Genomic DNA, 72,089 nt, shown 5'->3' with positions numbered 1-72,089 from the left:
TGCCTTAACAGGTGACGAAATACCGGGAGTCCTGATCAAGAGTGGAACTGGAGCAGCCAAGCGGTCAGCTTCAGGTTGTCCAGATTCGGAGGAGGTATGCAGGATGGATGGGATATCAGATCCAGAATGGGATCTAGAATCCAAGGAGGATTCACCGAGTGAGACCTTAGGAAGGGGAACCAGATCTGTCGAGGCCAAAACGGAGCAATGAGAATCATTCTGCAACCCACCCGAGAGGCTTTCTGAAGAACTTGGAGCATCAGAGGCAAGGGTGGATAAGCATACAGAAGACCGGGTGGCCAAGCATGCACCAGAGCGTCTCTTGGGGAACCTCCGGGAGGAGGTATCAGAGCGAAAAAACTGTCGCACTTGGTGTTTGAGGGAGAGGCAAAAAGATCGCATGAAGGAGTTCCCCACTGTGCGAATATGCATTCCGCTACTCGACAATTGAGAGACCACTCGTAAGGGGTCAGAATGGTGCGACTGAGCTTGTCCGCTAGGATGTTGGACCGACCCGGAATGTGCGTTGCTATTAGAAAGCGGTTGGTGGAGATTGCCCATTCCCAAACTCTCATGGCTTCTCGACAAAGAGGGTAAGACCTTGTTCCCCTTGCTTGTTGATGTACCAGACCACAGACATGTTGTCCGATTGAATCGCAATTGTTCCCAAGGGAAGAAAGTCCTGAAGTGCTAGCAACGCTAAGAGCACTGCTCTCATCTCTAGAACATTGATATGCAGTAAGGTCTCTGAATCGTCCCACGTGCCTTGGACGGTCCGGCCCGCAAAGTGCCCCCCCCCCCACCCGAGGCGGGAGGCGTCCGTGGTCACCGTGGCGAGAGGGGGAGAAGCACAAAATGGGCGGCCCCTGTGGAGATCCGGTGAGTGAAGCCACCACAAGAGGGACCGCTTGCAAGCCTTGCTGATCGCAATGGGATGATGCATGGGGAGAGCAAGGTATGACCACTGTACTAAGAGCGTCCACTGTAGAATGCGCATATTGAGCCTGGCAAGAGGAAGAAGTGCTATAGCAGATGCCATGGACCCTAGAGCCCTCAGGACCAACTCCGGAACAGAACTTGAGTGGAGAATGGCCCGCACCTGGAGCTGCAGATTTTGAACTCTGTCCGCAGTGAGGAAGGCTCGTAAACTCCTTGTGTCTAGCCTGGCCCCTATAAAATCTAAGAGCTGTGTGGGCGCCAGGTTGGATTTCTTTGTATTTATTGTAATGCCCAGAAAAGGAGCAAGATGGAGAAAGGAGTCTCGCGCCAATAAAAGTAGATGCCTTGTTGGGGCGGTAAGAAGCCAGTCGTCCAGGTAGGGAAACACCTGCACCCCCTGAAGCCTCAGGTGGGCCGCTACCACTGCTAATACTTTGGTGAACACCCTGGGGGCTGTGGTGAGACCAAAGGGAAGGACCCGGAACTGGTAGTGACTGGCTCCCAGCCGGAAGCGGAGGAACCTCCTGGAGCGCCTGTCCATCAGGATGTGGTAGTACGCGTCCTTGAGGTCTATCGAGCACATCCAGTGATTTTCTCCCAGAAGGGGGAGAATAGATTGCAGAGTGACCATTCGGAATTTTTCTTTGGGGACTGCCAGATTCAAGAGAGAGGTCTAGGATTGGTCTTAGTTCCCCCGTCTTCTTTGGCACTAAAAAGAACCTGGAGTAGAACCCTGATCCGATCTGGTCTGGGGGGACGGGCTGGATGGCTCTTTTCTTTAGCAGATGGCCAATTTCTGCCAAAGCGGCCTCCCGTTGACCGGGTGGGACGTCTGGGAGGGACTTCAACTTTGGAAGGTGAAGGAAAGGGATGCGATATCCTCTGGATATGATTTGGAGAACCCAGCGGTCTGATGTTATGGACTCCCATGCCGCTAGGTGCCCGAACATCCCCGGCTGCCTCCAATGTGGAGCAGTCGGGCAACCCCTCAGGGTTGCTGCGCGGCCGTTCAGAGAAAGGTTCCCTGTACCGAAGTTTCTGGGAGCCCCTCTGCCTCTAGGGCGGCGTCCTCCCTGTCCTCCTCTGCCACGGAAGGACTGGTTGTCCGGAGCAGGCTGGGACTGCTGCGACTTCGAACCACATCTTCTTCTGACCCTTTTGGTTCCTGGAGTAGGGCCTCTGGGGTGCAGAGAAGCGGATTCCGACGGCAGACAGCGTCTTCCGTCCTTCTCGCTCTGGGTCAACATCTCGAATGGTTTTGCCAAAGAGAGCAGAACCATCAAAGGGCGTTCGCAAATGATGCTTTGAAGGGCTCAGAAAAATCGCAGTGACGGCCAGGCCTGGCGTCTAGTGACTAGGCCTGTCCCGCAGCTCTAGCGGCGCCTTCCGTAGCGTGGGAGAGTAGCCGCATAGAGGTATTAGTAACTGACCTAAGAGTGGCCATACGGGTGGAGTGCAGAACCCTGTCCTCCTCCGAAATGGACTCTGGGGAGATGCAGCATATTCTTTAATGAGATCTCGCTGCATCCTAATGACATGTGCCAAGTAGTTCAGCGCCCTTACCGAGAAGGTCGCTGAACTAAACATCCGCTTCCCCAAGCGGTCCATCATCCGAGACTCCTTGCTCGGGGATGGACTGAGGACTCTCCTGAGCCAGTTCCCTCTTGGTGGCCGCCGTCAACATGGCATCTACCGGAGGCCCCTTACTCCAATGGGCACGGTCGGACGGTGGGCTAAGGATCCTATCGGGCCTCTTAGGAATTGGCTCCACGGTGTCCGGTTCCTTCCACGCCCTGGTGGTAATGAGGTCCACCAGGAGGTCGGCAGGAGGGGACACCCAAGAGGTAGACGGGCCTGCTTCAAATGCCTCCAAGAACACGGACTCGTCCGAGGAAGACTTGGGGCAGACCACCCCTTATACGGAGCATTTCCATGATGTCTCCAAATGAGACATCCTCGGGGTGACCGTGGGGAGCCTTCCCTTCCTCCAAGTCCGTGTCTTCTGTGAGAGACTGGGAGTCAATGTGCCTTCTTTTGCGTATGCTTGCGAGGACATCCTCTGGGGGCTGTCAGAGGAGTCCTCGCAGCAGCAACTTGTTCCATTGGAGCAACTTGGGGCACAGAAGCAGGCTGTCCCAGGGGCCGGATGGTGGAAGCCTGGCCCAGTGCAGAGGGAGCACGGGACAGAGCCGGAACAAGTGCCGGGGTCCGGAGACCCTCAACAGGGCCCTCTCCACTACATCAAACGCCGAAGGGGAGCCGACCTCGACCAAAGGATCCGACAATCGGCTCCCCCTCAGATCCGAAGAGTGGATCGGAGCCGGCGCGCGCCGGATCCGAAGGACAGTGCGCTCAGACACAGACGGCGCCGAAGGAGCACTGATCCCCCCGGATCCGAGGCTCGGATCCAGGCTCCGAGAGGTCGGATCCGATGCACTCGGGGGCAGGGTCGGATCCGGTACCAAGTACTATCGGCGCCGACCCACCCCGGCTCCGAGCTGCTCAGCTCCAGCTGCTCCGAACCCGGATAGCGGGTCGGAGAAGGAGCAATAGGTTTGAAAAAGGGTGTTGAGCTCCCCAGGGAGGCAAGAGCACTCCCATCTGCATCTGGGCCTGGATGAATCTTCTCATCATCCGGTCCAGATCAGCATCGAGCTATATGTAGATCTCGACGAGGCTACCGAGGTAGGCCTGGAGTGCCTCCTCGATAGCCTCGACGGAGATCGGGTCTCCTCCTCCTCAGGACCCGGTGAAAAGCACACTGGGGACCAGAGCCGAAAAGGAGGAAACCGAGCCGAACGGAGCCGGGGAGAAGCCCGCTTGGCTGGCGGGGCCGAAACAGAGGTCTCGGCCCGCCGCTTGTGGTGCTTCTCCCTCTGGTCCTTTTTCCTAGCATCCCTCTCCTCCGAACCAGAAACGGGAGGTTGAGTCCCAGGAGGAGGAGGGGGTGCCACGGAGGGAAGAACCGAAACCACGGTTACTCCCGAAGGAGCGGAGGTCGGAGCCGAGTCCGGCGGTAAAAGGCCCGCCAAGACAAGCTTGGACCTCCGCTCCTTCAGTGCCCTGGGGTTGAACCCTGCACAAATGGAGCATCCAGATGTGAGGTGTTCAACCCCCAGGCACCTAACACACCGAGTGTGGCCATCAGCTGGGGAAAGCTTATGGCCACACTCGGAGCATTTAGAAAATATAGATTTGGGCTGTTCAGCCATCCCAATCTATAAACAAGCTACTAAACTAAAGTAACTAAAACAATATACACACACAGGCCCAACACACACACACTACGCCAACAGCGAGGGGAGGGAAAAAATACTTAGATTAACTCTAAAGTAAAATATCAAAGAGGGAAACCTAAACTTTCACACAAAAAAAGAGTAAAAACTTCAAAATTCTATATTAACAATTAGTAAAACTAGCACTTAGCTGAGAGCTATAGAAACCAATCCAGTCACCATGCGCGGCAAACGAGATCTGAGGTCATGAGGGTAGAGCAGGGCATTATGGGTGAGGGGAGGAGCTGAGAGCTTGGATCCATAGCTGGAAAACCATGCCGGTTCGGATCCAATATCGGATCCATAACCCACAGGTTGCAGACAAATGAATATCCTACTTCAGATTGAATGTTTTTAAATAAATAAAGTTTTTTTATTAAGTGATTTTTAACTGTTTTTAACTATAAAGATTATTTTAAATTATTAACAAGTGACATAACACATTAAATTTCAACACAATATTTTAATGTAATAATTGAATTGTTTTAAACAAAATAGCGGGAAATTGATCAGATAATGAATTCTATTGGCTGTAATAGTAATGATTTAAACTATATATATATGTGGAGTAGAGGAAGTTTGCATTTGTATTTATCTGATGAAGTCAATGAATAGACGAAAACGCATGAAGGATTTTAAAAGCGTTCATGTCTGGCAGTTTTGTATTTTTTCCGTTTTTGTGGTTACATTAAATGCTTGGACATACGTCTGTGGTCTACCTCTTCGTATTTCTGCACCTACTTGGATTTTTATCCCAGAGACTCCCCATGCTTTGGAACAGGATTCCAGTATACATCAGGCAGAGTCCCTCACTAACACTCTTCAAGAGAAACCTTGACAAGTGGATGGAAAACAGAAAATATACCCCGGGGATCACTGCAGTGGCTCTGCTGGACAGTGGGACAGTGACTCAGGGAACTAATGGCTCTGCTGGACAGAGGCACAGGAAACTAATCTAAGGGGGTGGCGAAAGCCAACACATTCTGACTAGGCTTATAAATGCCCTTGGGCAGATAGCCTAGTACTTGCCTATGAACCTATGTGTATAAAAAGCAAGCCAATACCATCACATTAGCATAATCAGTCATATCAACATTAAAGAAAATTAATATAACAAACAAACCATGACTGTAAAAACAAAAAGACACAAGCTTTCTCTGGCTAAGATCTACCTGCAACCTGCAATCAACTGGATGTATAAGCGAACTTAAGTGCACTTTTATCTGCACATTTTCATATAGTACTGCATTTATTTTTTTTTTCCACTGAATATTAATTGAATTGAATATTGTGGGCTTTGTGTCTCTACAGAGAGCTTGTTAGAAGTGTAGCCATTGGTAGCAGTGAGGGGTAATTTCATTTCACTGATATTCTGTGTTTATCTCCTAGCCTAGGGGGGTTGTCTTGCTATATAAGTGTTACATCTTGTGTTATTTTTGCTAAAATATCTAAGCTTTGGCTGGCTAAGATCTACCTGCAATCAACTGGACATATAAGTGAATTTAAGTACACTTTTATTTGAACTTTTTCATATAGTTCTGCATTTTATTTTATTTTTTTACTGAATATTAATTGAATTGAATATTGTGGGCTCTGTGTCTCTCTACAGTTAGTCCCCACCCTCCCTCCTGTTCTTGTTTTGGTGTTAATCTTGGTGGCTTTGAAATTCCACGTCCCTCTAGCAAATTTGTATTTGGATACTCCTTCTGGCCCCATCTCATTTGCTCACTCAACTGAGTGCAGTGAGATCATATTCTGATTTCAGGCACTCCTGCTAGTCCCATCTCTTCAACTGTATCCATTGCGTACAAAGAGAGCATTTGGGAAAGACAACCCTTGTAGCCTCTTAATCCTGCTCTGTTTCCTCCCTCAAAAAAAAAAAAAAAAAAAAAAAAAAATATATATATATATATATATATATATATATATATATATACACTTTATTCAGCTGTTCTTGCTGTATCTGTCTTAGTTTGCTGTTCTGCATCCTGTTATCTGTTCAGGTGCTCTTACTCTGCACTTATTACTGCTTGTTAGTAGCCTTCTAATTTACTGCCTTCTGCACTTGTTTTTAGTCATTTGTTAATTTAATTGCGTTTATTTAAGCTGTATTTGGCGTAATATTGCTACACACTCTAGTGTGCTAACCTGCATCGCATTTGAATTGTATTTATTGCTGTTTCGGCTGCTTTTCTGTAAAAAAAAAAATTCTAAGCATGTTTCCTGCCTTTCCTGTAACTAGTCTAGTCCAGATACAGATTTGCTGCATTCAGGACTGTTGGTAAGCTTCTGAGCTCCCCAAGCCTTTCTGTGTTGGAGGGAAGCCTTCTAGCTTATCAGTGGGAGTGGCAAGCACTAGATAGCCTATCTACCACAAGAGAAGTGGGTCTTGGCCCAGAAATTGTAGTTTATTGGGCGTTTGGGCAGTTTTTTCCATCTCTTTCAGCTTTCTGGTTTAAAAGCCCACATTTGCGTTTGTTCCCCGCCTTTCCTGTAACTAGTCTAGTCCAGGTACAGATTTGATGTATCCAGGACTCTTTTTAAGCTTCTGAGACCCCAAAGCCTTTCTGTGTTGGAGGGAAGCCTTCTAGCTTATCAGTGGGTGTGGTAAGTACTAGGTAGCCTATCTACCACAAGAGAAGTGGTTTCTGGCCCAGAAATTGTAGTTTAATGACCATTTCAGTAGTTTTCCATCTCTTTCAACTTTTTGATTTAAAAGTCTGTGTTTGCGCTTGTTTCCCACCTTTCCTATAACTAGTCTAGTCCAGGTATAGATTTTCTGTATCCAGGACTGTATGTAAGCTTCTGAGACCACAAGCCTTTCTGTGTTGGAGGGAAGCCTTCTAGCTTGTCAGTGAGAGTAGTAAGTACTAAGTATCCTACCACAAGAGTGGTTTCTGGTCCAGAAATTGTAGCTTATTGGCCTTTTGGGCAATTTTTTCCATCTCTTTCAACTTTCTGGTTTAAAAACCCACATTTGCGTTTGTTTCTCACCTTTCCTGTAACTAGCCTAGTCCAGATACAGAGTTGCTCTATCCAGGACTGTTGGTAAGCCTCTGAGCAGTGCCAAAGTCTGCTCTTCAAATTTTCCCTTAGATCTGCTTGTTCATTCCTCCCCTGCACTTTTAATAGCTTGTTAGTTTAGCACTTTACCAGACGTCTTGTAGCAATTATTGTAGTACACAAAAGTGCTACCAGCACTAAACGTTCTACAAGGAAACAGCTCCAGTACTTATTAATGCCCACCCCTCCAGGCATGTCTAAATTCAGTTCCCTGTACTTTCTCCTATTAACCTGGTGAACTTGGGCATCCTGAAGCAATGTAGCAACTTCCTCATGTACACTGACAACCCTCTACTCTTACCCCCCCCCCAACACTCAGACTTGTGAGAGATGCACTTATATATCCAAATTAGAAGCCACACACTCTCCAGCCAAGACTGGAATAGCTGGTCAAGAGGAGAAGGTCAACACTTGCACCACACCACATGGAACACATAGCCCTCCAGAACACACACCAGCATTGCCTTCACATAAAACACAAACCACACACACACCTTCATGGAGGATCTCAATAAAAATCTAATCAAACAGCAGAGCCCTCCAAGGCAGAAACGCACTCGACCACCACAACACAACACTAATTACGAGACACATAACATTCCTAAACAGTGTGCCACTCAACCAAAGCCCCTGAGGCAAAACAGCATGCCCAACACACTAGTCATAGGTGACTTGATAGTGAGGTACACTGATGTCCCACTCACTAGGTTGAACAAGGAGAAAGTAACAGTCAGCTGCCTGTCAGGTGCCAGGATCCATCACATAACATGCGTACTCAGGTCCCTCAACAACAGGTACAAATATGACTCTGTCATTGTACATGTGGATGTGAATGACCTGAGACGTGCCTTCCTGGTCTACATGAAAAGAGACATGGAGGGGCTCGCGGATTATATAGCCCAGGTGGGTATGACCCTAGCCCTTAGCAGCATCCTACCATCACCCAGAATGATACCACAGTACAAGCTGAAAATTATTGATTTCAACAATTGGCTAAGTTTCTGGTGTCATTCTAAGGGGATCCAGTATCTGTCTGCCTGGGATGACATGATTGACAGGCCTCAATGCCTTGCCAGAGATGGCCTGCATCTGTCACCCCGGGCTTCCGGATACTGGCCAAGGCTCTTGCCACCCCTATAGTGCCTTTTTTAGGTGGCATTCCAAAGACCAAATTACCACTGTAACAGCTACAAACAAATACTATTTGAGGGTCATGCTGTTCAATGCTAGAAGAATAAATTTCAAAATGCACTCACTCAAAGTACTACTTAAAATGGAGAACATCGACATTTGTGCTGTAACAGAAACCTGGTTCAAGGCAGCAGAAAGCACCCCTGCACTACCAGGCTAAACCTCATTCCACACCTTTCATCCCCAGAACTTGGTCTGAAGCTCCAAAGGTAATGGTGTTTCCATATTTATAAAGGATGCGCACACCTTCAGACTGTTAGCCGAACATAACACATCTGAGATACTTCAGGTGCAGCTAACATTGAGTAAGACAGCGATTCAGGTTGTAGCCAGCTATAGGTCCCCAACCATGTCCCAAGATTCACACTCCACATTCCTAAGCACCCTGGAGAATATTAGGGTCCAACCTAACACTCTCATACTGGGCGACTTCAACTACTCCTCCATTAACTGGGAAAACTACTCATGTACCAATACACTTGCCCACTGCTTTCTGGAATTCATTAATTCCAATGCCCTGGACCAGCTCATTCTTACCCTCACTAGAGGTAGCAACATCCTTGACCTGGTCATTACTAACATGGGTGACCGTTGCTCTACATCAATAGTCAACTCCTCCCTGGTTAGATCCAATCACAAGCTAATCAACTTGGAAATCCACATCCCTTCCATCCCCCAACAAAGGTAACCACCATGAAAAACTACCCAGAGCTAACTTTGGGCTTCTAAAAACAGATGTGGATAACTTCACGGCACCCATGCAAATGGAGAATAGTTGCATGACCACCAAATCATACACCAATGTACTGTACGAACACGTACACAAATGCATGGATCTCACCATATCCAATAGAACTAAGACGCGCTCCTCAAAAAAAAAAAAGGAAGTCAATCTGGTGGTCCCCTGCCATAAACAAACTCTTCAACAGAAGGAGAAAACTAACGCGGAATAAGGTGAAGTCCCAAGACTGGAAAAACTCCCTTATCAGCCTCAACAAAAGGCTGAAATCCCTCATCAAATCCTCTAAAGCTAGCTATGAAAACAGAATTGCACCAGATAGTAAAGACAACCATAAGGCCTTCTATAGTTATGTAAAGAATCTCCATGGCAATACCCTGATCTGCTCTGATCTACTGCACAATAGTACCTCCTATACCAAGCCAACAGATATTGCAAATATACTGGCAGACAGATTTAGTGATAACCCCCCCCCCCCCCCGCGGACCAATCACAATACCAGTAGACTGCCAGGCACCCAGTATTACTGCTGCACAGGTTAAAACAGCACTGTCCAAGGCCAAGAATACAGCTTCTATGGGACCTGACAGTATCCCTGGCTGTATTCTACATGAACTACAGAGTGAACTGGCACCTCACCTGTGTGCCCTGTTCAATCACAGCCTCACATCAGGCTTTGTCCCTACCGAATGGCACACTGCTACATTCATCCCTCTCCACAAAGGAGGAGTGACTACCGACCCTGGGAACTATCGCACCATTAGCCTGATGAGTCTGATATGCAAAGCTATGGAACGCATCATCATGGACCTAATAAACAAGGATATAGGGAATCTCTAAACTCTGAATCCTACACAGTTTGGTTTTTTGAAGGGTAGATCATGCCTGCTCAACTCGGTCGACTTCTTTGAGTCAGTCACCAGAGCAGTGGATTAAGGTAAGGTGGTTCATACAGCCTACCTTGATCTGGCCAAGGCCTTTGATAGCATTCCCCACTCAAGAATCATAGAAAAACTTACTAAGCTAGGCATCAACCCCTATATCACTAGGTGGGTTGCAAACTGGCTCACAGATAGAACCCACAGTGTGAAAGTAGCTGACTCCAAGTCAGACTGCTGACCAGTCATGAGTGGAGTCCCACAGGGTTCAGTCCTGAGTCCTCTCCTGTTTGATATCTATTTCTCTGACGTACAGGCCAACATGAAGGGACTCTGGCTGAGAAAGTTTGCAGATGATTGCAAGTTGGGAGCTATTGTTAGCTCCCCAAGTGATGCTGACATCCTACAGAAAGGCCTCACTGAGACCAACAACTGGTGTCAGAAACATGGCCTTAAGCTCAATGCCAAAAACGTGTCTTCATCCCCTTTGGGAAAAACCCAGTTCCCTTGAATTACCACATTGATGGTAGTCCACTGAACACAGAAGGCGTTATAAGAGATATGGGAACACAAGGTTGACAGCAACCTCTCTTTTGACCACCACGTTGCCACTGTGGTCAAAAAGTCCTTCTGTGTGGCACATCTCATTACTAAGGGTTTTGCATCTAGGAAGAAAGAGGTCATTGTCTCTCTCTACTCTTCCCTCATTAGGCCAATCATTGAGTACAGTGCCCCATTTGGCATGTACCTCACTAGACACCTGCAACAACTGGAGAGGCCGCAAAAGTACCTCACAAAGAGGCGATCTCTGCTTGACTTACAAAGCCATGTCTGATCAGCTCTGTTAGAAATGCTACATCTAAAGAAATCCCAATCCTTCCACACCACATGCTCCAGAGACCTCAACCTCATTACCACAATCAACAGAACATGCTGGAGGGACAGGTTCATAACCCAGTGAGTGCCCATGCTAAGGAATAGACTTCCCATACATGTCAAACAGAGCACCTCACTGGCCCTCTTCAAGAGAAATCTTGATGAGTGGATGGGAAATAGAAAATTCACCCCAGGATCTCTAAAGTGGCTCTACTCGACAGAGGCACTAGGAACTAAGGTTGAGTGACACAATGCCAGTGTAATCCTATGGGCTAGACTTGTAAAGGCTCCAGGGCCATTAGCCTAGTACACACCTATGAACCTATAATATAAGGAGTATTAACAGTATATTTCAGAGGTAGTAATCAGCTACCACTGTGTACACTAAAGATGCTGTCACAGCCATGGTGTCACAGCAGTAGTGGGGGTCACCTCCAGTAATAACACCTTTAAGGTACCTGTGCCTTGAGCTGGAAGGTGTTTGTAAAGAGAACATTATATCACTCATTTTGATACAAATTGCTATATGGGCCCCATCCTTCATAACCTCTTAACATAATAAAACTGGACAAAGACAAAAGTAATGGGGGGACAAAGCTGCAAAAACAGGGAAAATGTTTAATTATTGCTCTTATAAACTTAGCAAGTGGCTAGAATAAAATATCTTGTCTTACTATGCATTTTCCTTATCTGAAACTCAAATGCCTGTCATTATTTAGTGAATTCAGTAACTGATTTACCACAACAATCCATAAAACCACAAATTTAATAAGGAACAGACCAAACATATGAGGCAAAAATCTGGACATTCTGCGAAAATCTGGAGAGTTAAGATGCATGCATTTAAGAGTTGCTACTGGACATTAAAAGCTCATTACTGTTCTGTTAACCCACTGATTTTTTTTTTACTTCAAATCTGCTCCTTTGCTGAAATGCCTACTTTTGTGTAACTGAAATGGGATGCTCTCTTGATTACTTAACATTTTGCTTCTATCGCAGCACAGATATATTTCATATTTCTGCCACTGCTCTGTCTACATGCCCCTATCCATAGCAGTACTGTGGATATGTTACACTCTTGCCCTGCACAGAACATGCATTTCTGAACTTGCAACTTGACTTACTTACTTACCTGTAATAAAGTAGTGCTGGAGAAAATAAAAATTTAAAATAAAATTCTCTATCAAACTCAGTCGCGCTCATGACTCACACCACACTGATAAACTCAGCTCAGACATCGTGGGAACAATTCACTCCATGCTGCTGGAAAATGCTAAATTCCCTCAAAATTGGATCCACAGCCACAACTCAGTCCAGCCATACAACCACACTTGTCTCAGTCTCTCCCTCAAGCGACGACAATGATTTCACTTGACTAGGCATCCAAGTTGACCTCTCAGCTCCAGCTCAAACAACCATTCATTAACCATTTCATATTCCACTCTGATCTGATATGTGGACTGAGCGGACCTAATTGAGCACTTCAACCTTTCCAGGTCCACCGCAGCCGCTTCCGCACAATACAGGAAATGAAGCAGGCTAGCTGCATGCAAAACAGGTGCAGTAAAGCAACACTCTGATTAGCTGAGACTTCTACAACCAGAACAGAACTTGTCTTACTGTAAATCTTGGGTGTACTTGCATCCAAATCGGGGACTCAGGAGAGTAAGCTTATTTAAGATTAAAGATGAGTGCTCCTAGTTAATTCGGGATGACTGAGAGCTATGGATGTGTGTATGTAAAATGAGTGACTTGAAAGCATACCCAGCATCAGTATCTCATTTGAATACATGAGACATATGACATATAATACAAAACACGGTTAAGAATGAGTTTATACTGTTCTTATTACTTTAGACAAGAATAAAATGAAAAATGTATCTGCAAGAGCATTTTACACTGTGCCTCAGTTTGGTGATGACTCACATCCAATGCTCTACTAGCCTATCAGTATGCAGTTGATTCCACTTCTGCCACTCCTTTTCATTTTGTTATCCTTTTCCATTTGCTTTCAGATGGATACTGTGAGTTTTTAATGAACACGTGAGTCATTATTTTTTAAAAATGAAACATCATATAGCTCTTTCTGTTCAGAATTTTTTAGCCAGTTTTGCTGGCGTTGTTGTAGAACAGTACTCCTCCCCAGCGCAGTAGGAAGTACCACCTAAAACCCACCTGCTACCCAATGCTTGGTGACGTGTTCTAATAATGAATGAATATTCATAGTGATGTCTTCATCGGCCTCATGAATATTCATCTGGTATTCAGCACATTAGCTCGAGGGGGTATTACAATTAAATAATGCTAAGGAAACAGGCAGTATAACTGGAACTACTACAATGCAACATACCTCTCAATCTCCTGGTGCTAGAAATCTGTACAAAGCCTTACAAAATGGAGGGATAAAGGGCCAAAAATAGGGACAGATTTTAAATATTGCTCATATAAACCTAGAAATGTGCTAGAATAACAGGGTTTGTGTCAACATACATTTTGTGATGGATTTGAAGTCTCAAATGTATGCCATTATTTAGGGACCTCAGTCCTCTGATCAACCCAATGAGTTGCCAGAAAATCACAAATTTTATTAGGAATAGACCAAAAATATGAGGCAAAAATCTGCATATTCTGCAAAAATCTGGACAGTTGAGAGATGTGCAAAGCAATATTGCCTTTTTTTCTCCTAATATAGACCCATTTGTCTAGATGCCTGTCTCTTAGACAATGTAATCCAGTGCTTAATACAACTGTTTAATGTCTTAAGAATTAGTCTGGGTCACATCAGTGAGGTTGCAAGCAATAAAGTATTATTTATATATAAATGTAGTACGCAACTGGAAGATGAGACAGCCACTGTCGAAATAAAGCTGACTGCTCCTCTACTGCACCAACAAACTGCAGAGGTACTTTATTGTGCATAGGGTGTAGGGAAATTAAAGAATTTGTTTGTAGTATAAGCAACATTAACATTCATTTATGTTGGTTTTTGCTTCTGCTATGCCACTGCTCCTGCAGCATGCTGTGTCCATAACCTTGTTCTGCTGCTGAAGGATTCTGTTAGTTTATAGTTAAGAAAGACATGGTATATGAAGATTAGGGTTAGGGCGACAGTTAGGGTTGAGATTAGGGTTAGTGTTAGGGTTATGGTTATGGTTAGGGTTACGGAAAGGATTAGGTTTAGGGATAACTGTAAAGTGACTTTACTACAGAAATAAAGTTGCAATTCTTGTCAGAGAAGATGCATGAAAAGTCCTTAAAAGTTTTTCATTTAGCTGTGGAGCCTGTCAGTCTCAGGAATATTCACAAATGACATGTACAAGGGTGATTTCAATATCTGTCAGTCAACTACCAATGTATTCATGATGTCACTGTGAAATCTGCATGGCAGTAAATAGTGCATAATTTGAATACAATAGCATGGCCATTTGGCATGTCAGTTGCACAAACCATACCCAGTTCTGCACAGTCTGACCAGGGTACTGTTCTACAACATCACCGTTTTGCTTTCATATTTTTCCAGAAGATGCATTGGGAATATATGGTACAAAATGAAAGCAAGGGTGTAGTGAGGCATACTCTTTGAACTCCACAGAGTACATTTTTCTTTGCAGCACTCAGAAACACATTGTAGTTGTTTCAGGCTATATTGCAGCTATAGCTGTCTAAAGTGAGCCTTCTAATTAGAGGTACATAACTTGCATAAAGTGAGGATTGCTTATCTAAAATAACAATGTCCCCAAATGAAAAACCAGCCTTTTTCAGTTATACATTACACCAGGACACTAAAATAAGACATAACTTACCCTCACTTATTATTCAACACAGCAATAACTCATGCCACATCGGTACCAAAGCCAAATTTTATGACAAACTTTTAAATAAACTTATGAAAACCATTAAAGAGTATAGACTAAGCCTTATAATCTGTGGAGATATTCACCCCAATCCAGGCCCTATTACCCCTAACTTACCATCTAATAGAGACAGCTATAACAAGAACATAATCAGTAGACCCACCAACTCCCTCTTGATCTGTCATCTTAATATAAGAAGTATAAACAAAAAAATACATGAACTTCATGCCATCTTAGCTGTATATTCCCCTGAGATATTATGTCTATCTGAAACCTGGCTGAAACCATCTACCACCGATAATGAAATCCTTCCACCTGGCTACAATCTACACAGACTAGATCGGACTATGAGGAAAGGGGGGGGGGGGGTAGCTGTCCTCTATAAATCCAAACTGAATGTAACTACTGAAATTATTCAGCCACCTCAAATCAATAATTCCAAAATATTAGCTACCAAATTTCAACTGAACAAAAGTAAAAGCATTAATATTATCTGTATGCATATTCCCCCAGGAAACAATGTAACTACACTTGAGGATACCCTTCACTTGCTATCCTCTCAGTATATCCAAGAAACCCTAGCTCTGGGGGACTTTAACATAGATTGGGGCTCCTGTTCATCAAAATCCCCCTCCTTTCATATCAACCTCCATGAATTCTCTCAAACCATAGTCACCCCTACCAGAATTGGCAAACACTTCCAAAAAGAGAGTATACTGGACTGGATACTTGTAAACAGTAACCCCCTAATGTACACTGCAGGTATGCTCCCAGATGATCTAAGTGATCATCTCCTGACCTATATAATTAAACAAAAAGCTATTACCCCACAACAACCATTGTTTAGGAAAGTCAGAAGCAAAAGAGTCCTTGATCCTGCTAAACTTCAACTGGAACTTAAATCCTGCAACTGGATTATACTAAAGCATCTCTCCTTAGATGAAGCTGTAACCTATTTTAACAACAAATTTATTGAAATCCTAGACCTACATGCTCCTGCCCTCCTAATAAGAACAAAAGGTAATAACATACCATGGCTTTCCAAAGATACAAGAACAAAAATTAACAGTAGAAATAAACTATGGGCTATCTGGCGAGCTACCAAAAATCCCCATGATCACAATAAATATAGACATGCACGGAATGAAACAAAAAGACTTGTACTACTGGATAAAAAACACTATTACAGTAGGCTACAGATGAATAACCAAAACAATCCTCAAAAATTCTGGGCTGGGATCAACAAATTACTCTATCCAGGTAAAACATCAACACCCAACCCAGCTGCCAACTCAAATAAAACCCCAGAACAGGTTGCAGATAGTTTCAATCATTTCTTTACTGAAACTATTCAAGCTCTAGCCACCCAACTACCTCAAAGTTCCCTTGATGAAATTAACACTAAATCTAACAGCCAAAACCTGTTCTGCTTTCAACCTGTATCAACCTCCTTTATATGCAAGCTAATCGAAAAACTAAAACCCACCACCCTATCTGCTGACCAACTCCCAGCTGAATATCTACAAATGACAGCAGATGCTGTCACCTTTCCAATCTCTACCCTAATCAACCGGACCATATCAGAAGCCAAAATTCCCAATATCTGGAAAACATCTTATGTGATTCCATTACATAAAGGAGATCCCTCTACCGAATACTCCAATTATAGGCCTATAGCCATACTCTCCCCACTTGCTAAGATCATGGAGAAATGTATACATAAACAACTTATGCAACATTTACTCCAGAATGACCTGATGGCTAATACCCAGCATGGCTTTCGGCCACATCATAGTACAACCACTGCCCTACTGTCCTTTACTAACACCATTAATAATAACCACAACAACAACCGCACCTCGTCTGCCCTCTTCCTAGATCTTTCCAAAGCTTTTGACATGGTGAACCATCAACTAATGATTAAGACCCTGCAAACTCTCAGTCTACATCCCAATGCCCTTCTTTGATTTAAATCCTATCTCAATGACAGGCAACAAGCAGTCCTCTGGCAGAATAAGCTCTCAAATCTATTACCCAACACTATCAGAGTTCCTCAAGGCTCCATACTAGGACCACTACTGTTTTCTATCTTTATTAATGATCTCCCTACTATCATACCGAACATCAGCTGTATCCAATATGGTGATGACTCCACCCTGATATGCTCTGCCACATCTCCAGATGACCTAAAAATGGATACTCAGGCTACTTTTGCTGTTCTAGAAAACTGGCTATCCAAACGTCGCCTACTACTAAATCCCAAAAAAAACAAAATGCTCATATTTCCACCAACCCAAAGGTCTATACCTTACTCCTTTACCATACAAGCTAATGATGGGACAGTCATTTCCACGGACCCCAATACCAAACGACTAGGTGTCACTATAGACAATTACTTAAAATTTGACCTCCATGTAAACCAGGCAATCAAAACCATCAACAGAAAACTTGGTTCACTCTACAGAGTTAAAACCTTCCTTACCCCCATAGCTAAAATAGCCATTGCACGCTCGCACCTACTCTCAACACTCCTATATGCCTCCCCCCTTCTAGCAAACATAAGTAAATCTGAACTAAATAGACTTACTATCTGCTATAATCACATTGCCAGGTTTGCTACGGGCTCTCCTTTCAGAACCCATCACTGCATTAACCTCAAACAGCTCAGATGGTTGGAATTTCCCAATCTTGTCAAGTACAACTTTCTAATATTGGCTAATAAAATCCTAAAGAACCCAAATAACACTCCAGCCCTTAGTAACTACATCCTCTTCCATAAAAACACAAGACTGCTACGTTCATCCAATAAGTTACAAATACAAACAACTAGAATTAACAATGCTGCTGGCATGGCCCTATTTGCAAATTCTGTAAGCAGAGCCTGATTTCCTTCAAGTGTTTGGATTATGTGTAAAGTTTGCTTTTTACACTTGATTCCAGTGTTTTTTGTGATAGTTCTGCGTGATGGAATTGGAGGAGGGCGTGCCAGGAACCGAATCCACAATAGGATGTGAGGTCAAAGAAGATAGGATGGACAGGTTGTCAGACCAATTAACGCAGCTTATCAAGCTGCTCTCACAGAGGTACCACCCATCTACGATGTCATCGTCTGAACTGCCGTGTAATCAGGAAGCGCTTATGCGGAGGGAGAATGGCGTCTTAGGAGCGAGTACATCAGGTTCTTCTCCCTCTGGAGGAAAACTAAAGGATGGTAAAGCGTCGTATTCAATTGATAAAGATGGCCCCTCGATTTTTAGGAACATTGAAAATTTTGGTTTAGAGACAGCGGTGACGCAAAGAGGTACTGCCATTGCCAAAAGACTAGGTGGAACTGGTAACAGTAATCAACCCCTGGAAGGTGGTAATGGAAATGTTTCCATTAGTCGTGATGATGGGGAAACCTCAGTGAACTTTAAAAATAAAGCACCGAGGTACACCAAGGACCTTAAGGATGTGTTACATATGAAATTTAGTTTTAAGGATAAAAAAGCGCATCTGGTGAACGTAAGTGACATTAACCTTACTTATGAATCCAATGTTAAATTGTTAGATGAATTGTTATTTAGATTTAAGAATCTCGAATTAGAAAATGTGTATTTAAAAGAATGTTTAAGCTTGGATATAGTCCCAAAAGGACTTAGAATTTTTAAATATCCAAACAAGGTAAAGGAAGGAGGTGAATTGCACAAAGAACTGTTGAGCATCTTTAATAGATGCGGTTTAGATATTTTAAAAGCTTTAATTAGTGAAAATGAAAGGGAAATGGAGACTTTACAGGGAAAAATAGATAAGCTGAATGACTGTATTACAAATGATTTACTTTTTTCCATTGAAGATAGCCAAAAAAAAGTATCATGAAATGCTTAGAAAGATAGAAAATAGTATTAGGAATATATATGACAGGAAGTGCAAAAAACTGGACAGGGACATTAAGGAGTATAAAGACAATGTTTGCTACCCTAAGCCAAGGCCATATAAGTTTAAGAACCCCTTTGAATATGACCATGAGTGGAATGATGATGTACAGAATAGGAGGGAAACTGTGATTGATAATGATATCTTTATTGAAGTGGATGATGATACTGATTTCCCTCAACTAAGAAGGTCCGAAAGAATCAGAAATTACCAACAAAATAATAATTTTCAAAAAAACTACCAAATAGGGGGGAGGGGGCGAGGAAGACCAATGGTGTTTCACAATCAGAACTACAATCAGAACCACAGCAAAGAACAGATGCATTGGTAGAAAGACATGAAGTTACTTCGGATAGTAGTGTCAGTCACAAACCTATAAGTGTTGATGGCTTTGTTTGGAACTTTAAAGGTTACAATATTTTTAATTACAGCCATTTGGACATTGATGAGATTTGGTTCTCTTTATTTTCGAAGGGTTTCAAGTTTGTCCCTAATAGGAAAGCGGACCTTACTAGGTTATTGATTGATTTAAAGTTATTTTTGAGAAAGAAAAACTTCGAAATTTTATTTCAAGGACAACAATGTGCTAAAATAAATTATGATTTAAGATGAAAAAGCACTTTTAACCCTCCCCTACATCCTCAGTTGAAAAATTTCGAGTCACTGATGGAAAGAAAAATTAGGATGGAATTGTCTAAAGATAAGATAGGATATAATATGACCAAGGAAGAAAACTTGTTGCTCAAAAGATTAAGTAATGATGTTAATATTAGAGTGTGCAAACCAGATAAAGGTGGGGTGACTGTAATTATGGTTCAAATGACATATGAAGCCAAGATGATGGATCTTCTGAATGATGAATCAAAATATGTTAGAGCTTCCTTAAATGAGGTCAATATTGGTAATAGGAAGGTTACGATGGTTTTAAATGATTTGTTATTGGAGGGTTCTATTGATATTCAGTTGTACAAGTTTTTAGAAGTGGAAAAACCTATGACCCCCATCATCTTTGGTGTGCCTAAGGTACACAAGAATGTGAATAATCCACCAATGAGGCCAATAGTAGCTTCTGCTAATTCAGTGACAGCTCCTTTAGCAAAGTGGCTTAATATGAAATTGAATGATCTATCCCTGTCAGGTAATGCAGTTGTTAAAGATTCATGGTCTTTATTAGTTAATTTAACACCTGAAGTATTTGCGAAAGATGTAATTTTTATAACTATTGATATTGTTGACTTGTTTTCTTCCATTCCACATGTGGAGTGTATGAAGTGGTTTGAGGAAGCCTTACTCAATTATGGAAAATATAATAACAATGATTTCTACTTAATTATTACCTTGATGGATCTTGTACTAACTAATAATTTTATTTATTATGAAGGGGAATTTTTTAAACAGATACAAGGAATTGCTATGGGTGCTAGATGCGCCCCAACCTATACTAATATCATTTTAGGAGCATGGGAAGAAAAATGTATTATTAACTCCCCTTTTAAGCATTGTTGGAAATTATATCAACGTTTTTTAGATGATATGTGTTTTTTGTGGATTGGATCTGAGGATGAATTCAAAGCATTTTTCAATCACATATCTCAGTCAACAGACTTTTTGAAATTTACATACCAGATGGACAAAGTAGCCCTTAGGTATCTGGATGTATATACTGGGAAAGGAGAAACAGGTTTCTTTTCTAAAATATTTAGGAAAGACACGTTTTCAAATTCATATTTGTCATACAACAGTGCCCACCCTTATTATCAAAAAAAGAGTGTGGTAAAAGGGCAGTTTGTGAGAGCTAGTCGGATGACATCTAGGGACTGTGATTTCCATGAAGAATGCTTATTGTTGTATAAAATGTTCAAAGAAAGAAATTACCCCTCAGATTGAATTAGTACAATAGAAGAGGAAGTTAAGCAAGGAAGGGAACAAAAATTCAAACCCATTTTAGGTCTAGGTAAAGGTGTGAGGTAAAGACTTTACAAAAAAGGACTGAATTGGAAGGCAACTTGGTCATTGATTATAGTGGCCAAGCTGTAAAAATTAGGAAAATGTTGGAAGAGGAATGGTCACGATTTGGGGATTTATCTGATCTTAGGAGTTTGTTCCAACAACCATTGAGATGCACATATAGAAAAGGTAGATGTTTAAAATATATTTTAGAAAGTAAAGGTCAGGCAGGAGTGGTAAAATCTGGAAAGGTTGGTACATATAAATGCAGAAGGTGTTCTCAATGTTCATTTATTTTAACAAAAAATACAATTTACATACCAAGTCGAGATTTTGTAATTGAGAGTAAATGCTTCGCTAATTGTGAAACTAGAGGTATAGTTTACATTGCTTTATGTAAAATATACGAAGCCTTTTATGTAGGAAAGTCAGAAAGGAAACTTAAGAATAGAATTTATGAGCACAACTATGAGATCAAGACTAATTGTGTGAACAATGCCTTGTGTAGGCATAAATCAACTTGTCAGAGAGCAATATTTAATTTTTTTGTGTTGGAAGTGGTCGATAAGGATATCAGAGGAGGCTTATGGGAGACTTCAATTGAGTATAAAGAATTGATTTGGCAACTAACTCTTGAAGCCAACAAGTCCCCAGGCCTCAATGATATTATTTCCATCTCACCGGTGTTGAAAATGAGAGCAGCTAAATTATAGCACTATGATTAATGATTTTCATATATATATATTTTTTGATTTCATAATGTCTAAGTTTTAATATGTGCAATTATTTCCCCATTTTGCTAATTGCAAATTTGGATATAAAAAGTTCATGATGTAAGAGTGTTGTGCAATTATTAAGTACTATGTAATACATTTTCTTATCCTATATATATTTTTAAGTATATTGCAACACATTTTCTTATTCTTATTTTCTAATATGTGACATATATTTTTATATGTATAATTTGATGGCATTTTTTTATCAATAATTCATGTGTAATATATTTAGATGAATATTTTAGTAGGGACATAAATTATGGGAATCACATTATTTATTTATTAGTATAGATTATTATAGTGAGTATAGTATTTATTTGATATATAAATTTTAGAATTTAATCAATTAACTGTAGGAAAGATATATAAGTAAAATAAATTAATATAACAACATTTTATAATAATATATTTTATATTGAATTTTATATTAAATGTTGTGTTTTCAGCTTTTTAATATATTTAATGGTACTGTGGAAGTTAATATTCACTTACAACACCAGATGGCGCCAACAATGCTTTGATCTTGTTGAAAAATTGAAAAATTAATAATGTGGGTACATATTATGATAAACTGATAAAGTACTCATATATGTAATATTAAGAATACCAGGATTTTCTCAAGTTAGCTTAAAATTTATGTATAAATAATATTTTTAATATGTAAGAGGCTAATAGTGTTGAAAAATTGCCTTCACATTAATTTCCTTACGTAAGGTAAAGGTCAGAATGTTATTTAAGGATTAATTGGTTAAGTGATTATTATTAAGTGCATGTGAGTATAAAAGGTGGTTGCACCAGTGCTACTATCACTTTGATTTTTACTTTCTGAAGAAGACAGCGAAACGAAAACGTATTGCCACTATTAGCGTTAAAAGTTTTTACTCTCTTTGTGGATTATTAAAGTTTTGGTGTATCCAAGAGCAGAGCCTGATTTTCTTCAAGTGTTTGGATTATACGTAAAGTTTGCTTTTTACACTTGATTCCAGTGTTTTTTGTGAAAATCCTAAAGAACCCAAATAACACTCCAGCCCTTAGTAACTACATCCTCTTCTATAAAAACACAAGACTGCTACGTTCATCCAATAAGTTACAAATACAAACAACTAGAATTAACAATGCTGCTGGCATGGCCCTATTTGCAAATTCTGTAAGCAGAACCTGGAACAAACTACCAGGTGCCATTACCATGCTCTCCTCCCCAGACCTATTTAAAGCCTCAATTAAACAACATCTGGAACTAAAATGGATATGCCACTGTGACAAGCCTGACTAAAATGAATATGCCACTGTGACAAGCCTGACTAAATCAACATAATGTATGTAATTACTTAGCTAATTTGATATTGTTTATCTACTACTAACTTTAAAATGGAAATTTGTAACATTGACTGTCTGAATCTACTTCTACCTGTATTCCCTTCTTAACTACACCTATAACTAAAATTATAATACTATATATAATCAATGTTTTTCTTCTTTCTCAACTGTTTTTTGTTCTCGTATTGTGTCTGGAGCTTATCTCCCCAGGCCTCCGCTGAAAATGGACTTTGATTCCAGTCGGACTAACCCGGTCAACTAATGTAAAATAAAATAAAATAAATAAATAAATAAAAATGGTGGTAGGTAAATGGCTGACCCTGTGTTACTATTGGTGAGGTCAACTACAATAGATGTGGTTCCTACACATTGGTGTGAGACGTACTGGGGTATGAAGGGTTTGAAACATCAAAGACCATTGTACTGAAAGTGTCCACTGCAGGACTGTCATGTAGAATATTTTTTGAATTACTAGTGTGATTGATGGAGCCCAGTAGTCAAAGGGCAGGTCTCACTGGAGGGTTGGGATGATAAAGGACCACTGAAGCTATCCGATGTAGAGACAGAATTCTGGATTGTGTAAGTCTGGCTATCTAAGTAGTTGAGTCCAGGTGGCATCATATGAACTCTGTTGTCTGCATGAGTGCCAACTGGCTTTTGGTAAGGTTGATTATAATTCCCACACGTGCAGCTAGGTGGAAGAAGAACTCCCTACACTGAATTAGTAGATCCTTAAAAATGTAGTGAGGAGTCAATAGTCCAAGTAGGGGAGCAGTTGGAACCCTTGCAGCCTAAGATATGCTGCTACTACTTCCATGCATTTGGTGAACACCCTAGGGGCTGTGATGATGCCAAAGGGCAGTGCTCTGAATTGAAAATACCTGGTTCTCAGCCAGAAATGGAGAAATTTCTTGGACTGTCTTACTATCTTGATATTATAGTATGTGTCCTAAAGATCTGTCCAATACATCCAGTTGTTCTTCCTCAGAAGAGGTAGAATAGACTGAAGTGTAACCATCCAGAATGGGCCTGAGGTCCCCTGTTTTTTTTTTTGTAACCTGGAATAGACTCTGGATCCTTGCTGGTCTTGTGGGATCTCCCGGACAACTCACATTTCTTGCAGCTTTGCAACCTTCGCTGTTGCCAATTCCATCTGACAGGGTAGATATTGGGAATTCACTTTCTCTTCTGTGAAGATGAAAGAATGGGAGTAATGTAGTCTTTACTAATTAACCTCTGTGCCCAGGAATCTTGAGTGATGGCTCATCAGACTTAAGGGTTCAGGGATAAGCATTCCCCCTGACTGCCTCCATAGCGCGGCAGTTAGGCAACCATACAGGAGTGCTGGAAGAGTTTCACAGTGAAAGTATCTCAGAATCCTTCATTTTGTGGTCTGCCTCTGCCCCTGGGGTGATGTCAATTAAAATTATCCCCCCCTTACCTGGAGAGGGTCTGTCAGCAGAAGCGTTTTTGAAAGAACCCTGGGACTTTCAAAACCACAACCTTTTTACACCCTTTTGGTTTCGGAGTAAAAAGCCCTTTGAGAGGTAGAAAACGAATCCCAACTGCAGACAGGATCTTGTCCTTTTGTTCATTTCTGATAAGTATTTCTTTAACCTTTTGTCCAAAAAGGGTCAAACCATTGAAAGGACCATTGATAAAGGATGTCTTGAAGCCTTCCATTAAATCACATAGGAGCATTCAGGCATGATGAGAAATAGCAATCCCAGTACCTATTGCCCTTGCCATGCCATAAGCTACATTAGAGAGCACACATGAATACACTGGTCATTGACTGAAGGGTAAACAGCTGGACTTAAGTGATTTTTGGAGGTCCACTGGCAGACTACTTGAAAGGGATTTTGACAGTTTCTTTGTCAAGTCCCTCAGGAAACAAATCAAATAAGCCAAGTAGTTCAGCGCTGTGAGTGCAAACATTGCTGAAGCATAAGTCCTTTTCCCAAATCTGTTCAATACCTTAGATTCTTGATTAGGGGGATAAATAGATGTGCTCTCCTCTGAAATCCCTTTTTTGGTGGCTGCTGCAACAACCATGGCATCTACTGGGGGGACCATGCTGCAATGGGATTTGTTTCTAGGGACAACCAAAATCTTATCTGGTTTACATGGACATGGCTCTACCACATCAGGTTCCTTCCATGCCCACTGACACACTAGGTCTATTAATTCATCAGTGGTTGGGACTACCTAGGAGGTAGATGAGCCAGCTCTGAACATCTCGAGGAACACTGCACCTTGGGGAACACTGACTGTTCTGGGAAGGGGGCTTTGGTGGACCAATCCAAACTTTGTTTCATCAATTCTAGAATATCTCCAAAGGAGAAGTCCTCCATAAGGGATCTTGGGAACCTTCTCATTCAGTGAAATGGGTATCTTCTGTAAGAGACTCTGGAGATGAGTCTAAGTGCCTTCTCTTGCAGGCCCATTTCCTATGCTTCCCCCCTTACAGAGGCTTTGAGGAAGGGTCAGAACTGGAAGGGGAGCTCACCAAGAGAGAGCCCTCAAGACTGAGCAAGGCTGACTGTCTCTGTCAGACAGGATGAGTGGAGATAGCTACAAACTCCACAGGAGGTTAGGATGGAACTGAGTGAGATTGAGACACTGCCTCTCTGGATCTGGAGAGAACCCTCTCAAAAGACTTGAAAGCTGAAGCTATACCTCCTCAATCTGAGGAAGTCAGAGATGGAATGTTGCCATCTCCAGTCTCATAATGGTGCCAGTCTATCCAAAGCTAAAACACCCATGGGGCAAGGATTGTACTGAAAACTTTGAAGTCGACTCTGATGCCCGAACCTCGGGTCCAACACTTTGGTTGTGAAACCCATTCTGATCTGACAAGGCCAGAGGTGAGAGGGTGAAGGAAACAGAGTTGAACCTGATAACATTGTTTGGCTCTGATGTAGGTGTCCAGTGGGAATAACTTGGAGTTGCGGGCATTAGATCTTAAAGTCAAACCAGCACAGGACAGACTAATGGCAAGGCAGTAGGGACCATGCCTGGAGCCACCAGATGGTTAGGTGTTGGGACTACCCCAGCTGGATTTGCATCGGGAGGAATTTCCACATCATCCTGTCGACATTAGCTTCCAACAGACTTCTCTATGATTGGAAGGACCTGAAGGACAATGCCACCAATGGAGGTCAAGGTGAACATTGTTTTTTTCTTGTTAAAATGGTGAGCAGAGTCTAAGGCTAACTGGATTTTGGGAGAAGCCTCAGGGTGGAGACAAGGAACATAGCCAAAGGGCCTCCACTGAAGATTGATCCATATGTCTCCAAGTCTTTTGTGCCAAGCCACATGGGCCTGACAGATCCTGAGACCTCTTCCTTGACTTTTCTATACATTTTTCCTGCTTTCTTTCCTTCTCCTTACTTCTCTCATTCTCTGTCTCCTTCTCCTTGTTCTTTCTTGCCTCCACTTTGTAGTATTTCCTGGAGGAGGGAGAGGAGGTTGCTGAGGTAGAAGGTGCTGAGTCTCCCACATTAGCAGGGAGGAGGCCCTTTGGTACCAATTTGTCTCAATGACCAGTAAGAGTCTTGACCACATAAGAGGCACAGTTCTGACACTCAACTTCTACATGAGCTACAGCTAAACAACATATACAAAGTGAATGAGGGTTTTGAGAACTTGGTGCCCACAAGCCATATTTTTTTTTAAATCAAGAGGTGTTGTCTGACATGAAATAAAAGAAAAGCAACAACAGAAAACACCAACAGAAACTAGCACTCTTCTAGAGAAATGGCAATCCAAATTCAACAATGAGAACAAACAGTAATATTTAGCACTGAAACTCTATTAAGTTTCAGTATTAAGAAAGATGAAGAATGTTTATTTATTTTATTTTATTTTTTTTATATAAGGAAGGCGGGAGAACAAACAACTCCCTTAGAAAGGGAAAAAAAGGATTGGAAAATGGTACTAATTACAGAACGCAAGGAGAAGATTAGAAAGGTTAAGTGTTTAGCAAAAAAAGCTAAACAATTGAATGAAAGGCCACTTATCTACATCACAGGATAAAGAACCCTTGAACTGCGTCTTGAATCATCAAGTGGCGAATGAGATCTGGGGTAATCTGGGGACCAGAGAGAAGTATGGGTAGGGCAGGAACCAGAGCCCTGCATTCAAACTCTTGAAAAAAGAGCACAAAGGTCAGATCTGACCAGATCCAGTAACCCAACTGTTGAATCAGACAGAAAAGATAACACTGGGGTTTACATATGTGATCAAAATCCCCTGCTTCCATGAGGTTCTTATAATTTTGTTTCTACCTGCACAAGGTAGCCAACTGCCTCTTATACTACCTACTGTCCCATATGAATTTTTATTTTACATGAACATACTTGAGTATTATTATTAATTGCCCTAAGATATGTGTTTAATTAAAGTTTCCCTTGCTTTTAGCTGAAAAGCAAATATAATTCAATATATTTTTTTTATTTTTGCCTGCTTTTCAGCAGGTGCAAACCTTACAAATCTATTGAACAACTGCAGACTGATTGACTCATGCAAGCATGGGGGTGTGGCCTGATTTTCTCCTTTCCCACCCCAATTCCCCAACCACCCCCAGATCCTTAGATTTAACCTTTCTGTACTATACTCCCAGATCTCATTATATGACCAACTTCTTAAAGCTGCACAACATATTCAAACACCTACCCTTAGTTCAGATGTTCTACTAAATTTTGCACTCTACTCAGGATACATAAGCTCAAGTCAACACATATCCTCACATCTCAAAACACCAACTGCTAACCTACTGCTGTTATAATACTGGGTCCACTCCACTCTAAATAAACACATCATTGGCGCCTACATAATTCACTAATATATTTTCAAGTCTGTACCACCACAATATTCTCCCCACATTAACACAGACTTATTTAAGCTCATTCTACACATAACCTTACCCAAGTCATCCACTCTCTCTCCAGTCATGATATATTCACTAGCATCCCTCCTCTCTCCTTCTCTCCTTCCTTCTAATCTTAACCCACCTAACATCCTATCACTCATGCATTTTGTCACACCTTTCAGTCCCCTCATCCTGTACCTCGCTAACAAAACCAATAAACTCTCACCTGACCTTAACACATAACTCTCATTTTATTCCCTCTCAAAACTGTAGACTTTGTCAACTGTAATATTAACTCTCATTATTCCCTAACCAACAAACTCAGTCTGAAACCAAATAAACTAAAATGTCTGTCAATCTATCATTACATATCTGAAAGCTTAAAACACAGTAGTGATATTACACACTAACCCTTATCCAAACTCTCCCCCTCACTCATCCCACCCTTCTACTTCTATCAATTCCGTATCTCCCATGCAATACTATAGAAACTACTCTTCCCTACTTATTATCCATATTAACATTAGACGCATCTACAATAAGCTACCAGGATTCCATGCTTGGCTTGCCTCACATTTACCTGACACTGTAGTAATATCAGAGATATGGCTAAAAAAAAATAAACAAAAGATAATGAGATACTCCCACTGGATTAAAACATGAAACCATAAGAGAGCTGGTGGATTTGAAATACTTTATAAAACCACTCTATAGCTCACCCTTTCATCTCTAACACCCTCAATTTGACAAAACTGAAATCCTTTTATCTTCTCTCAAACTAAATCAATACAAATCCTTCCACAAAATAGGAGCTTACATCCCAGCTGGAAACAGTCATAGTCCAGGTAGCATCTAACATGCCTCGTGAAAAACTATTATTATTATTATTACAGTATTGACTCTCTCTCTCTCTCTCTCTCTCTCTCTCTCTCTCTCTCTCTCTCTCTTTCTCCTCCTTACTTCTCCTTACTTCTCTCACTCTCTGTCTCCTTCTCCTTGTTCTTTCTTGCCTCCACATTTATACTCTCCCTAACTCCTCCCCTTCCAAACCTTTATCTAATCACATTCTCACATCAGTCTCTTTCTTTTTCCACCCAATCACAAACATCCTATGTCATTCCTGCAGCTCATGCCCATTATACATAACCACACCATCATCTATTACACACTTCACTCTGTCATCTCTAATTAAGCACTCTACACTTTCTTCTTACCTCACTTCCAATCCACACTATAACTATCTATATATTTGTATATTTATATATAATTTGACTTTAACTCTTTACTACTATCATCTACCATCACTCAGTATTCACTCCCTGTATCCACCATGTCTCTCATTTCTACTTCTATTCCTCTCTCACTCTCACTTACCCTAGTCCTCTGTTTTCTACTACACCTAAAATCATTTCACATATCTTACATACCTGCTGCCACAACATCTATGCAGGCCTTATCCTTGTCTGGCTATTCTGATATTTCTCCAAGCCTTTATGCTCTTGATATACATTTTATACACGAAATATAAATTACAAAAAATTACCTATACCGCCATACTTCTCACTATTCATTCAAAAAGAAAGCTATTACCCCTTACATACCCTGACTCACAATCTAACCACTGCCAATGTGGAGACATCCACCCAAACCCAGGGCCTAACCCTCTGACTAGCAACTCTACCAGCTCTTATAAATCACTAAATATCACAACCCTCAATCTCCAAAGTGTCAGGAGCAAAATATCAGAATTCCATGCCTGGATCATTCTCAATAACCCAGATATACTAGTTGCAACTGAAACCTGGCTGAAACTCCCATATAAAAGATACTGAATTCTCCCTCCAGGCTACGTATGCCTAAGGACTGACAGACCTCGTAAAACAGGAGAAAGGCATTGCAATAACGTATCCAAGCACCTTCTCCATTGCACCTTACTCCAACCCTACTCCACAATTTTCCACAGCTGAGATACTAATATCATTTTTAAAAATGAATACTTCTAAGAACCTCTGCATTATAGGTGTATATATCCCCCCAGGCAACAACATTTGTAGAATAAATTCTTTCCTGGGTGTCAAACAGTATGCAAAATTAAACAATTATCCTGGGAGATGTAAACACCAACTGGCTAGATATTTCAAATCAATCTCAGCCATCTAACATCAACCTCTGTAACTTTACACAACTATCAACTGACATTACCAGACCTAACAGGGACAAAGACAGTGGTTCAATCCTTGACTGGATACTAATGTCTGACCCAAACAAAATCTTAGAAGCAGGCACACTTTCTCACAGCATCAGTGACCAACTCCCTTCCTATATCATATGTAAGAATACACCAATACCATGTCAGCATCATTATAAACAAGCTAGAAACCTGATCAATTTCAACCTTACAATCCTAAATAAAACCTTAAGAAAGATTAACTGGAGTAGACTAAAAGTCCTTCCAACTGATGAAGTAGTAGAATTTTTTAATTCTACCTTCCTCGATATCTTAAACAGACATGCCCCATTAAGACAAAAAGAGTTAAAACTAATCATGTCATCTGACTCTCCAGATCTACCAAAAAAATCAGGGTTGCTAGGGATAAAGCATGGAAAAATGGCCCAGATCAAAGAATCCTTCCTACCTCCTACAATTTAGACAGCTTCGTAACCAAGCAAAGTGCCTAGTTATAAATGACAAAAAAAGAACATTATTTCAGCCTCCAAAAGAACTATAAACAAAAGCCAAAAAAATTCTGGACTTCCATATCATCTCTGTTAAACCCTGGCCCCAAAAATAACCCCTGCCCACATCCTGACAAAACACCTAGCGAAATTGCCACACTCCAACACACATTTCATCAATACAATAGCCAGTCTTGCCGCCACCGTCCCTTAAACCAATTGCAAGAATAATTTTTCCCCACTAAATTCCTCATCATATAATGCTACTAGTTCCTCTCTTTCAACCTTTTCTTTCTCCCCTATACCCACTTTTACTATCACTGTTACTTCTTAAGTTGAAACCTGGTACTAGTGCTCCTGATAATTTACTCCCTGAATACCTTCAATTATCTGCCAAGACCATTGCCTACCCCATCAGCATACTTTTTAATAGATCTTTCCAGGAATCATATGTACCTAGTATCTGGAAAAAGCATTCATTCTTCCTTTCCATAAAGATGGCAACAACACAGACATATACAATTTTTGACCTATTGTTATTTTCTCCCCCCTTTCTAAAATTCTTGAAAAATGTATCCCTAATCAACTTCTAAACTATCTACTTCAGAATAAACTCTTCTCTCCAACTCAACATGGATTTAGGCCTGGCCACAGCACAACCACCACTCTTATATCATTCACGGACACAGTCAATAGAGCTTGAAATGCTGGCAAAGCTGTATCTTTACTCTTTCTTGATCTTTGTAAAGCCTTTAATACTGTATCCCACCCTTTACTTCTCTCCAAACTCTCTAATCTAGATATCTCCTCCCCCAACTCTAAACTGGTTCACTATCTGACAAATAGGCAGCAATTTACTAAATGGTACAATTCTTTCTCCCCTTTCTTCAACACATCCACTGGTGTTCCCCAAGGCTCCATTCTTGGGCATCTTCTCTTTAGTATTTTCATCAATGACTATCACTCTACTCTTATTAATCATTCAATGATGCAATACACTGATGACTTGACCATTATCTTCTCTGCCTACTCTACTATTGAACTTCTTCAAATAATCCAAAACGCCTTTTCTTCTATTGAAACTTGGATGGCTAATAATCATCTTTCCCTAAACTCTAACAAAACTAAACTGCTGCTATTTATCCCCAAGAAAAGTTCTCCCTTAAATAAGGCAGATTTTATCATACACTCTGAAAACATGAACACTACAGAGGTAATCTCTCACACAAAGCTATTAGGAGTGTCTTTTTTAGGCAAAGTTCAAATGATAAATTCACCACCGTAGCAGGTATAAGCAAGCAAAATCTGAAGGTAATGCTATTCAATGCTAGAAGTCTAAACCTCAAAATGCAGTCACTCGAGGCACTCCTTAAAATGGAGAACATCAACATCTGTGCAGTGACGGAGACCTGGTTCAAGGCTCAAAGAGCACTCCTGCATTACCAGGCTATAACTCATACCACATATTTCGGCCACCTAACCTGTACTGAAACACTAAAGAAGGAGGCCTGTCCATATTCATTAAGGATATCCACACCTCCAGGCTAGTTGCTCAACATAATGCATCCAAAATTATCCAAGTGCAACTAACACTGGGCAAGACTGAAATCCAGGTTGTAGTTTGTTACAGATCCCTGCCATGCCCCAGGATGCCCACTCCACATTTCTTGATATACTGGGTAATAGTAAGGTACAGCCCAATACTCTAATAATGGGCGATTTCAACTACCCCACCATCATCTGGGAAAACTACTCATGTAATAGCTCAATGTTTTCTGGAATTCATAAATTCTACCGCCCTGGATCAGCTTGTCCATACCCCCACCAGGGGCAGAAATAGCCTGGACCTGGTCATTACCAATATGGGCAACTGATGTTCCATGCCAGAGGTCAACTCCTCGTTGGTCAGATCCGACTACAAGCTAATCACCCTAGACATCAATATCCCACCCCCACCCCCCATTAAGGAAACCACCATAAAAAACTTCTCCAAAGCCAACTTCATGCTTCTTAAGATAGAAGTGGCAAGCTTCACGACACCCATACAGATGGAAAATAGAGGTATGACTGCTGAATCCTATACAAATGCACTGTATAAGCACATACTCGAATGCATGGATCATGCCATCCCCAACAGAACCAAGATACTATCCTCCAAAAAAAGGAAGCCGATCTGGTGGTCCCCTACCATAAACAAACTCTACAACAGAAGGAAGAAGCTGTTGCAAAAAAGAGTAAAATCTCCTGATTGCAGGAACTCCCTGGTCAGCCTCAGTAAGAAGCTGACATCCCTCATAAAAATCCTCCAAAGCTAGTTACGAAAATAAAATCACCACTGATTCTAAAGACAACCACAAAGCATTCTACAGCTATGTCAAGAATCTCAATGGTGACACTCAGATCTGCTCTAAGCTACAGCACAATGGCACTAGATATGCAGAACCAACTGATATTGCCAACATCCTGGCAGATAGGTTCAGTGCAAACTTCACCCTCCTCACCCCCAATGGGCCCATCACTATACCAGAAGAATGCAAAGCCCCTGCAATCACGGCTGCACAAGTAAAGCTCACACTCTCCAGAGCCAAGAACACAGCATCCATGGGGCCTGACAATATACCAGGCTGCATTTTGCATGAACTACAGAATGAACTGGCACCCCACCTAAGTACCATGTTCAAGCATAGCCTCACTTCATGCTTTGTACCTAATGAACGGCGCACAGTGACGTTTATCCCACTCACAAAGGGGGCACCACCATGGACCCCGGGAACTACCACCCCATTAGCTTGACGAGCATGGTCTGCAAGGCCATGGAACATATCATATTGGAGCTTATAAACAAGGACATAGGTAACTTCCAAACTCTGGACCCCACTCAGTTTGGGTTTGTAAAAGTTAGGTCATGTCTCCTAAACCTGATTGACTTCTGTGAAGCAGTCACCAAAGCCGTGGACAAGGGTAAGGTGGTGCACACAGCCTATCTTGACCTCACCAAGGGTTTCAACACCATCCCCCACTCTGGAATTATAGATAAACTCACTAGACTGGACATAAATCCCTATGTCACAAGATAGGTGGCCAACTGGCTGACTGACAGAATCTACACAGTGAAAGTAGCCAACTCCAAATACAACTTCAGACCAGTGACAGGTGGAGTACCACAGGGCTCAGTCCTGGGTCCTCTCCTGTTTGGCATTTACTTCTTAGAAGTCCAGACTAATACAGCAGGTCTTTGGCTAATGACATTCACAGATGACTGCAAACTAGGTGCCATAATAGAATCGCTTAATGATGTGGACACTCTAAAAAGGGGTCTCACTGAGAATGATGCTTGGTGTCTGAGTCATGGCCTCAATCTCAATGCCAAGAAGTGCATTGTCATCCCCTTTGGGAAAGACACTGTACCCATGAACTACCACATAGACAGTAGCCTACTAAACACAGAAAGTGTGATGAGACCTTGGGACACAGGTGGACAATAGTCTCTCCTTTGATAATCACATCACCACGGTAGTCAGGAAATCCTTCTATGTGGCACACCTCCTCACAAAGGGGTTCACCTCCAGAAAAAGAGGTCATTGTTCCTCTCTACTCATCCCTCATCAGACTCATTATAGAGTACAGCACCAGTTTGGCATGTACCTTGCAAGACATCTACAACAACTAGAAAGGCCACAAAAATACCTCACTGAGAGGATTACTGGCCTCAAACAGATGCTATATGCAGACCGTCTCAAAAAAACTCCAGCTCTACTCCATCGCTTATCAGCTACTTAGAACCTCTGCCTAACATACAAAGCCATATCAAACCCAGATCTGTTGGACATGCTACCCTTAAAGAATCCCCAATCCCTCCAAACCACACGCTCCAGAGACCTAAACCTTGCCACCACAATAAACAGAACATGCTGGAGGGACAGATTTCTGTCCCAGAGACTTCCCATGCTCTGGAATAGACTACCCATTCATACCAAGCAAAACTCCTCATTAGCCCTCTTTAAGAAAAATCTTAACAATTGAATGGGAAATAGGAAATTCACCCCAGGGATCACTTCTGTGGCTCTGCTAGACAGGGGCACAGGAAAATAACTTTCTTGGGTGGTGAAAGCCAGAGAACTTATTTGACTGGGCTTATATAGGCCCCAGGGCTGATAGCCTAGTAGCTACTTATGAACATATGAACCTATGAACTTCTTTCTTCCTTCTAATCCTTCCTTATTAATTAATGACTACATATACTAAAAGTCTCACCTAAGTCTACCATATGTTACTGTATCTCAAAATTCATGCCTCACAGGATTGATTATCCTATACTTTCAAAATAGCATGAATTGCATTTGCATTGTACTGTTCAATCTACTACATGTGCTTTGTTCTTATTTCTCTGCATTGTATAATCTCTTATGCAATGTATTCTATTGTATATTTGTAGTATATCTTTGTTTTACTAACTGTTTCTGTTATTATATATTGTCAAACTACTTTGACCTGTGGGGCTTTTCTCCCCGGGCCTCCGCTGAAAATGGGTTCTAACTGGCCCAGTGGAGTTTCCTGGTAAACAAATGGTAACAAATAAATAAATAATAAATAACTATCCCTACTTAGAAAAAATGATTTAAGTCAAATCCTAGTACAAAATATCTCATGAAACTTCAAGATGCCGCTTGGAAAACCTGGGCCACGAACAAAACTAAGCCAAACTATCAGAAATTAAGACACCTTAGAAACAAGAGCCAAATACCATACTAAATTAGACCAAAAATGTGTTACACTAATCTCCAAAATAAAAATTATAAAACCCACAAATGATTCTGGTTTCCCATAAATCTACTACTAAATCCTAGCCATTCAACAAAGCCTTCACCTACACTCAAATCTAAGAACTCAGTTGACATTGCTAATAAATTTAACTTTATTAAATCAGTCTGTTCCTTACTCAGCAGCACTACAGAAAACAATGCCATGAACACATTGAAAACTCTTTTAACTCCCCATACTCTTCAGACAGTCCCCACTGCTATCATCAAAAACTACAACTTAAATGAAAACCGACCTCCCTAGCCCCAGACAATCTACCTGACGAATATCTAAAAATGGCAGAGGCTATAGCGTACATTGTCTCAATTTTAATAAACTGCTCTGTCAATTAACCTTATGAACCTTTATTATGGAAACAGTTACATCCTCTCCATCAACAAAGGCAGTCATTCTATCAAACCCAACAATTATAAGTCTATTGTCATCAACTCACCCTACCAAATATTTTTGGGAAGTGCATTCAAACTGAACTCCTACACTATATCACACAAAATGCACACCTCTGTCCTTCACAGCATGGTTTTAGCCCCACCACATTACCTCTACTTCTCTTCATAACTTCATGTATACTATCATCACAAAGAGAAATGATAGTAAACTTGTATCTGTACTCTTTCTTGGTCTATTCAAAGCTTTCAGCACTCTCTCCTACCCTATACTCTTACAAAAACTCTCCACTCTAGGTGTTGACAATTTCTCTCTATTCTGTTTTTCTAGTTACCACTCTAACAGACTCCAGGCAGTAAAATGGTTCACTAACATTTCATTCTGTTTCTCTGTACAGTTGGAGTCCTACAAGGATCCATACTGGGACTTACCCTGTTCAGCATCTTTGCTAATGACATTGATCTGACCAGTAAGAATGATTCTACCATCATCTGCTCAGAAAACAGCCCTGATTCCCTACAAAAACTTACTCAGGAATCCTTTACTATTATAAGAAATGGCTGACTACCTCACAGCTATTCCTAAAACCCTAACAAAACAAAACTAATTATCTTCACTCCCAAACACCACACAGTAAAGAAAGCATCCTTCACTATTACCTCTTCCAACAATACCAAATTAAAAACCGTCACACAAGCCAGACTGCTAGGAATTTGCAAAGATGACGTTTGACTTCCACATTTAACATACAGTGAAAAAAATCACATCAAAAACTAAGCACTGTCTGTAGGGCAAACCCCTATCTATCTAACACTGTAAGATGTCACACCCCCACTGCTCTCCTACAACCTGCTCTCCTCTACTCAGCACCAGTATCAACACGCATACAATTAGCTCAACTAAATAAACTCGAGCAGTGCTACAAGGTTGCAAAATTTGCAACCAACCTCCCATGTCCCTTAAAGATCTCCAGTGACTTGAAGTACCTCACCAGTTCGCATGATCCCAGCTCCCTATTATCCACAATCTGATAAACAAACCAAGTGACTGTCCATCTATGCCATACAACCCACCCACAAGCTTGCTCTTTTATGACAAAGACCTTCTACATATATCCAAACATCAAACTCTTCTGGCTATTCTCACTACTTCTATCAAGTGTCAAAAATGTGAAATACCAAGAGAAGGGCACAGTTGAATAATGGAGTAAGAATTTAGACAACATTTTGTTCAAATACAAATCTTTACAAATGGACAGTTATTTCTTAGAAGAAAGCTTGCAGCGGAAGCAGGTTCCAAGGGGCCTATGGCTGTGGAAGTTCCTCAACAGAGTAGAAGAAAATTCAGTCTTACATGGGGAATTGTTAGAATTATTTGACGATACTGGCTTTCTTTTAATGAAGCTTATTATTATGTACAATATTAGATGTATGGCAAAATTGTGTGGTGAGATTTTGGAAGCTACAGGCACTAGTCTACAAGATCTGGCTTCATCTGTGGATGAAAAGCAATACACTGAGTTGTTTAATAAAACTAAGAAAAAAATAAAGGGCATTAAAATCAGAAAAGACAATAAAGTGAAAAGTGATGAAGGAGATTACCAGAATCATGCAGCCTACCCAAGTGTTGGCAAGTGACAGTCAACAAAGGACCAAACGAAAAACAGTGACAGTAATTTTAATGGAGAAAACAATCACACTGATAAACAATGTGAGTCTCATGCTTTACAAGATCCACTTCCACAAAGATCAGACAGACTAGTGAAAAGGAAGGAAGCAGAACTGGAGCCAGTGGGAAGTACCAACAGAACAGCAGTTATTACAACAATCAGGGGATCTTATTGGGGTGGTACAACAAACATGTGAAGTAAATAATGACATTAGACAATTTTATTTATTTTTTTATTTTACATTTGTTGACTGGGATAGTCTGTCTGGGTGTGAGCCCATTTTCAGTGGAGGCCCAGGGAGAAAAGCGCCAATAAAACAAGAACAACATTGACAGGTACAGTGTCGGTTTTACATAGAATTTAACAGAAAAATCTAGAGTCAATAAAGAACGTACAATATACAATAGGCACTTTAGTGAAAAGGAGAAAGTTATTACAATATATTAAAGTTTTATATATATATATATATATATATATATATATATATATATATATATATATATATATATATATACATACACATATATTTTTTGAGGGCAGAGGTCCATCTTTAGTTGATAATTTCAGTATAATTTAATGGGTTCCTATCGCATGATCGAAAATTGTAAATAGTGCATGTGTATAGAGAGAACCTGATTGGTCGAAATGTCGAAACATCGCGCACATAACACGGAAATCGCCATAGGAATATTTTCCATTTGCTTCAATGTACTGCGATCTCTGAGTAGGAATATTTAAGTAGTGGGGGTGTGCAGGGGGGCTTGCCACCTGCCTACAGCGTTTAGGTAAGTATAGTTTTTTTTTTATTTTTTTATTATATTTTCAAAATTTCAAACATCGCTCATATGGTGTCGACCATATGGTGTTTGATGTTTGAAACTTTCGAAAATATAATATAGACCCTACTTTAATACGTGTACATATGCATACCTTTACAAAAGAAAATAAATTATCAAATTATATTCTTATTGTAGGTAGCTAATAGGTGGTGTTAACAAGTGGGAGTGGGGTATATATGGAGACTAAAAAATTTAGGGGATGACATTTGATGTGGGCTTATGTGGTATTAGCCTGGCTTGGTGCAAGAGCAGAGCCAGTTGCTAGTGAGGTGGCCTTTGAGCAGAGTTTTGAATTGGTGTAGGTTGGTAGCATTTAGGATGTGTTGAGGGATTGAGTGCCAAAGTTTAGAAATGTGGTGGGAGTAGAGAGCATCCCTGGCTTTGGTGTTGCTTTTGGATACTTGGAGGAGTGTTTTGTGTGAGTATCAGAGTTGCCGAGTGTTGGCATATGGTTGGAGTAATTATTGTAGGGCTGGGGTTCTGTTTGGCTGGTATATTAGTTGGTGAGTAAAGACAAGTTGGGTATAGGTTAGTTGTTAAGGGAATTCTAGCCAATTTATTTGTTGTAAGGCAGAGCCGTGGTGGGACCTATATGGGAAGCTAGTGGTGAACTTGGCTATTTTATTGTAGGTAGATTTAAGTTTGGTAAGGTCGGTTTTGTTAAGGTTTGAAAAGATGGGGGAAGCATAGAGAACAGTAGATAAGAGATGAGTCCCGGCGATGCTTAGTCTAGAATGGCTAGTTAGGAAAGGATTAATTCAGTAAAGAGAGCCTAGCTTGATGTGTGTTTTTTAATGGTTTGAGAGAGGTGTAGGTCGAATTTTAATTTGCTGTCAATTGTGACACCTAATAATTTGGTATGTGAGCTGGTGTTTATGATTGTGTTGTTGGAGGAGTGGATTTGAAAAGTGGCTGAGAGATTGGGTGTTTTGGTGGGGAGAAAGAGCATGAGTTTGATCTTGTTTGGGTTCAGTATGAGGTTAGTGTTAGTTAGCCAGGATTTTACTTCTAGGAAGGATTGTTGTGTCATAGCCTGTAGTTGTGTTAGAGAGGGGGCGGAGCATATCAGAGTAGAGTCATCTGCATATTGGATGACAGAGGCAAGAGATGTGGATTTATGGAGTTGATTTGTGAAGATGGTAAAAAGTAGGGGGCCTAATATGGAGCCTTGTGGAACTCCTATGTTAACAGAGAGCAAAGATGATCGCTCCTGTTGCCATCTAACAGCTTGCTGGTGTTTGGTTAGATAGCTGTGGAACCAAGCTAGGGAGAATGACTGAGATGTAATGTGGTCAGTTCTGACAGCAGTTTGTGGTGTGAAACTGTGTTGAAAGCCTTTTACAGATCTAGAAAGATGGATGAGACATATTTATTCTGATTTCTGTGTACATTTATTGTGTTAGTAAAACTGAGGAGGATGGTTGCAGTGCTGTGGTGGGGGCGAAAATCATGTGTGTTTGATAGGTGGTTATTGGAGAGAAGGTAGTTTAGAAGCTGGGAGTGAATACACTTTTCCAGTATTTTAGAGAGAGGTGAAAGAACGGCAATGGGCCTGTAATTAGTAATATGCAGTGGGGTGATATAGGAGACTTTCCAGATTAGTGGGACATGGTTCTCAGAGACAGAGTGGTTGATGAGGATAGAAATGGGGTAGGCTACGACTTCAGAGGCAGCTTTGAGGAATTCTTATGGGAGGTTATCAGCAGCTAGGCTGGTGGGCTTGAGCTTACTGAGTAGTTTTTTTATGTTTGGGTTGGGACAGGGTTAAAGGAGAAGGAGTTTATACCCTCATAGTTGGCTACTGGGATTGTAGTAGTGATGTTTTGGTTATAGTCAATAAGTGAGTGAATTGTGTTTATGAAAAAGGAATTGAATTGTGTTGTAATGTTATCATTTGATGGGGGTGGTAGGATTGGGGGTGGATGTACTACCAGGTTGCAGGAGTTTGTTTATAGTGGCCCAGAATTGTTTGGGGTTGTTTTGTTTTTTTTGCTGTGCAGTGATGTAGTAAGCTTTTTTGTCAGCTTTTATCTAGGATTTGGCTTTATTCCTAAGTTGTTTGAAAAGTAGAAGGTTGTCATTGCTTTTGTTAGTTAGCCAGTGTTCCCATGCTTTGTCCCTTTCTTTTAGTAGGTCCTTGGTGTTGTTAGAAGCCAGAGTGCATGGTAATGTTCTATTCTAGTTATTCTGCATGGGGCCAGGCTGTTTAGGATGTTGAGGAAGGTGGTGTTAAAGTGTTGAACAACGTCATCTAGTTGTAGTGTTTTGAGGGGGGACCAGTTAATTTGTTGGAAGAGGGAGTTGAAAATGTGAGTATTAAATGTTTTCTTGTTGCGGATTAGCCTGTAGACTACTTGTCTAGATGAACTAAGATTGTTTCTGATTAGGTATGTAGGTAGGTGGTCACTTATGGTACTGGGGAAGCATCCTGCTGGAAGGAGTATGTTATTTTTATTTGTGAGAATCCAATCCAAGATGGATTGTCTTTGGAGGTTTTGTCTATTCTTGTGGGGTTTTGTATGAGCTGAGAGAAACCATATACATTTATGAAATTGGATGGAGTATTGGAATTATAGGTGGACCAGTCAGTGCTGAAGTCACCCATAATTATGGTTTCTTGGTGGAAGGTTGTGGATAGCCAATGAAGTATGTCTTCAACTGTGTTAGTGTTATCTTCTGGAGGGATATAGATAGCCACTATGATTAGTGTTTTGTTTTTGTTGATATTCAGTTTGTTGATGAGTAATTATGCATTGTTAGATGTAGGAAGTGTGGTGTTGATAACTTCTAGGGTTAGATTTTGTTTAAACATTATTGATACACCTCCTCCACATTTACTTTGATGATCAAGTCTATATATGTTGAACCCTGGGGGAAGAATTTAATTGCTTTTGACATGCGGCTTAAGCCAAGTTTCAGTCAAAATGGTTATGTCAAGGAAATGTAAGTCAATTAGTGCATGGAGGTCATGGATTTTGCTTAGTATACTTCTTAAATTTATATTAAGGAACAGCAGGGAGTGTTGTTTGGTGTGAAGGGGTATGGTGGAGTTCATTGAGTTGTAAGTGGTAATTTGTTTATTGGTAGTCTTGGGGACAGGGTTAGGGTGGATGTCACCAATGAGTTTTAGTTTTGATAATATATGAAATAAAGCTGTTATACGTTTGCTTAGTTGTTTGTGGTTTCTAAATAGTGGTTAATTTTTGTGTCTGGTTTGATGGTATTTAAGTGGGAGGCAGTCTATTTCTGTGTTGTTGTAGAGGTTGGGTGAAATTTGGGAGTTGTAGTGGTGGGTTATAGGCAGTGGAGAGTTGGTGATGGAGTTGGTGGGGTGATCATAGTAGATGGGGGTGTAGAAGTTAGTTAAATGATAAAGAAGGGCTAGTGTGAATAGGTTGGCTGTGTGGAGAGATAAGGTAGCAAATAGTGTTTGTTTTAGTGGATGTAATGATGTGTGTTTTAGTGAATGTAACATTGTGTGCTTTATTAGTGTGTTGAGGTTGTTAGAGTGGGACTAACAGCACGTGATTAGTGTGTGTGTTGTGAGATGTTGGGGGGAGGTGATAGCTGTGAGTATGTGGGTATGTGGTAGAGCAGGGATTAAATCAGATAGGAGAGTGACTGTAGGAGGTGAGAGCAGCTGAATGTGTAGGTGGATATGTGTTGTATTGTAATGGTGGGGGAGGGGGTATAGTGGAGATTGGCCTGTTTTGATTACGGGGTGTGACAACTGTTAGATGTGTATGAAACAAGAGAGTTGTTTGTATTGATAGCATCAATGTATTGATAGCATTTTGTAATGGTAAAAAGGGTAGGAATTGATAAAAGTTAATATATGTGTGCTAATGGATGGGTGTTGATTAGAATTAGTGTGGAAATGTGGGCTACTTTATAATTCAAAATTGTACAGGTGGTGATTGGTAGACACATGTGAGTGGGAGTAGTTAGGTTTAGATAAATTTGAGTGATTTAGGGGTGGGAGGGAATGGGGGCAGGGTGAGGAAGCGGAGTGAATTCCGAGTGTAATGAGGGCAGAACAGAGCGGGCAGAGCCAAGTTCTATAACTGCACAGCAAGGAACAGTCAATCAGGTTTAGGAGACATGATCTGCCTTTTACAAGTCCGAACTGGGTAGGGTCCAGAGTTTGGAGATTACCAATGTCTTTGTTTATGAGTTCCATGATGATACGTTCCATGGCCTTGCAGACCAGGCTCGTCAGGCTAATGGGGCAGTAGTTCCCGGGGTCCGTCGTGGCTCCCCCTTTGTGGAGTGGGATAACCGTCGCGGTACGCCATTCACTGGGCACAAAGCCTGACGTGAGGCCATGTTGGCAATATTAGTTGGTTCTGTATATTTAGTGCCATTGTGCTGTAACTCAGAGCAGATCTGAGTGCTGCCATTGAGATTCTTGACATAGCTATAGAATGCTTTGTGGTTGTCTTTAGAGTCAGTGGCAATTTTGTTTTCGTAACTAGCTTTGGAGGATTTTATGAGGGATCTCAGCTTCTTACTGAGGTTCCTCCAATCATGGGATTTTACTCTTTTTTGCAACAGTTTCTTTCTTCTGTTGCAGAGCTTGTTTATGGCAGAGGACCACCAGATTGGCTTCCTTTTTTTGGAGGATAGCATCTTGGTTCTATTAGGGATAGCATGATCCATGCACTCATGTAAGTGCTTATAAAGTGCATTTGTGTAGGATTCAGCAGTCATAACTCTATTGTCCATTTGCATGGGTGTCATGAAATTTGCCACTTCTGTCTTTAGAAGTGTGAAGTTGGCTTTGGAGAAGTTTTTTACAGTGGTTTCCCTAATTGGGGGTGGGATGTGGATGTCTAGGGTGATTAGATTGTGGTTGGATCTGACCAACGAGGAATTGACCTCTGGTGTGGAACACCAGTTGCCCATGTTGGTAATGACCAGGTCTAGGATATTACTGCTCCTGGTGGGGGTGTGAATAAGTTGATCCAAGGCATTGGAATTTATGAATTCCAGAAAACATTGAGCAAAAGAGTTGGTACATGAGTAGTTTTCCCAGTTAATGGTGGGGTAGTTGAAATCGCCCATTATTAGGGTGTTAGGTTGTACCCTAATACTTTCCAGTGTATCAAGAAATGAGGAGTGGGAATCCTGGGGCATGGTGGGGGGGTCAGTAGCAAGCTACAATTTGGATTGACGTCTTGCCCAGAGTTAGTTGCACTTGGATAATCTCGGCTGCATTATGCTGTTCAGCTAGCCTGGAGGTGTGGATATCCTTAATGAATATGGACACGCCTCCACCTTTAGTGCTTCGTTCTGGTTTAGGTGGCCAAAAGGTGTGGTATGAATTATAGCCTGGTAATGCAGGGGTGCTCTCTGGAGCTTTGAACCAGGTCTCTGTCACTGCACAGATGACGATGTTCTCCATTTAAAGAAGTGCCTCGAGTGAGTGCATTTTGAGGTTTAGACTTCTAGCATTGAGTAGCATTACCCGCAGATTTTGCTCGCTTGTACCTGTTACGGCGGTGAATTTGTCATTTGAACCTTGCCTAAAAAAGGCACTATAGGGGTGGCAAGAGCCTTAGCCAGTATCCGGAATCCCAAGGGTGACAGGTGCAAGCCATCTCTGGCAAAGCATTGTGGTCTGTTGATCATGTCATCCCAGGCAGACAAATACTGGATCCCCTTAGAATGGCACCAGAAGCTTAGCCAATTGTTGAAGTCAATCATTTTGTCCTTGTACTGTGGCATCATTCTGGATGATGGCTGGATGCTACTCAGGGCCAGGGTCATACCTGCCTGGGCTACAAGATCGGAGAGCTCCTCCATGTCTCTTTTCATGTAGTCCAGGGAGGTACGCCTCAGGTCATTCACAATAACATGGACAATGACAGTGTCATATTTGTGCTTGTCGTGGAGTGACCTGAGTGCGTGTGCTATGTGGTGGATCCTGGCACCTGACAGGCAGCTGATAGTAACTTTCTCCTTGTTTTGCCTGGTGAGTGGAACATCAGTGTGCCTGACTATAGAGTCACCTATGACTAGAGTGTTGGGTATGTTGTTAAGCATTATGGGCTGTGGTTGAGTGGCACACTGAGTTTGTGGGCTATGTGTCATTTGGGTTGTGTTGGGGGGCGGAGTTTGCTTGCGTTTCTGCTTTGGAGGGCCCTGATGCTTTGGCAGGTTTTTATTGAGAGCATCCGTGAATGTAGGTGTGTGTTTTGTATTTCTATGTGTGTGTTTTGGTGGTGTAGGTTTTGAGGGACTATATGATGAGTGTGGTGTGCTGCAAGTGTTTACCTTCTCCTCTTGACTGTCTAGTCCAGTCTTGGGTGAAGAGAGCTTTGCTTCCAGTTTGGCAATATAAGTGCATCTCTCACGAGTTATAGTGTTGGGTGGTAGGAGGAGAGGGTTGTCTGTGTACATGAGGCAATTGCTACATTGCCCCAAGATGCCCAGATTCATCAGGTAGACAGGAGAAATCACCAGGAGCTGACCCTTAGACATGCCTGGATAGGTGCTTATTTATTAAGTACTAAAAACTGCTTTCCTCTAGACAAGTGCAGAAAGTTGAGTGCTGTAGTAATTTACAGTGATTACACTGGTTGATACCAAACCAAAGATAGTACTACCATGTCCACAATACACAGCATGCCAGAATAAAGACCGATTGCTACCTGCAAGTGACAGACAAGTCATCTCTTGCAAAAATGCAAAAAAATACTGTACTTTAGAACGGACATGCACAGACTCAGCAAGCCCAGTCTGTCTCAGCTGCTCCAAAGAAAAGCAGCTACTTAAAACATCACAGCAGTGGTGGTGGGAACTTGGGAAAGCAAGAGTTTTAGGATATCCAGGTTAATCATGCAAAATACCGAATGTTTTCACAGCATTTGCTTTTAAAGCATAACAGAAAATAGCTGCACCGACACCCTTCCACCCTTTTTTCGGCATAGGCTTAATATAACTTTTTTACCACATGCAAAAAGTAAACTTAAACACAGCGATATTATTATTTACTGTTAAACCTGCAGTGGATCTAAACATTCAGTAAATTCAAACTTAACTTGTGTTAGTATTATTCTTACCCAGGGAAAATGACTTGGCAGCTTTCAATCAAAAGGTGGGCGGTGTACAGACATTGCTGTCACAGGCGGGGTTTGGATGTGGCTTGCTACTGCGTATCAGGTGGGTTAATACACTTTAATATCACCAACAATGTTAAGTTGTCAATCTCGCCTTCATTCTTGCTGGATCGGCTCGACTCGGCACTTGCTGAGCTCGAGAGCTAATTTTACCAGCTCAAGGCAACCCTATATCCCATGATGCAAGGCGGAGACTACCCAGATCTCGTTTGCCGCTTCGCTAATGAGGTGCCTTTTTTTACCAGCTCCAGGTAAGTTACTGAATATAAGACTTTAGTCTACCCCCTTTAAATTTTTCATATCCATAGTTGTTTTTTGTTAACCTTAACGCTTACTTTAACCCTATTCCTGTTAGTGTTTCCTTTTTTTCGAGTTATTTATCCCTTTCCCTAGCTTAGGCCTTAGGCCTTCCCCTTCCTAAATTATTTCCTGTCAGGGATTGTTTGTGTCTGACTGTGTTGTTATCCCTGTTTAGTTTAAATTGTTGGATTGGGTGTTTTTTGTGTGTGTGTGTTAGTGTTTTGTTTTTCACAACTTGTGTTTCCTCGACACAGTTATGTCGAAGGACACAAAGGTCTCAGGCTTCAAGAAGTGTGACTCGTGCTGTCAGAAGATGTCTCTGACAGACGGTCACACTTCTTGTGTTTACTGCCTGGGACCTCTGCACCTGCAGGACTCTTGTGCTATCTGTCATGCCTTCAGCCCAAGAGTCCTGCAGGAGTGCAGAAATAAATATTAAGGGGCTTATTAAAGCCTGAGAGCTCCCCGACTAAGTCGGCTCCGGGGAAGCCCTCGAAACCTATCAAGCCTTCAGCTCAAAGTTCCAAGCCGTCGGCTTCTGGTTCATCTTCACCAGGGTTGAGATCGGCTCCGGCCGGAGCCGATCCTTCCACTATAGCAGTCACAGTATCGGCTCCATCCGGCGCCGATACTGCCCAATCTGGGCATTCAGTGTCGGCTCCGGCTGGAGCCGACGTATCCTCGGCTCCATTGGCTCCATCGAGCTCTAAAAAGAGATCTCGATCCCCCTCATTAGAGTCGATACGTTCGGCTCCGAGATCACCCTTGCTCTCGGAGCGGAGCCATCGGAGCAGTTCTTCTCGGTCGTCCAGGCTGTCTGATCATGACCTCGAGAGAGTGGTGAGTAGACTATTAAAGTCTCAGGCATTGGCCCAAATGTTTCATAGCCCGTCTCAACAGATGGTAGCTATTTCACATCCACCAAACATTCCTCCTTCGACTCTCTTACAGAGCTCGGAGCCGGAGCTCCTTGGAACCGTGACCGTTGTAGCTTCGGAGCCGATACCACCCCTTTTGGCTCCGTCGTCCTCTGCTCCGATTTCCTCCTTGAGGCCTTCATTGGAGGGATCTGGGCGTCTGGTCTCTCTCGTCGGCTCCGAGGGGGTGAGTGGCATTGGACCCTTGTCCGACCCCGTTCTCCCTCTCGGGGCTTCGGCGTTGGTGAGCTCAGCCCCGACATCTGCCTCGGAGCCTTCCCTCTCGGTGAGGCCTGGAGTTCCTATCTCTTCGGAGCGGGAACCTTCTGGTCTCTCTGACGGGGGAGCCTTCGAGGTGATGAGGAGTGTACTAGCCCCTGGGCTTAGTCAACGGACAGTTCCATCAGCTCCTCCCACTACAGTGCCTGCTGACGTCTCTTCCCACTCTCTTGCTCCTGGATCCAGAGATCCAACGCCTCAGGTTTCCCCATTGGGAATATCTTCCTCTTCCGAGGCTTCTCCTGATCTGTCAGGTGAACCTCCGCATAAGAGGACATGTAAGTGGAAACATCTAGACTCCCCCGAGTCTATTACATCTGATACTGACCTGGATGAGTCGGAGGGATCCCCAAGGTCCTCCTCTGAGGATGTCTCTTTCTCAGACATCCTTGAACTCCTTAAGCAGAGGGGGAACTGGCCCTCCCTTAATCCTTCCGAGGACGAGTCAGTATACCTGGAGGTGTTCGGATCTCGACCCTCCACCTCCTGGGTGTCTCCGCCTTTCGACCCTCTTATGGATGTAGTGGCTCGGAAGGCATGGATGGCTCCGGATTTGGTGGAACCTATTCCTAGGAGGCCTTCAAAATTCATTACGGCCCCTCCAGATAGACAATATTTGACAAAGGGTGTCCCAGTTGATGCCATGGTGGTGGCTGCTGCCACCAAGAAGGAACTAGCTGATCCTTCAGTACCTGTCCATCCTCCTAACAAGGATTCTAGGACTATGGACAGGTACGGCAAGCGGATTTTTTCTTCAGCGACTTTTGCCATGAGATCGCTGAACTACTTGTGCCACTTCACCCACCTTCAAAGAGATGTTCTTAAAGAGTTGGGAGAAGTTTTACAGGATCCGTCAGCTGCTGGGTCTCAGGATAAGATTAGCTCACAGCTAGGAATCCTTAACTCCATTGTTAACTCCTCTATGTGGCTCATTTCTTATGCAGCCGATGGAGCGAGTAGGGCCGCAGGCACAGGAGTGGCTTTAAGGCGTCAGTCCTGGATGCGGCTTTGTAATTTTGCAGACCCCTTCAAGGCGTCCTTCACAAACTCCCCTTTTGATGGTTCAACCTTGTTCGACCTCAAGTGAAAGACACTTTGACTAGATGCGAACAAGATGGCAAGACTCTTTCTGCCGTAGGAGTCCGTTTCTCCACCCCTTCAAGACCTTACCCCAAAGGACAGAAGGGAGGGAAAATGTGGTTCCGCAAATCTCAAGGAGTCACGCCTGACGCACAAAGTCAGTTTACCCCCAGAGGCAGAGGGGGTAACAATAATAGACGCCGCCCTAGGGGCAGAGGGGGTCCGCAGAATCAGGGTAGCAGAGAGCCTCTTTCTGACAAACCCTTCCAGCATCCCTGAGATGTTGCCCGATTGTCCGCCTTCTGAGGCAGTCGGGGGAAAATTATCGCTGTACCCAATAGCCTGGCTTTCCCTTTCTCAAGACAAATGGGTACAGTTGATTATATCTGAGGGTTACAAAATTCCCTTTATTCAAACCCTAATTCAGCAAAAGGGAACCCTTCCAGACATTCCACCCGGTCTAAGGGAACTAGCAGTACTAGAAATATCAAAACTGCTAGCAAAAAGAGCCATCCAGCCAGTCCCAGCAAACCAAATAGGATCCGGAATCTACTCAAGGTTCTTTTAGTTCCAAAAAAGACAGGGGACTGGAGACCAATATTAGATCTGAGCAAACTAAACAAGTTTGTAAAGAAATCAAGATTCCGGATGGTCACGCTTCAGTCCATTCTACCCTTTCTGGGCAAGGACAATTGGATGTGCTCGATAGATCTTCAGGATGCGTACTATCACATTAAAATTCACAGACACTCCAGAAGATTTCTCCGCTTTCGGCTGGGGACCAGTCACTTCCAATTCAGAGCCCTGCCCTTTGGACTCACTACAGCCCCCAGAGTGTTCACCAAATGTATGGCAGTGGTTACGGCTCACCTGAGACGTCAAGGATTCCAGGTGTTTCCATATCTAGATGACTGGCTCCTCACTGCCACCACCAGGCATCAAGTTCTCCAAGCCAGAGATTACACCATTCACATTTGCAGAGGGCTAGGGATTTCTATAAATTTCGAAAAATCTGCCTTGTCGCCTTGTCAATCTATTACTTTTATAGGCTCAAAATTGGACACCGTACAACTTTCAGCAAAGTTAACAGACCAAAGGATCTTGGACATTCAAAGACACGTCCAGGTGATTCTTCTCAGCAACAGAATTCAGGCCAGATTTGCTCTGAAAGTATTGGGTCTTATGGCGGCCGCCATAACACTTCTTCCCTTTGCCCGCTTTTACATGCGTCTTCTACAATGGATGCTATTCGCCCAATGGTCTTTTCAACAACTTCCCATGCGTCACAAGATCATAGTAACTCCAACTTACAAAAGGCATCTGACCTGGTGGATATCATCCCCTCAAGTCCATCAGGGCAGACCCTTTGTTCCTCCTGCCCCGGTTGCCACGGTTACATCGGATGCCTCCCTGATCGGGTGGGGGGGGCATTATCAGGGCAGAATGGTCCATGCCACTTGGCAACCTTTCGAATACCATCTGCACATAAATGTCCTGGAGATGAGAGCGGTGCTTTTAACGTTGCAAGCCCTCAACGACTCTCTTCCCCTGGGAACTATTGCAATCCAAACGGACAATATGTCCGTAGTGTGGTATATCAACAAACAGGGTGGAACCAAGTCATATCCAATGTGTCAAGAGGCTCTCAGACTTTGGCAATGGGCAATCTCTTCTCAGCGGTTTCTGATAGCAACGCATATCCCCGGGAAATCCAACATCATAGCGGACAGATTGAGCAGAGCTATTCTCATGCCTCACGAGTGGTCTCTCAAACAATCAGTGATGGAAGAGATTTTTCAGAAGTAGGGCCTTCCTTGCTGAGACCTTTTCGCTACACCTCAAAACAGCAAATGCCCAGACTTCTTCTCTCTCTTTCCCCTTCCAGGCCATCATCGCAGAGACGCTCTAACCCAAGATTGGCCCTGGGGACTTCTTTATGCCTTTTCCCCCCTTTCCGCTGATACCTCAACTAATTCAGAAAGCAACCGCCTTGAGAGCCAAGTTGATTCTCATTGCCCCTTATTGGCCTCGACAGATATGGTTTCCGTTCCTACATCGTTATCTCTTGGTACAGCCATGGCATCTGGACCCGGTTCCAGATCTTCTGACCCACCAGTCGGGGCAACTGCACCAATCCATACCTTCTCTCAACCTCACTGCTTGGTTGCTCCACTTCCATCCTTAGCCAGGCTTCCTATGATTTCTAATCCCGTCCGGAATATCATAGTAGCTTCCCTAAAATCTTCTACCAGAAAGATTTACACTAGTTAATTGCGACATTTCTCCTTCTGGGCAAAAGCTGGGAACATAGACCCCTATACTGCTCCGATTCATTCGGTCTTGGACTTCCTAGCTGAAATTTTTCATTCAGGATCCTCTTCCTCCACAGTGAAAGTTCAACTGGCAGCCATTTTGAATTTTCATATAGGCCTTTTGGACCACAACATTATGTCACATAAACTTTGCAAGGCATTCCTTCGAGGTATCTTTTTACTTAAACCTCCGATTAGAGACCCACCCCACCACAGTGAGATCTAAATTTAATTTTAACATCCTTGATTCTTCCCCCTTTCGAACCTGCAGCTGCCTGTTCTTTGAAATTTCTTTCTTGGAAGACACTTTTTCTAGTCGCCATTACTTCTGCCAGGAGAGTATCTGAGCTTCATGCTCTCTGCATTCGTCCTCCCTATTTAATATTCCACAAAGATAGGGTATCTCTAAGGACTAATCCGTCTTTCTTACCAAAAGTGGCATCGCAGACGAACCTAAATCAATCCATTGATCTTCCAGTGTTTTTCCTGAATTATTCTGATAGAGCAGAACAAAAGTTACATTGTCTTAATGTTCACCGCCAGCTCAGATATTATCTGGACAAAACTAAACTTTTTAGGAAATCTGATCAACTGTTTCTATCCTATGCAGAGAACAGGAAAGGCCTTCCAGTTTCCAAGGTGACTTTATCTAGATGGCTGTCTTCTGTGATCACTTACATTTATCAGCTCAGAGGCAAAGAGTTGATTTCTAAGCCAAAAGCCCATTCTACCAGAGCTCTAGCTACATCGACAGCTTTTCAAGCTAGACTTCCAATAGACTCTATTTGTGCAGCAGCCACATGGGCCTCTCCTCATACCTTTGTTTGACATTACAAATTAGACTTGGCCTCCAGAGACAGAGTGAATTTTGGTTCCACCGTTCTCAAGAGTCTGTTCCATTGAGCCACCCAGGATAGAGGTGCTAGGGACGCGGTCCCATCCAGCAAGAATGAAGGCAAGATTGACAACTTAACATTAAGAAGTTATGTACCTACCATAACGTTCCATGTTAGTTGTCTTCTCTCGCCTCCTTTCTTGTGTCCCGCCCTCCATCCCCCTAGCCTGGTCAGACCGAGAAGATTATGCCTCTTCTATTAAGAGGTTTTATTCCTTTTCTAGCTATTCAACTTCTAGTGTCACTAGATTAGGTTGATCCTTTCTAGAGGATTATGATTATTTAGTATTGTTACTTTTTCTTCCTCCTCTACAGTTGGAAGAATATATTACTATTTCCTTAGCTACCAAACGAGATCTGGGTAGTCTCCGCCTTGCATTATGGGATATAGGGTTGCCTCGAGCTGGTAAAATTAGCTCTCGAGCTTAGCAAGTGCCGAGTCGGAGCCGAGGATCGGCTCCGAACCCATCCAGCAAGAAAGAAGGCGAGAGAAGACAACTAACATGGAACGTTATGGTAGGTACATGACTTCTTATTTGTGCCGATAAACTTCGGTAAATAAAGTAATGATTTGATTTCGCATCTGCAGTCGTGTGAGTGTTTCTTTCTAATCTGTTAATAACTAATTGTTCGTCGTGTCGAGTACTGTGCGTTTTTCTTTCTAATCTGTTTATGTCTAATTGTTCAAACTTACCTTGTATTTTTATGGCTTGACTTGGCAGCTTTCAATCAAAAGGTGGACGGTGTACTGACATCACTGTCACAGGCGGGGTTTGGGCATGGCTTGCTATTGTGCATTGGGTGAGTTAATACACCAATACCGCTAACAAGAAGTACAGAACTTCCTTTTAAAGAAAGGATTACAAATCTAAATACAATATACTTAACAGTTTTAAAAGGAGCTGTCGAAAATGATGCGTGCCATGCCATTTACTAACTACATGGGGGGAATAGCACAAACAGCAAAATTGAAGTGTACCAGATGCGCAATAGCAAGCCCCTCCCAAACCCCGCCTGCGAGCATGTTGACTACTATGCCCACCCCTTGATACAGAAAACATAAGCAAACAGCTAATTGCACAAAAAAGATTACATTGTACATTATAACATAAAAATGTAGATGCTATTGCTGTCAAATCAAAGCATTTTTTATTTCGCGAATCGGGGCAAAAGTACAAAGACAAGTACTGCTCAAGCAGTGGATACTGTATACTTAATGTGGGTGTCTGTTTTTAGCCTAAGTTCACATGCACATCTAACTGTACAAACAGTACTTGTGCCTGTTAAACATTATAGTATTTGATTATTAAGTATTAGTATTAAATGGTAAACAGGTCAAATAAGCACAAGTAATATAGGACGCTCAAAATTCCTTGCAGATGAGTAGAGAACACTCGTTATCATCTTAAGCCAAGAAACTGAACAATTCATTAAAAAGATCTTTCTTCTAGTTTCTGAAACAGTTGTATGAGTAAACAACTGGCCCTGCTCCCACACACAACCGCAGTCTTATCTCCCTGTAGACTGCCGTACTGATATCCATCTGTCTACCATCATCTGCCTGCATTTCTTCAAGTTTAAACTAAATTAATAAAAACAAGTAAATAAATTAATAGACAACTGTGAGATGTTTAGCCAGTTCAGTCTGGCGTTTCTGACTAAAAGGAATGAAAACATTTTAAGAAAAGCGTCCTATATTACTTGTGTGCTTATTTGACCTGTTTACCATTTACATATTTACTATTTGCACTTACTTGACCGTTACATTTGCATTGCGTGTCAATCACGGCACATGCCGTTGTTAATACCCGCCCTCCGGTATGTCAATCACGGCGGGCACGCCCATTCCTGCGCGAACTAGGAGGTGGGTTAATACACTTCAATTTCGCCACACAACCCATTCATCAATATTCATTTAAGCACAAGAATGAATATTCGGATTCAACACACCGCCAGGAATTGTCGGGTGGAGGTGTGGCTAGGGCGGAATTTGCTACTGCGCATCCTGCGAGGTACTTCCCTATTCCCTAAAATTATACCGGCAATGGTTAGTTGCGATTTAGGTGGGGTTTGCTGCTGCCTGTGAAGGTGATGGGCTAGATGTGTAATGTATTACACCACTCGGCAAATGTATTACTGACTGACACTAGTTTTCTGTGATCTTTTTAACCAAAAAATCAAGACGAAACGTGCACAGGCGGGCAAAAACACGAAGCAAAATTTGGTACATTCTGCGAAGACGGGGGCGAGCCAATGGGTATGCTAAGCACGTACCACGTAAGACATGACACATTTTCGCATAATGTCAAGATTTTTGTGCCTTGTTTTGAGTTGGTCCTCACAAAATCTTTTAATCTAGCACCTGTCTAATAAAAAAAATATATATTTATTAAGTGGATATTTTGGGGCCTTTGTTTCCCACCCAACATTATTTTTGGCTTTGCCCAAGTTTCTTAAAATATATTCTTATGTTCTCAAAGGAAGCTATGAACTTTCAAACTCTGGATATACTTTATCCAAGAGTGACAAATGTGGAAGTTGCTCAAAAAAAGTAAAATGAAGGGGGATGCTTATTTGAATTCCCACAATGCACTGCTTCAACTATTAGCGCTCATTAGCTAGCCCGATATTAACTGTGAAGTTGGAATGTAAAGTGTAAGGAGTAAAAACGTTGATGTTATGCGCTGCTAGGTAATACAAATGAATGAATGAGTTAGTAAATGGGGAAGATAAAACGATTGTCACCTTATACGTAATGAAAATTAAAGACTTTATTAAAAAGAAAGCGGGCTAGTTTTAGTGAGGATTTCAGGTTTTTGTCTCTACGTAGTCTGGTAGTTTTTTGAAAAAAATATTTGGAGCCCATTATTGTTGGGTGCTTACATTGGGAATGGAAGACAACATTCATTTATTTAAATGGGTTTTATTTGTTATACTGAAATATGTACTTTGAAGATATATTGTTATAATGGTAAAAATATTTAAAACTGATTATAAAGGGGAACTCTTGCTGGATATTTGTGGTACTCTTTCATTGGCAGTCAGTACTGCCAGACTTTACTTTACGCCCTTTTAAAAACATGCATAAAGTTCAGGATAAGAATGGTACGAGATGAATGTTTTTAAAGCTATGTTGCCTTGTCAAAAGATTGTCTTGGGTCATTTGTGAAATGACTTTACTGGGGGAATTTTTATTACCTGAGCATGTGAAATAGGCAAAAGGTTCATGTGGCACATTGGGATAAAACCAACAGAAATTGTAGTCTAGCTGTTCTACTAACTGCAATAAGTTACTGATGAAAATTATTCAGCTATCTTTGGGAGCTCTTGTTTAAAAGAAAATGAAAGAGTTAGAGGGAATGTGAAGGGCAGGTCCCCCGCTGTAATTGATTATATGATAGTGAATATTTTTGCTGTTAGTCATTTCCCCGTTGTCACATTATTCACATAATCATGGTTTTGGCTTCCACATTTGTCTTGTTTCATTTGATATCAGGTTGTGTTGTAAAGCTCGTATAATTTAATGGTTATTTTGGGAAGGGTTTTAGATGTTGAATGGTATTAAGCAAGACAGTCATTGCAGACTGTTTTTATTTCGATTGGTGGTGAATGTGCTGGTGCATTGGGATTTTGACTTATTGTTAAGAGTGCAGATGATCCTTATATGAGGATGTGCAAATTCTTGTGCTTTTCTTATATGCTGAAGGCATTGCTTTGTTTCTTTCTGACAATCTGATGTATTCCAGAATGAGTTACATATGGGGATGCAACCCCAAACAGGCATTTTTCATTCTGTATAAACAAATGCGAATCAGACTCCCTACACCCCAAGACTTTGAATGTTTATGTTTGTGAATAATACCAATGAAACATTTCAAAGCACTGGAAAACCCCATGTATGTCTGTGGACTATAGTGATGTAGACAGTCCTCCATTTGTCTGGGTAATTGTACAGCAGGTAGTACATGGTCGTAAACTCCTACATACAGGCAGTGTTAGTCACAAACAGTATAGCAGTGAGGGTTGTCAGGTAAGGACTATGCACATGTAAGGTTGTATTCTGCATTTATACATGGGAGGCAGCTAACATCTGTATTTATTTAGTTAGTTTAGTTTTAAGTGCACTTTGGAGCTCTCTGTATATTCAGTTGTGCAAATGCATTCTTGACAGTTTTCCCTGTTATTATCACGTCCAATGTATAGGTGACACTGTTGGAACTCCAATTCTGGAGTTGCCAGCTTTACCTGTATAAGAGACCTGGTGCTTCAAGTAGCCAACATGTCTGTGATACCAATTCTCACATAGAGGTAGAGCAGTAGGGCAAGCCAGCTTTGAATCTTTTTTGGCAGTTACAAGAACTCACTGATTATTCAATTATGCTAGAAAAAGAAAATGATGTTCATTGACAAGGGATATTTGTGAATCACGTTTCCTTCTCCTGGTGAGTATCCCTTACATTTGTAGAGTTGGCATAGGTCGAGTAATGTCTGGATTATTTTATTCCCCGCACATGATGTTTTACCAGAGGGTGGAGCTATTCAGTATTGGGATGGCATTTCAGGATAGAGGAGGGTCTGCACAATGCTCTCCAATTCTTTTGAGATTGGGGAGGTCTTGAATGGCGGAAAGTTGAATGAAATGGGTAAATGTGCATTTAAAAGTCTTTGTAAAATTTTTGTGGTCACAGAATTATTATTTTTTGAAGAGTGTCTTTTGTGTGTACCGCTTAGTAGGTGCTCTAATTTTGAGGTGTAGTTGTATAACCCCGGGATTCATGAAGCATGCGCCAGGCGCAGGCGTAGCTTAGGCGGTATAACTCCAAATATGGCCAGCAAGCGATTCAGGTACGATCCAATTCCACGTGCACTACCAGCGTACGCCAGATCTGCACAGCTCTCTGCTCATGTATGCTAATCACCCCATGCGCAGTAGTGCAGCATGCAAATGAAGGTACATAGCGATTCATGAAGTGGTGCAGGCGTAGCCTAAGCATACAGAAATGTAAACCAAAAAAAAAAAAAGGTTTACATTTTTCCAAACAGAACATCGGAGCCATGAAAATGGATAAAACTTACATATTACAAAGTTAACACATTCCAGTGGCTAACTATACAGCCAATGGCATAAAAAAACACGCACAACACACAAAAAAGTAACATTTAATGTCATGGCCACACTAATGCAAAGGACAACCGCAGGCATGTGTGCACAAATGGGAACACAAGGAAAATATATACAAATGTCATAAAATTGCAATGTAACACAAATCATGATTTCGCCATAATAGTCAATGGTATGCATGCTACACCACAACCAAGGTGCAAGGATTGCTAAGGGTCTGTGACAGTGTTTGGTGCGGTAACTATGAATTAGTAGTCAATGCCGTGCAAATGAGGCAAGTAATACTGAATCTCAAACGTCCCACCAGCCTAAGGATGTACCATACAGTGCAGCAGTACAACACCGAGGAGTGGCCTAGAGGTATACATGACATCAGCAGTGGGGTGTGCCATGGTAGCTGTAAGCACATTGGAGCATTGCTAATCCGGATTGCCTGTTGTTAAGCAAAGCCGCAGGATAGGGGTGTGGATGTAGCCATAGCTTTGCTTAGCTGAGAGCACACATGGTGACATAAAGTACATGTGTACGTGGATGAAAACGCACTTGAAACCCAGTAAATGGCTGTGCGTGGCACTCACCGCAGCTGAAACAGGAAGGTTACGGGAAGACAATAAGGAAATGCCGCAGTAGGGTAATTGGAGTACAACTGAGTAATTAACACCTATTAACTCACCGTGGGCCATTGACGGTAGCTAACAAGGCTGCTAGTAGCAACCTGCAGAACAGGATAGGGGAGGTGCCAGATTGCAAAGAAAAGAGAACTGTCACCGCAGAGCAAAGCAAACCTGCAGTAGATCGGCTATAGAACACATTTTGCAACACAATCCTGGGTTGGGAAAGTACAAAACAAGAAAGCAGGCTGCTGGATGCATGCCTGACAATGGGAGGGGAATCATTATGAAAAGTGAAGGCAAGGGCAAGAGGTGATTCACAGCAGCTAAATGTAATTCAACACCAAAGGCACCACAATAGCAGTACCTGCAGTAAAACACATAAGTTAGATACCCTGCAGCTCTGATTGTACATACACACCCTATGACATCATCAGTGTCCAAAGCACAATAGTATAAAGTGTGAAGGCACCTCACACACACTCGTGTATTCCCAAACACTGCACCATCAGTGTAAACAGACGGGGAACTTTTACAATGTACTTTTTGGGAGCTGCCATAGCTGTGATTCATCACCATGTGTTGGAGATTGAAGGTGGTGTGGAGGATGATGCTGACAACCACCTCAGGCCCCGAAGGAGGAGAAGAGTGTTCAGACCAAGGGTTAACCTACCAGGGGCTAGATGATCTGGAGATAGTAGAGTGTTACAGGGTGGACAGGGACATCATACAACAAATCGTTGAGCTGTGCTGGCCACGCCTCAGAGCCAGAAACAACAGAGGGGAATCCACCCCATTGGACACAAAGGTATGTGTAAGCTTGAGAATACTAGCCACAGGTACCTTTCAAAGGCCAACTGGAGATATCATGGGGATCTCACAGGCATCAACATCCAGGGTACTCCACCAGTTCCTGGATGCTATGTTACCACATGCCGAACTCAGGAGGAGTTGGCCAGCAATATGCTCCTCTTCCACCATGTGGCAGACTACCCGGAGGTACTGGGTGCAGTAGACTGCACGCACATACATATCAAGTCACCACCCAGTGAGCATGGTAGGCGCTACATAAACCGCAAGGGATACCACTCCATCAACTGCCAAGTCGTGTGCAATGCCCAGGGCATTATCACGGATGTGTGTGCTGGCAGCCCTGGAAGCTACCATGACTCCCACATCTGGCATGCCTCACAGCTGTACCAGGTATTTGTCAGGGGGGACATCCCATATGGCCACCTTGTGGGGGATGCTGGCTATGCACTGGAGCCTTGGATGATGACTCCCATCAGAAATGCACACACACCCATGCAAGAACGCTATAATGAGGCACACGCACAAACCAGAATCATCATAGAGCTTGTGTTTGAGATGCTGAAATCATGGTTCCGTTGCCTGGACATATCTGGTGGAGCCCTGCAGTACTCTCCAGGCATGTGTGCCCACATCTTCATAGTATGTGCCATGCTACATAATTTGATCCTGCAGAAACAGCTGCAGCAGGGACATAATGGTGAAGACCCTCACAGCCCACCGCAATTGCCAAAGGGCATCACGGGCACAGATGGATTCAGACCATGAACACCCTGTGCCAGCCCCAGTAGGCAGACGGAGGCGTGCCCAGTATGCCCATGCCTTGGCAAAGAGGGAACGTATAGCACATACACTGATGGTGTAGGCCCCTACGGACTGACACACATCTCCACCTGCACACACAGTAAAATGGATGGCACACACACACACGACCACCTGTAAATTGTCATGTATAGGTGGTCTACTGTGTGCATCCTACATAGGCAGCTCTCAACTATTACACACACAACAGCTATTGGTACAAGGTAAGTCAATGCCTGAGCAGTAAATTAAGCTAACAGTATGTGTTGATACTGTGTGTATAGGTTCCTAGGTACATCGGTAGGCACATGCCTGATTGTCAGAGGCCATTCATCAGCCTGGCCAAAATATGTCTGCTGTCGCCACCTCATTGATTAACTAACTGTCCCTCTGTGGAGCAGAGCCAGTTGTGGGATCCCTGGGGTGTAAACACTGTTCCCCACCCACTCTGAAAGGATTCCCTAGTGTGTTAATGAGGGGCTCCATATAATGTAATCAGGGATGTAGTTCCAAAGCATGGGGAGTACCCATGACAGGTATCTGTCACAACCAGCATTCTCCAGTTATGGTTGTGGCAAGGTGTAGCACATTACAGTGTGTGGCTCACTGTAACATGGATTCCCATAGCTGGAGCACATCCATTAAGCATCACTTGGACATACCATTAATAGGTATCATCCATATGTAAACTAACAGAGTTACACATTTGTTTGCAGTATGGAGGAACAGCCATAGTACAGTCTACATACTAAACACCATAACACTTGTACATATCCCAGATGTCCAAGTGGTAAAGCCACTGACTGTCTCGTGCATGTTCCCGGTTCCATGACCTGCAAGGGCTGTTACATAATTCCGATGTCCCAAATAATGGATGTTGGATGCAGGTCATTCAAGCATGTTTAAGCACATGTTAGCGGGTTTATGCACCGGCAAGTGCCGGTAAGCGTAGTTTAAACATGACTACATGGATATGTGCAAAACAGGTCTAAGCTTTGCTGAATATCGCGCAGATCATGGGCAAAGCTGGCCAGAACTGCTGAAATCTGCGTTATTCACCCTTGTACTAATAGTGCCTGCTCTGAGTGGTAAAACGACCACTGCCAGGAGTAGAACACGCAATCATGTATACAATCACCTACCACTAAGCTACCTGAGAGGTACCAATGGCAGGTGTGTATTGTGACAGGTTAAAACACAAAAGCGCGGAGTTCGGGAAATAGTATACACCGCCATGTACCCAACGAAAGGTGTGCTCTCTCTCTCTATATATATATATATATATATATATATATATATATATATATATATATATAATATAGAGATACAAAGGGTGATAGAGAGATATATGTCGATATATATATACGGATATATATGCAAATATATAGATAGGTTAACAACGTACACAACCATGGAGGTACATATAAATAGGATACTACCAAATACCAAATGCTTTCGACACACGTAATCACGAGGCTTAAAGACCAAAAGACCACAGTACCGGAACACTAGAACCGCACGTACTATTATCACGATGTTAAGGGACATTTAGTTAGTGCTTCTGGTGCTGCGGTCCAGGTAGGTACTATGTTTGTGTGTTTATGATTGCTGTAGTGTGTGTAAGTGTGTGTTCTGGGTGTGGTGTGTGTTTCCGTGGGACTGTAATATGTGTGTGCGTGTGTGTGTGCGTGTGTTTGCTTTGTGTGTCTGTTCGTGCTATCTCGGAGGTAGATTATTACAGTAGGTGTGGTGTGGGGGGTGCAGCCACCCCACATGGGGTGTGTATGGGGCATGGCCACCTGGCCATACGTAGTGTAGGATGGTTTGTTTGGATGTGATGGGTAGCAGTGTGTCTGTATGTGCGTGTGTGTGTTAGTTCCGGGAGTTTGACTGTCGCGAGTTTGAGTGTTCAGTATTGTGGGGTTTAGGAGTCTGTGAATGGTAATGTGGTTGTTGGAAGTGTGTGCGTTCCTGAATCCATGCGTATGCCGTATACAGCAGTTGAAGTCTTCAAATATGTGCACAACATGGACCATAGCAATCACACATTCCGCCATGACCGAACGTTATGAACAAAGGATATGGAGACTATATTATAGCAATAACACATGCCTGGGTGTGGGTAATGCTGGATTTACCCATGGTTGCCTTTGTTTGGCCACTCAGGCTTCGCCCTCGTGCACAAACCACACCAACCGCGGGTAAATTCACCATTACCCACACCCAGGCATGGGTCATTGCTATAGTACACTATTACAAATATGTGCTATGGACATGAGCTAAACATAGGATTACCATCTGTCCCACCTTGTGAGGGCCAGTCCCTCTATGTGCAGTAGTGTCCTGACCAAAATGAGTACAAATACTAATGTCCTACAATCACGAGATGTTCTGCATGTTCCATAGTTAATGTAATGGTTGCATAAAATAGTCATCTGTATCTAACATACCTACATGTAACAAGAAACAGGATAAGCAAGTAAACCGCTACAAGAATATAAGCTTTTATATAGGCATATATGTAAAGTTCTATACTTTGTACTGACCATGGGTATGTATCGGCCTCTAAAATCCAATGTGTGTCCTGCAAATGTCCCACTATGGCCATTTGAAAAGGTGGCAACCCAAGCCAAAGAGGTTCAGTCACCAACACAACTCCAATGAGTGCAAATATCTGTGACAGAAATACACGAGACAGCTTTCATGTTGCAACATTTCATTACATACGGATGTATTTTCGAAGGGATTGAAGAACCAACATCACCTGCATGCTATATAGGAAAAAGAGAAAAGCCCTGCAAGTAGGATCCAAGTGCAAGGCAAAACAAACTGTCAGTAACTGAAAAAATGCCAGCACAAAACTCAGTATATATCAGCAACAAAACTACAGCAACACTAAGGTAAAACTTAAGTGTTTTAATACATATCGAACAATTCAATAATCCAGACTGGTTTCAGACTAACATGGCTTTCCTCAGTGAGGAAAGCCATGTTAGGCTGAAACCGGTCTGGATTATTGAATTGTTCGATATGTATTAAAACACTTAAGTTTTACCTTAGTGTTGCTGTAGTTTTGTTGCTGATATATACACTGAGTTTTGTGCTGGCATTTTTTCAGTTAATGCTATATAGGAACCAATTAACAATGGCTTAATGAATAAGCCTGCAATAACCATAGTATTAGTCTACTAAATGATAGGTCTTCAATTAGGGAAGGAGCCCTCACACACATATGGAATATGTATAAATGCAGTTCCTACACACCTTCATCTGGTATGTACACCCACCTACATCTCCCTCACACCCAAAACAATTGCAATACAGACTGTAATAACATCACAAACATCCACTCACTCTATTACATCTGCAGAAACCTTAACATACCTTGTGAGAGACACACTATAATGGCCCTATGTGAAATCGTTGCTGTTGTACAATGGAACAGATGCCGATGCTCAGGGTTTGTTTGCAATAATCCCGTATCAGTCGGCTGATATAATAGCTACACTCACATGTAGAACTACATCCTCTAGCCGTTACACACAATCCACAGGGGCTATGAAGTTAAAATATCTCTGTGTCTCTCCATATAGCTGTTACAATTCATCACAAACAACACATCCAGGCCGTCTTCCTCGAAGGTAGGGCAAAGGGACAATGCCCAAGTGGAGTATTCAATTATACCCCACTGTTGCCACGCATTGGCTAATGGAGTAGCTGCACAGCCGATGTGCATGTAATCATTTACTCCGGAATACCAGTTGGTGGCAGGATACCACGTTATTGGTATCTACGTATAAAAGGATGGCTTGTCATACATTCAAACCGTATGTACATACGAGAAAATCGTTAAAACAGAAAAGGAATAAGACTGATATTATCGTCAACTCGGACTACTAAGAAGGTATGTAGAACACTCAGTATGTTAGTGTATGTAGTGTCTGTTCTGTATTAATGAAAGTGTATGCAATGCATATAGTGGGAAAAGGTATTATGTAGTGATGTATTGTTGAGCATAGTAACGCTCGTAGAAATTGTGTGTACTGCTGTGGGCCACAAGGTAAACACCTCATACACCACAAGGGATGCTACATAAGGACTTTAAACACAACAATTCCACTCCAGCCGCTGTCAGTGGCAGGGTTTGTCCAACATGTACGTGTCATAACAGGGGATAGTATATGTTGATATACTGTAACAGTAGGCATATGTATGGGCATATAACCAAGAATAACATGTCTAAGGTGGTCCTGCTTTGCAATTATGATTTGCATTATGGGATATTGTTGCAAAAATGTGAAATGTACAGTATTGTAGGTAGAAATGTCTAACATTTTACATAGTATTACTGTTATATTATGCAAACATCAGTTATGTCTATTGGCATGTACAATACACAATAACAGGATACATGTGACTTGTAGTCACCAGACAATGTATCAGCATGATAGCTTATTGAAATGGAAGAGCTAGTCAATTATCCATGCACAAAGGACATATAATAGCTTCATAGGTTCATAGTTAGGTACCATGCTGTCTGTCCAAGTCCATTCGTAAGCCTAACTACAGTGTTTTCACTTGCGGCACCTCCCTAGGTTAGTGTCCTGTGTCTGTGAACAGCAGAGCCATTTGTTTCCTGCACCTCTGTTCAGCAGAGCCACTGCAGTGATCCCTGGCGTACACCCATCAAGGTATCTCTTGAAGAGTGCTAGTGAGGGTCCCTGCTTGATGTACATAGGAATCATGTGCCAAAGCATGGTGAGTGTCCGGGTCAGGAATTTATCCCCCCAGCATGTCCTAGTCATCGTTGCGTTTAGGTACATATCCCAGAGCATGTGGCTCTCAGTGGCTTTTGCTTATGTGGAGCATATCCATCAATATTGTTTTGGACCTGGGCCTTGTATGTTCAGCAGAGATCACCTCTGAGTATGCAGTATGCAATTGAGTACAGTTGGGGTTTCTGTAGTTGGGCTGCATACGTCATCCTTCGGAGGGCAGTAATCCTCTTGGTGTGGTAATGTTGTGGTATTTAAAGCTGTTGCTGTTGCCTCGTAAGGTACATCCCAAATGGGGTGTTGTACCCTTTAATGTGTTTCATAAGTCATGAGTATAGAGGTACAATGGCTGCCTTTGTTCTGACTACAAACCCATTAGAGATTAGGGTGGCCATGTAGAAGGATATCCACGCCACTTTGGCAATATGGTTATCAAAGGAGTGGGTGCTATCTACTTGGGTTCTAAGATCCCTTATTATGTCTTATATATGTAGGGAACTACCACCTATGTGATAGTGTGTGATTGGTGTAATCCAAAGGGGATGTCTATGCCCCTTGTGGCATGCAGCTTGAGGCCATGTTATTGACACCAGGTATCCGTCTCAGTGACACCTTTATGGAGGGTGTCTGTATCAGCTGGTGAATCAATCATGGCCCCTAGTTTGCAGTCATCTGCTAACCTATTCAGGGTAACTCCTTCTGTGCTAGCCTGTACCTCAGAGAAGCATATACCGAACATGAGGGGCCCTATGACCGAGGACTGGGGGACGCCAATTGTAACTGATTTACAGTAGGAACTAGGGTATGCTACCCTCACTTTGTGGGTTCTGTCCATGAGCCACTTTGCATAACATCTCGTGACGTAGGGGTTGATGTGCAGGTGGATGTGTATGTTGACAATACCAGAATGGGGAACAGTGTTGAAAGTCTTTGAGAGGACAAGGCAGGCTGTGTGGACCTCCTTACCCTCATCTACTGCCTTGGTAACTGTCTCAAAGGACTCCACCAGGTTTAGGAGTCATGGCCTGACCCTAACAAATCCAAACTGGGTGAGATCAAAGGTTTGGAGGCCACCAATGTCTCTGTGAATGAGATCCATGATGATGTGCTACATAGCCTTGCAGAACAGTGTAGTCAGGCGTATAGGGCAATAGTTCCCCTGGTCCATTTTGGCGCCACCTTTGTGGAGTGTCATAACTGTTGCTGTGCGCAATTCAGGGGCCACAATGCCTGATGCCAGGCTATTAGTGAATTTGGTGCCCAAGTGGGGAGCCATTTCGTTCTGAAGTTTGTGTAAATCGCAGCCTGGGATGTTGTATGGTCACATGGAATCTGTGTTCCTGGTTTTAGAAAGTGTAGCTTTGAACTGCGTAGTTGCGACCGCAGGGACTCTGCATTGTTCCTGTATAGATTTGGGCCCTTTAGGGTGTGAGAGGGGTGTAAAGTTAGCACTGAACCTATCTGCCAGGATGTTGCCAATATCAGTCAGTTCTGTAATGTTTGTGCCTAACTGCTGTATGTCAGAGCAGATGTGGGTATTGCCATCGAGAGTAGTGACATATCTCTAGAACACTTTGTGGTAGTCCTTGGAATGAGTCGAAGTAATGTTTACGTAGCTAGCTTTGGAGGATGTGATAAAGGATCACAGATTCTTACTGAGGCTGACTAGGGAGCTACCCTACTCATGGGATTGTACTCTACTTTGCAACAGTCTCCTCCTTCTGTTGTACATTATGTCCATGGCAGTGGACCACTAGAGTGGCATCCATTTTTTGGTGGGTACCATCATGGCTCTGTTTGGGATAGCATGATCCATGCAGTCGTGTAAGTGCTAATTAAGTGCAGTTGTGTATGATTCAGCGGTTGTAACTGTATTGTCTATCTGCACATGTGTCATGACGTTTACTACTGCTGTCATAAGAAGCCTGAAGTTGGCTTTGTAGAAATATTGTACTGTGTTTTCCATAAAGGGTGTGGTGCCGGGATGTGGATAACAAGGGTGATTAGCGTATGTTCGGATCTGACCAACGAGGAGATACCCCCAGGTGTGGAACACCAGTCACACATGTTGGTAATGTCCAGGTCTAGGATATTTTTGGCCCTGGTGGTGGTGTGGATAGGTTGATCCAGCCGATTGGAGGTTATGAATCCCAGAAAGTGTTGGCCTAATGTGTTGGTACATGAGTAGGTATCCCAGTTAATGGTGGGGTAGTGTCAGTCGCACATCAGTAGTTTCTGTTTGAACCCTACTTTCCAGTACACCAAGAAGTGAGGACAGTTAACCGTGGGGTATGGTGTGGAATCTGCAGAAAGCTACAGTTTGTATAGCAGTTATGGCCACAGTTAGTTGCACTTGGATTACCTCTGATGCATTGTGCTAAGCAACCAGCCTGGAGGTGTGTATATCCTTGGGAAATATCGACACACCTCCGCCGTGAGTGTTCCGGTCCTGGTTACATGACTGAAAGGTGTGGTCTGAGTAATAGCCTGTTAGTGCAAGGGTGCTCTCAGGAGCCCAGAAGCAGGTCCCAGTTACTGCAGAGATATCAAAGTGGTCCATTACAAGGAGTGCCTCGGGTGAGTGCGTTTGAGATGAAGATGTTAAGCATTGAGTAGCATTACCCTCAGGTTTTGCTTGCCTGTTCCTGTTATGGTGGTGAATATGTTATTTGAACCGTGCCTAAAACAGGCACTATAGGAGCAGCAAAAGCCTTAGACGTTATCCGTAATCCCAGGGCCAACAGGTGCAAGCCGTCTGTGCCAAAGCATCGTGTTCTGTCGACCATGTCATTCAAAGCAGACAGATACTGGATACCCTTGGAATGACACCAGAAGCATAGCCAACTGTAGAAGTGAATAATTCAGTCCTTGTACTGCGTTATCAGTCTGGACGAATGCCAAATGCTTCTCAGGGCAAGGATGATACCTGCCTGGGCTACAAGATCGGAGAGCTATTCCATGTCTCTGTACATGTAGGCCAGGAAGTTACATCTCAGGGCATTCACACTAACATGGAGAACGACACAGTCATATTGTACCTGTTGAGGAGTGACCTGAGTGCATAGGTTATGTTGTGGATCCTGTTACCCGACAGCCAGCTGAAAGTGACTATCACCTTGTGTAGCCTGCTGAGTGGGACATCAGTGTGACTGCCTGTAGACTCACCTATGGCTAGTGTGTTGGGTACGTTATATCGCCCTATCGGCTGTAGTTGATGGGCACACTGAATCTGTGGGCTACAAGTAATTGGTGTTGTGTTGGGTGATGGAGGCTGCCTGCATTTCTGCTTTGGAGTTCTCTGTTGCCTAGACAGAGTAGTATTGAGAGGCTCCGCAAATGTTGTAGTCTTACTATGTGTGGCCTGTGGTGGTGGAGATCTAGTGAGACTATGTGATGAGTGTGGTGTGGTGCAAATGTTTAACATCCGCACGTGATTGTCAGGTTCAGTCTGGGTTGGAGAGAGCTTTACCTCCAGCATGGCTACATATGTCCATCTCCCACAGATTGTAGTGTTGTATGTTAGGAGGGGAGCATTGACTGTGTACACGAGACAATTTCTATATTGCCTCATGATGCCCATATTCATCATATAGACAGGCGATAACACTGGGAATTGACACTTGGACATGCCTGAATATTTAACTATTTCCCACTAGATATGTAAGAAAAGTGTGTACAACAGCTGTTTTACACTAAGCAAGTGGGAAATGTAAGTACAAACAGTGTTTACCTGTAGGAAATGAGGAGGATTGAGTGCTATAGTAATTAGTAGCTCATGAAGTGCTTACATGTTCTGAACAAGTGCTGAGCATGAATAAGCAATACAGATAGGGTGTCAGATAACATAAACACACTGCCCCCCAACAGGTACACAATCACATATCCATGAACACTACAGAGCCCCTGTAACCATAACTATGATGGTACAAGGTGCACTCAGGCTGCATGTGACCTGTCCACATCCCTGGTTGTATCATACACATATGGCAAAACAGTTTGCTCTACACATACACATCATGTAAAACATAGCTTCATGTCAGTCTGTGAAAACACTGAATGGTGCACACCAACAGTTATCACAACCCACAAAGTGGAGACACCACTCATAATGAGAGGCACTGCACTATTACCCTGCTGAGTCTGGTCTGAAAGTCCATGAACCTTAATCAACGTATATGTTGTTAGTAGTACAGATGTATATGACAGTACGGATGATTTCACACTGCATATCATACCTGTGACAGGTCATAAGACATAATCACTCATATTGTGTTCCACCTACACTCAGTATACTAGATGTACCTTTGTATGTCACAGGAGTATTCTGCCAGTGGACTGTTGACAGAACCAACACTACAAAAGGTGTCTGAGTGATATGTGCATATAACATCAGTGGCAGCTACAGTAAAAAAGGGTTAATTCATTGTACTCCCCCTCATTGTAGCCCATACCACACAGACAAATGGGAAGCATCTGCGTATGTAAGTATGTGAATGGCTATGACCTAGGAGCAATAGCTGACTCAGTGTTGTGGACAACATACAGAATGGGCTTTGTGGGTGAGGTGTGTGACATATGTGCACAATCTGACAGCTGCATATTGCATTCTCACTGCTAGGTTAATAACCCTGTACCCATGAACTACCACCTAGGTAGCGGTCAACATAATGGACACTGTGTGTAAGGGATGGTGCTGTGCAGTTTACCTCCCTGAGCTAGTGATATCACCAAGACTTTTAGATAGTCATAAGAGGCAACACTAGTCATGACAGGGTGCCATCCATGAGCATGGAGATCATTGTACAGCCATACTCATCACTCAAGTGACCACTATCGGATCACATATCACCTTTAAGGGGTATTGCCCATGTTTGGATGGGCGACACCAGCCTTCACAATCCTCATCTCAACTATGTAGCATGATGCCTTCCCTGCATAAAGACATGTCCAACACTGTGATGTTGGACATGCTACACATACATATCCTAATCTGAACTACGTACGTCATGGACATCCACCTTCATAGTACAAGGATTGCCACATGCTGGACAGATCCCTGTGCCATACACGTTACATACTCCTGCCATACTATGCAACCCTGTCCAGCAAAACTGCACATTTCACCTTTGTCAGACATGGTGTGATGACCACATGGTAGCTGTATCATTAACAATCTGGATAAGTTATGTGGCACTGCTTCACCTGGCGCCGGAAACATGGCTGTCGGCTACAGCTAGAAAACCTTACATCCTACACTCATACATAACGCAGGGCATACAGACTACTACATGACCTTGGTCGTACATGCTATAGTTGATAACCATCCCTGCTAATACCATCCGGCTAGCCATTGTCCCATGTGTATCACATGTGCAGCACAGGTGATATGTGGCAGGATGTTGAACTGCTGTACAGTGCTGTGTAGATGTATATGGCAAAACACATGCATGTAAAGGCTTCCGTGTGCATGTCTGCATTGTCACAGGTCATGTCTATTAAGGCAGTGTATGTGTTGATATGTGACATATGCACAGCATCAAGGTCGACAGCATTAATGCGGACACATCCAGGCATGTGCTGATAGGCAAGAACACCAGTACAGGCAAACAGACATGCCCACATCAAGACAGCATTCACATGGAGTATGAGCAATGTAATCAGGTGACACACATATATGGTGATAATATCCAATCCCCATTGGGTGTCACATGTGTGTGACACAAATATGTCAGTGGTGTCAGTGTCATGAAGATTTGCAAAGACAACTGTTCATATGTACTAAATGTAATACACATGTATGTGCAGCTGTATCTCTGTGCATCTCTGAGATACTGTGACCTGTCTCCATCATTATGTCTTCCAGATATGTCTCGAGCAAGGCTCCCAGCCTATACCCGCTTGGGGGATGAGGCCCTTATACTTTACCTCCAAGACAACTATGATGTCTTGTTTAGCCATGTGCCACAGCATGCACAGCAGCGTGATGACCTGTGGCAGAAACTTTGCAGGAGGGTTAATGATGTGGGTGGCCATAACCACACATACCAGCAGGTGAGCAGACACTGCACGAACCTGATCAGATGTGCAAAACAGCGTGCAAATGCAGTCGCCAGGGAACAAGGTGCAACAGGTGGTGGGCCACCAACCCGGCCCCCACTCACACGTACCGAGGAGCTACTGGCCAACCTGGGGACATCGGCAGAACAGCATCCACAAACCCTAGCTGCCATCGTGGAGGTGGGTGTCTCTCAACCACCGAGCCTGGAGTTGCCTGGTAAGTCACTACTGCACATATAACTATTATATCCCATTTAGTTGCATGTGTCACTGTACAATATGTAATGTAACATCATATGCAAGGCATGTATACACACATGCCGTATACTATAGTATGCTACTCTGTGTATGCACACATGTGCATACTCCATTATATATTCTATTGTACTGGCGAATGTGTTAACATGCACATTGCACCCTGTAGCTGTCATACAGTCGTGGATAATGATCATACTGCTGTGTCACTCCTATATAGGTACCTCTGGTGTTCTGCAGAGACAGCAGGCCGTTGCAGGTGAGACAGTTATAAGTATCAGGCATGTTAATGCACAGATCTAGTCGCCATGTGGCCAGTTAACACATGTATACATAATGTATGGTCCGGTCACAATATATAGGTCGCATCTTTAATCCATCACTCTGGCTACCCATGTGCAATATTTACAAACTAAGTGAAACACCGACATGAAACCACAGAAAATCTCATTGCTAGATGTGTGTACAGCTGTGCATACAATGGTGGAGGTGTTGTTCAATGTAGGAATATATACTATACATCAGAACTAGACGTGGGGTACACAAACAGTACTACACAGTGAGCTGGAGTATGGGCAACTCACAGGATTCACCATTGTGGAATATGCTCTTGCAATGAGTGCACACATTGTGATGTGCCATCTGACATGTCCATGACATGTAGTGGTCCGGCTGCAACATTGTCTCACTATCCCATAAAACATACCCCACATACCAAACATACAACCCTTTATCTGCATAACCCTGTGGACAGTGGAGTATCTGACATGTATGGGTGTATGTCATATGGGACAACACAGACATGTGAGATAGATGGCCATCACAACTGTTTGGACAATACATGTTCACACATGGCCATGGACAATGGCCAGAGACATGTAGCAACACACAGTAGATGTGATGTATTTGTGTGTACACCCTGTTGTACATTGGCTACACAAGGTCCAACTATAGCCTTTGTTGAATGGTTATATTGCAGATGTGGAACACTGGACATCCTACAAGCCTGTGCACAGCTTGTGGAGGCATCACTTAATTCGACCACATAAGATGTGTTGAACATCATGACTGTGTCACAGCATGACAGTAGTCACCTGTACAGCATCCACATAAATACACAGGCAACCACATCAGGTCACAGATACAGTACATTTCTCATGCTGCTGTTGGACATCACTGTCAGCCGTGCACCTTGTGTGTGTGGTACACAAATGTCATGTGGGACATGGTGTATTGACAAGTCTGCCATGTGTGGACATGGTTGCCAGGCAGCTAAGATATGTTAGCAGATGTGCAGAGGTGTCATCCGTATGTCCTTCGGTGACCTGTCACACATTACACATCATGGTTTAGTGTGTATACACCTCAGCCACATGGGTCACAATCAACAGTATATATGTATTGTGTATGCACACAGTCATGGCTATGCACTGTGAGTGTAATCCACACTGTATAGCAATAGAGATGCCCCATGATTCCATGCAATGGCACTGTGTCTATACTTCATACTGTATAGCAATATAGACACCTCATAATACCCTTCAATGATCATGCACATCTGCTAAAAGTGCATTTTATCTGTAGGGCGTACAGACAACACTGCAGTGTGACACCATTGCACCACTGTACATGTGTCAGGACACCATTGTGTCAAACATGTATGCATGTCAATGCACACGTCAGCAGATTACATGTCATGCTACATGTTAATGTCAAGGTCGTATGCCTCACATCAGCCATGTATACTATTAACCTGTGCTGGTCCACATGGTGTAACACAGGGATGCATACCATGATTGTGTGAAATGCATGGCTTCTGCTATGACACATGCTTTCTGTTGTGTGCAACCCAGGGATGTATGATAACTACCACTATTATTGTCGGAGCTGCATGCCGTCTGCTGTAATCACATGCATGTTGCATGCCTTCTGTCAAATCACATGCATGGTGTGTGTGTGTGTGTGTGTGTGTGTGTGTTGTAATGTAGAGTTTTTGTTTGCCTTCACAGGTAATGTAGGTGCGTTACCCTCCTGTGGTCCTTCTGATGTTTGTTCCCACAGGCCCTAGCAGTGATGATGAACATATGCTTGAGGAAAAGGCAGGGTTGCCCAGGGGCTGAATCTGTGCCATTGGTTGCCATTCCACCTATATCCCCCTCATCCCCACACACAGTTCTCATGCCAACACGTACCCCATCACCAGTGGCCATAGAGGAAGGACAATTAACATGTGGTAGCTTGGAACAGGAACATGTGGTGGCTACGGAAGGTGTGTATTCACACCATGGTGTCAGTCAAATGACTGGAGACGTGACACACATGCATGTGGCAAGTGCTGCTCGTAGGAGGACCTCTGGCCGACATGCCCGTGCAGGACAGAGCGCAACAGCTGGTGTCACCAGATGCATGTTTCAGACTGTAATGGCAGCACAGGCACATGCTGAATGGCAGAACAGAGAAGGGCAGAGGCTTCAGAGGGCTGCTATCCATTCTTTAAACGACAACATCCAGGTACTGGCAAATGCTCAACAGCAGATTGCTGATGTTTTGGACAGACAGTTGGGTGACATGGTTGGAATCCTTGACCATGGCATGACAATCCGCGAGCGTGAGCTGTCTGTGCTGAAACATCTGGTAGGAGTGAGGTGTAGGGCACATGGACGTAGGCCAGCTACATCACCTGGTGCAGATCTACGTGAACGATCTACCTCACATGCCC

This window comes from Protopterus annectens, chromosome 10.part0 (assembly GCF_019279795.1).
Source record: "Protopterus annectens isolate FY-2018-M chromosome 10.part0, PAN1.0, whole genome shotgun sequence".
Taxonomy (NCBI): Eukaryota; Metazoa; Chordata; order Ceratodontiformes; family Protopteridae; genus Protopterus; species Protopterus annectens.
This window is presented reverse-complemented; position numbering follows the sequence as displayed.